General features: G+C 43.4%; 1 protein-coding gene across 1 annotated transcript; it reads left to right on the top strand.

Moving 5' to 3' along the window:
• The first annotated feature begins 3,859 nt into the window (after window positions 1–3,859).
• NOX5 (NADPH oxidase 5) lies at window positions 3,860–55,952 on the top strand. Its single transcript, XM_077123948.1, has 17 exons — window positions 3,860–4,099; window positions 20,386–20,509; window positions 23,505–23,655; window positions 27,268–27,478; window positions 28,602–28,836; window positions 30,030–30,183; window positions 30,405–30,583; window positions 31,669–31,851; window positions 33,592–33,724; window positions 37,285–37,427; window positions 39,380–39,565; window positions 41,076–41,120; window positions 41,696–41,820; window positions 42,092–42,176; window positions 42,839–42,938; window positions 54,133–54,299; window positions 55,373–55,952. The coding sequence occupies exons 2-17, from the start codon at window positions 20,390–20,392 to the stop codon at window positions 55,502–55,504; spliced, it is 2,349 nt and encodes a 782-aa protein (XP_076980063.1). The 5' UTR covers window positions 3,860–4,099; window positions 20,386–20,389; the 3' UTR covers window positions 55,505–55,952.
• Window positions 55,953–57,126: the final 1,174 nt, after the last annotated feature.

Raw genomic sequence — 57,126 nt, 5'->3', positions numbered from 1 at the left:
ACAATGTTGCTTCCTGTTGAAACAGAGCTTGAAGGATATTAAAGAATGATGAGAAAGAGAGAGAGAAAGGAAGAAAAGAACAACAGACACAAATGGGTTCAGGGGGTCTGAAGCTTAACTCTACATCGGACATCAGACATCAGACAACTTTATTCTCAACCAGATCCTAGTTATATACCACAGGATGTCAATAGACATGCAGGCATTTCCTGAGGGAGCAAAGTTCTTATCTTACAGTGTTCTTCATACTTAACATAACCATTTGGGGTAAACATTCTCTTCCTCCCAGACTGCTCCACATAACAATCTCCACAGTTTACTGCCGCCATCCTGAGGCCAGCTGCTTCCAACAAATTCTGCAGATCTTGTTTTAAACCTTTGGCTCCTACATGACAGTGATTTGAGAGTAGACAACAAAATAAAAGCTTACCAGACATCTCTTTGTGGCAGAGTTTTTTCTTTCCTTTCTTTTTTTTTTTTAAACTGGGACCAGATCTTACAGAACCTATTCAAGGTACATAGCAGAACAATAAAGAAGATCAAGGCTACTGCTCATTATTATTTTTATCTCTTATACTTTGTAAAACTTTACATTTCCAACACTCCAGAGAGTATTCATATACACAGTTAAACGACATGTCCCTGAATTATAACATTATAAATGTTAACTGTATAATGTTTCACAATTTCTTATTTTGTAACTCTTCATAGAAATAAGCAATGAAATATTACTTTCATCTTTTGAAATGGTATTTTTTTCAAGGCAGTGTCCCTTTGGTATTAAGGTGGGGGGGAGTTAATGTTTCCTTTTTTCACAGAAATCATTATGAAGTCATGGACATTTAAAAATTTTGAAAAGGTTTGGCAAGCATCTGATCATGCTACTCCTTCGCTCAATATTTTTTTACAGGCTCTCCAGCTCCCAGAGTAGAGTCCTAGCTCCTTAGTTTTCCCTCATACCAGACCTTTCATGACCTGACTCTTGCTTCCTGCTCTAGCTCCACTTTCAAGCTTATCTCTCCCCATGTAGTTACGCCTTTACTATTTACAGTTTCCTTAGCACAGAATGCATTCCCATCTTCAGTCTACTGCATATGATTTCCCAGCCACCCAAACTGTTTGTGTTGGCTTGAAATGTTGTGTACCCCAGAAAAGCCATGTTCTTTAATCTTCATTCAATATTGCTGGGTGGGATCTTTCTGATTAAGTTGTGTCAATGGAGATGTGACCCACCCAATTGTGGGTGGGACCTTTCAATTAGGTGGTTTACATGTAGATGTGTCTCTCCCCATTCAGGGTGGGGTTGCTTACTAGACTCCTTTTAGAGGGAACCATTTTGGAAAAAGCTTCAGAGCCCACACAGCTTTTGGAAATGCAGAAAGAAAAGACCCCTGGGGAAGCATTTGAAGTGAGAAACAGAAGGAAAGCTAGCAGACATCACCATGGGTCTTCCCAGCTGACAGAAACCCCGAATGTCATTCGCCCTTTCTTGAGTCAAGGTATACTTTCTCTGAATGCCTTAATTTGGACATTTTTTATAGCCATTGACCTGTAAACTTGCAATTTAATAAATTCCCTTTTTAAAAGTCATTCCATTTCTTGTATATTGCATTCCAGCAGCTTTAACAAACCAAATCTTTTTCCTTTTTCAACTGAAAACTCCCATTCATGCTCTGAAACCCAGCTCAGATGGGTCATTCCCCTGGAAAGCCTCCTGATTCTCCTCTGCACTCTCTCCTGATCATGTACACATTTCTGTTACTTACATTTACCTGGATAATTTCACTCATCTCCATATATCCAAAGCTAGCACAGTGTCTTGCACACAGTAAACATTGCATAAATATTTGTCAAATCAAGACAGATTTATTCTTTACACAAATGTAGAATTGTCCACTTTATGCTGGGCACTGCTCTAGTTTCCTGAGATTCAAAATTAGTGAGACACAGACCTTGTTGTGCCTTTAGGAACCCACAGTCCAGTGGGACATGCACAGATAATTAAGTGATGATGGGATATAGGCAGCTGTTTCATCTTTTCTCATTCTTGCTTTTTCCCCTCAACTGGCTATAGCTTGAAAGCATAATTCATATTTATTGCTTGGTGTCTTTCTTCAACAGAATTTTTCATTTCCTATATTCAGTTTCTGAAGTCATTTAATAGAACATTTTTCTATTTCTCTCTTCACTCTAGTATGAGAAAGACTTCTCAAACAGGCTAAGTAGCTCCCAAAGTTGCCACTTCCCAAGGAAGTGAGCTCCCTGTGACTGGAGATGTGCAAGGCAGGTCTGGCAACCACCTGGCCTGGGTGGAAGGATAGAAAAGAAATTGATGCTCAAAAAGACTGTTGGAACCAGATAAACTTGAAAGTATTTCTAACCTTGATTCTAAGAAAAATAAATCAAGTCTAAACCAAGAACACAAGGGTGAACTTCAAAAATGCTGTTATCTACTCAATCCCTGGGCCACGGGCCCTGGAAAGAAAAACAAGCTCTCTTCATCTCTTCCAATATTCTTTCTCAAACCATTTTATGTAATAGACTGGAGCTCTTGCCAGATCAAATTGGAAGCATTCCCAGGGATCTCCAGGCTCTGCAGTTCTAAAGTTCTGCAGACTTTATCTTTGCTTTGCGATAATCCCAAATGAAAACCAGCTGGGCCCGTGCAGAAAGGAAGATGGGGGTGACAGACAGCACAGGGGCTTCTGGTGAGTCCCTGCTTGTTCAGGAGTCCTAACATAGAGTCCACCCAAGGAGTCCTTTAAAGGACTCCCACCATAAGCCAAATAGTTCAGGAAATTTCCTCTACTCTTCTAAGTAAAAACAATAATAATTATTTTTATAATAATAATATTATAATAATATTATTATTATTAATTATTGTTTTCCTCATTTAGGAAATTAATCAGTGACATATAAAATCACCATTGGGGGGCGGGCCGCGGTGGCTCAGCGGGCAAAGTGCTTGCCTGCTATGCCGGAGGACCTCGGTTCGATTCCCGGCCCCAGCCCATGTAACAAAAACGGAGAAACAGAATACAATAAAACAAGAAAATGTTTAAAAATGTTTCCCTTTCTTCCTTCCTTCCTTCCTTCTATCCTTCCTTCCTTCTCTCTGTCTTTCCTTTAAAAAAAAAAAAAAAAAAAAAAATCACCATTGGGAGCTCCTAATCTGCAACAGCTTTTCCAAGTTATCCTGAGACAATCTCTCGCCAGGCAGCACAAAAATTAAAAAGCAAGTACAGTGACTTTATTTAAGTAATTGTACAATGCATCTTAGGTTTAAAAAAAAGAAAACTTTTTAAAGGTTCCCTTTTCTTCCCCAAACCCCTGCTCTGCATGTAATTGCGTCAATAAAATTTTGCACTGACTACTGGGACTCAGCTTATCTCCATGGGTTGTTGAATGCACTATCTCTCTCTAGTGTCAGTCCAATAAGGGTTAAAGTCCTGCCAAGCCCCCTAGACACATTAAGTCACCTCTTTGAGCTTCCCTATCCTTATTTGCAGAATGCTGGTAATAAAGCCCACCAGTAGGCTGTTTTGTATTAAATTGAGTAATATGTGTGATATCTGCTCGGTATTTAGCACTGTGCATGGCTCAGGATAAGCACTACAACATTATTGTTGATTATTGGCTATTGGTATTGATGAAGTCTCACTGTCTGCAAATTCTGCTTCATTAGGCCCCCAGCAAGGCCTGTCTCAAGTCGTTAGTGACTTTTTTCAGTTTATTCCTAGACTTTCTGATTCAACAGTAGTCTCCGCCAGGCACGAAAAGTAAATGGAAGAGAGCCAACGCCCTTGGCAATGAAAGCCTCCTCCCTGACTCTGCTTAGGCTTCTTTGTTGGAATTTCCCTGGATCATGGAATTGGCCAAGATGACCGTCAATCAGCATGTGGATCACTGAGGGGACCATGGGGTGTGAGCAGATATTTAGAAAAGTCAAGAAGGGGAGGAGTTGGGGAGAAGTCCACTGCAGACGTCACACACAGACTGCTGTACAGACGGCAGCCATATAGGGACCTGTGGCCTGAGAGACAGAAGAGGTGAGCCTGATGCGGGACTGAGACCAGTAGGACCCTGAAGACTGCAGAGGGTGAGTAGCTTATTTGTCTGGCTTTCCATTCAAGGGACAAGGGAAAGGCAACGGCTTCTTTGTCTTTTGGGGATCTAAAAAGGAAAACTAAGCTCTGTTCCTGCCCTGTTACTAGCAACTTGTGCAAACTTGAGCAAGTCACCAGCTTTCTCTGGGCCTATTTTCTCATCTTTACAATAGATAGATCTAAGTGCAATTCTTAGTATTTGTACAGTGCTTTAGAGTTGGCACTTTTCCAAACAGTAGCTCATTTAGTCCTGTTGCTTGTCATGATTCTAGAGATAAAGAAACTAATGTCTAACAGACGGCTATTCAGCTAATACAAAGCCAGACTGGGCCTTAAATTCTGGTCTCCTGGCACAAATTCTAGCTTCTAGCAAGTGCATTATTCCCTCCAGCTCTGAAATCTGAAAGTTCCCAGGATCTCTGCCACCTTCAGTGCTACTTTCTTTTGCTCCAATGCTCTCACTCTCTACTTCCCTCTGGCTGTCCAGGTCTCTTCTCTGTTCCTCTTCCCAGAATTACCTTTCTCATTCTATAGGTCTGCAGCACTAATTTTGTTTTCTGAGAAGGGGTGAATACCAGATACCCCGTCTCTTCCCTCCAGAGTTGGCACTTGAGTGCACCTTGTTTTCCAGAGTTCCCTGTGTGTTGGACCATATCTTCCCATAAGGTGTCAAGGGGAGAAGTAGGCAGGAACCATTTAACTTTCAGGGCAGCGGTTCTCCAAGTGCGGGCCCAGACCACCCATGCACAGGTCACAAACATCCAAGATGTTGGTTAAATATGCAGATTCCTGGGTCCCCATCCCAAACTTAGAGAATCTGAATGTGCATTTTGTGTCTGAGAGGCACTTACTACCATTTGGAAACCACTACTCTTAAAAAAACTGTGCCTTTGAGACATGGAGGGCTGTCTTGAAAGATCAAAGGGAGTGTGAGGAAGCCAGAGTGAGGAGCTGGTTTCAGTTCCAGGGCATCAGAAACATGTAGGCCTGCTTCACTGAAGGTTAAGCTGAGTCTGTTGGCTTCTCTGGAGCTGGTGTGGGATCACCTGGGAAGCTCAGGGCAGCCGTATCTTTGAAAAAGCTACCTGGCTGATATTGTTGAGAGCCACTGAGGATGAGAAGGTCTGGATTTGAAGTTCCCTTCTACCTTTTCAAGCTCTGGAACCTGGGATGAGTCATCAAGCCCATTTTTGTAGTGGCATAACAGGGATAATGATGATAATAATAACGGCTACTTCATTAGACTACCCAAATGAGAGATAAAGTGGCTGGCAAACCAAAGGTCTGAGGTCCCTACCTCAGAGCACATGGGGGAGACTAACTTGAGGTACTGGTGGAAGACTAACTTGAGGTTGTCAAGCACCTATACTTCTAGCTGCAGGCACCCTGAGCCAGACATAGAGCTCCTCTCCATACTCCCTGCTCTCCTGTCACCTCCGGAGTGAGTCTTTGAGCAGTTCACTGTCTGCAGCTCCAGCAGTTCACCAGGACCATATGTTTATAGAAAGGAGAGAGAGAGGTCCTGGGCAGTGATGTATACAGAGAACCAGAGGACCCCAGAGCCTAGGACTTAGGCTTGGTTCTGCCTAATAAAAGAAAAACTTTTCATACAATTTAGGATCTCATAGCTTTATTGAGCAATTCATGAATCAGGCAGCATTCCATTCAGAAAGTAGAGGGGAGCTCCCCTGAGGGGGTGGTAAGAAGCTCATATAGGACAAATGTGAAAGCGACTGAAGAAATATTCTGATTGGCTGACATTAAGTGTCCTTTTCATAATAGAGAGTCTTACAGAAAGGGAAGCAGATATACATTGATTAGCAGGGTATACTCATCCAATCTGATAAGTTCTCTCTACTGGACCAAAACTAGTTTTATCACCAGGTATTGTTCATCATCTACCCTGTATAGGGTTGCTTTAGTTTGCTAGCTGCCGGAATGCAATATACCAGAAGCAGAATGGCTTTTAAAAAGGGGAATTTAATGAATTGCTAGTTTACTGTTTTAAGGCCAAGAAAATGACCCAATTAAAGCAAGTCTATAGAAATGTCCAACCTAAGGCATGCAGGAAACAATACTTTGATTTAAGAAGGCCAATGAAGTTCAGGATTTCTCTCTCAAGTGAGAAGGCGCATGGCAAACACAGTCAGGGTTCCTCTCTCATCTGGAAGGGCACATGGCGAACATAGCGTCATTTGCTAGCTTCTTCTCCTGGCTTCCTGTTTCATGAAGCTCCCCAGGAGGCATTTTCCTTCTTCAGCTCCAAAGATCGTTGGCTGGTGGACTCTGCTTCTCGTGGCTGTGTCATTCTGCTCTCTCTGAATCTTCCATTCTCCAAATGTTTCCTCTTTTATAGGACTCCAGAAACTTCTCAAGACCCACCCAAATGGGTGGAGACATGTCATCACCTAATCCAGTTTAACAACCACTCTTAATGAAATCACATCTCCGGGGAGATGATCTGATTACAATTTCAAACATACAGTATTGAATAGGGATTATTTTACCTTTATGAAATGGGATTTTGATGAACACGTGGCTTTTCTAGGGTCCATACATCCTTTCAAACCAGCACAAGGGTGCTCCATTTTCTCAGAAAACCCCTGCAGGTCAATTGCTTTCATCCTAGGAAAAGCCTTTTCGGAAAAGAGTCTTCTTCCAGCAACACCCAATGCAGGTGGCCATTTTATTTTACTTAGCAGCCCCAAGTCACTGCAGGGTCCCTGGAAGGGCATCTGCTCTCTCTGTGTCCCCTCTGGGAAATGGGGGCTCTCTTAGTTTGCCAGGCTGCTATGACACATACCATGCAATAGGTTGGCTTAAACAACAAGAACTTATTATCTCTCAGTTTTGAGGCTAGGAGAAGTTGAAAATCAAGATAGCAGCAAGTCTGGCTTTCTTTTGGAGTCTGTACGTTCTGGTGTGACTGTCATACTCCTTGGGGTTCCTTGGCTTGTATCTCTGCCTTCTCTCACATGGCAACATCCTCTTCTTTCTGGCTTCTGTGACTTCTTGGTCTTCTTTATAAGACCTCCAGTAATCTGTATTAAGACCCACCTTGATTCAGTTGGACCACACTTTAACTAAGATAATATCTTCAAGAGAGACAGTACTGTACTGTTCACACCCACAGGAATGTGGATTAAGATTAAGACCATGTTTAAACTGGGCTACACAATTCACTCTACCACAGGGGGTAATACCTGAAACTTGTTGACTTTGAATGTTGTGTGAGTTTATAGGTGTGAAAAAGGAGAAAAATGTACTGAACACCTATATGTGCTAGCCCGGTGTTCTTGCACTGCCACACACCCCTGCAAGGTTAACCTGTTAGTCCCCTTTCAAAGATGAGGAAATGAAGCATAAGCACACATATGCTGGAGCATGTAGAGGTGTGTGTCCACATATATTCATACATACACACATATATACACATTGTTCCAACCCAGCTCTCTAAGGACTCAGATCAGGGCAGCCACTAGATCAAAGAACACTCCAGGCATGGAATTAGACATGAGTTTTATTAGGATTAATGAACAAGAGAGGGTCCCTGATGGTGGCCATTGGGAGAATGGAAATAACAATCCACAAAGCAGGGGTGCAAGGGGCAGCTTATAAGGGTTTGGGACAAGGACATTCCATAGGGTATGAGAACAGAGATTCAGCAGGGTCTCATGACACAGGAGTTGGGAGATTTGTATCAACATATACGTCAGGGGAGAGGAATTTTTTTTTTAGTTAATTTTAAATTTTTTTTAAAAAATACCAAAAACACCAAACAAACACAAACATTCGTAACTTTTGATCATTCCATTCTACATATATAATCAATAATTCACAATATCATCACATAGTTGCATATTCATCATCATGATCATATCTTGGAATACTTGCATTTATTCAGATAAAGAAATTAAAAGAAAACAGAAAAAAATTCATACATACCATACCCCCCACCCCCACCCCTCCCCTTCACCGATCACCAGCATTTCACTCTAAATTTATTTTAACATTTGTTAGGGGAGAGGAGTTTTAATGCCTTACAAGATAAGTGGTTTACAATACCATCTGTACATTGCTTCCTTCCTGAGGAAGTCTGCTGACCTTTAACTTCTGTCCCGGTCATGAAGTCTGCTTCATGCAGCGACTCACTCTCAATATGGAGGGAGAGCCTAGGCACTGGGTCTCCGTAATCCACCCCCATGCAGCAGGCTCTGTTGGCCAAAAGACAGACATTGCATCCATATTCCACAACATAGTATAAGAGACAACAGAACACCAGGAGTACCCCCCCCACACACACACAGAGATAAAAACCAAAGAAAGAGATGCTGCCATGGCCAAGAAAAGGAATCAAACTATTTACATAACGGGTTTACTGATAATTGATCAATCTGATGTATGTGCTCTTGCATTTGATTTAAAACTTGTAAAACATTGCACAAATGATTAGGAATATATACGCAACACTGCCCATTAATTAAGGCACAGGTGCCGTCTTGCGCTGCACTGAGGATGTCCAAGGCCATTCTATTTTGTAAAACTACTTTTCTAAGCTATGTGATTTCTTCACTTAGCAAAGACATGCTACTGTGGAATCATTAACAGTGATTAATGATTGGCTAAAGTTGCCGCGTTTTTCTATAACTATTGCAGTTCCATCTGGTGGAGCTAAAGAATAATTTCACTATGGGGTGCATTTTATTCCATATCTAGCATCAACCATTTCCCAATTACTATGAGTATGGGGTAAAGAGTCATATAAGGTAGCGGGGACATAGGGCTGTCCCCACATACAACATTCTGTCCAGTTTTAGGGTAAATAGGGCTAACCATATTGCCCACAAGTCCACAGCCAGCCTTCCATGGGGAAGGACATACCCCCTGTTGGTTGGAGATATTTTGCCAGTAGAAAAGACTATTGTTTTGTAGCTTAACTGTAAAGCTACACCCCACATCATGAATTCCATCAACGTGTTCCATACTGATCGGGGCAACATGGTCTATTGTTAGAGCTTCTACGTCAGTCTCCATAAACCATCATATACAGCATATCCCAATACTGGTCGGGGCTTGTTCACCTGTTCTTGTACAAGGGAGAAGATGCAAGCCTTGGTCTCATTATAGGATGGTGTTCTAATGTGCTAGCTGCTGGAATGTGATACACCAGAAACAGAATGGCTTTTAAAAGTGGGAATTTAGTAAGTTGGAAGTTTACAGTTCTAAGGCCATGAAAATGCCCCAATTAAAGCAAGGATATAGAAATGTCCAATTTAAGGCATCCAGGGAAAGATACTTCAGTTCAAGAAGGCCAATGAAGTTCAGAGGTTTTCTCTCAACTGTAAAGGCACATGGCGAACATGGCAATGTCTGCTAGTTTTCTTTCTAGGCTTCTTGTTTCATGAAGCTCCCCCAGGAGCATTTTCCTTCTTCATCTCCAAAGGTCTCTGGCTGCGTGGGCTCTCATGGGTCTCATGGCTCTTTTCAAAATGTTTCCCTTTTAAAGGATTTCAGCAAACTAATCAAGCCCCACCTGAAATGGATGGAGTCACATCTCCCTCTAATCAAAGGTTAATACCCACATTTGGATGTGTCACATCTCCATGGGGATAATCTAATTAGCTTTCCAACCTACAGTGCGGAATAGAGATTAACAGAAAGGGTGCCTCCACAAGATGGATCAGGATTAAAACATGGCTTTTCTAGGGTACATAATCCTTTCAAGCCAGCACAGATTATAATTGGACTTCAGTTTTAAATGAGAAGATTCTTTTCCAGATTTTCTGATGTGCTGAATTCAGCCAGGCCAGCGAGTATTCTACCCAATCCAATTCAAAGATGGCATGTCTGTGCAAACCCAAATTGGGTTTGATTGTAGGCATGAGTGACTGCTGAAACTCACTGCAGGAAGATGTTCGCTAGGATGCTATGGGTAAAAAGGAAGACGTTTATGGAAACTATAAGAGGTAATTCCTGCTGACCTAACAATACACATGCTAGAGTTCCACTGGTTGATAACAGGCAAAGGAACATTATGGGGAGATTTTAAATACCAGATATTCTTCCTCTGCAAGTCTTCTACGATTACATCGATTGTTAATCTGGGTATAAGAAGGGTTGTACAATCATGCATAAGGTTCCCATGGGAATAGGAAGCCCCCAGATTGATGATAAAAATTTTAACAGGCATTTAAATTGTAAATTGAGGTCTTGCTACATTATTTGGGGTAGCTCCTACTACCAAGGGACTTAGGATTCTTTTTTTTTTAATTAAAAAAAATTAACTAACACAACATTTAGAAATCATTCCATTCTACATATGCAATCAGTAATTCTCAATATCATCACATAGATGTATGATCATCATTTCTGAGTACATTTGCATCGATTTAGAAAAAGAAATAGCAAGACAACAGAAAAAGAAATAAAATGATAATGTAGAGAAAAAAATAAAAATAAAAAATACAAAAAATATATATAAAAAAACAAAACAAAACAAAAAAACTATAGCTCAGATGCAGCTTCATTCAGGGTTTTAACATGATTACATTAAAATTAGGTAGTATTGTGCTGTCCATTTTTGAGTTTTTGTATCCAGTCCTGTTGCACAGTCTGTATCCCTTCAGCTACAATTACCCACTATCTTACCCTATTTCTAACTCCTGATGGTCTCTGTTACCAATGACATATGCCAAGTTTATTCTCTAATGTCGGTTCACATCAGTGGGACCATACAGTATTTGTCCTTTAGTTTTTGGCTAGTCTCACTCAGCATAATGTTCTCTAGATCCATCCATGTTATTACATGCTTCATAAGTTTATTCTGTCTTAAAACTGCATAATATTCCATCGTATGTATATACCACAGTTTATTTAGCCACTCGTCTGTTGATGGACATTTTGGCTGTTTCCATCTCTTTGCAATTGTAAATAATGCTGCTATAAACATTGGTGTGCAAATGTCCGTTTGTGTCTTTGCCCTTAAGTCCTTTGAGTAGATACCTAGCAATGGTATTGCTGGGTCGTATGGCAATTCTATGTTCAGTTTTTTGAGGAACCGCCAAACTGCCTTCCACAGTGGTTGCACCATTTGACATTCCCACCAACAGTGGATAAGTGTGCCTCTTTCTCTGCATCCTCTCCAGCACTTGTCATTTTCTGTTTTGTTGATAATGGCCATTCTGGTGGGTGTGAGATGATATCTCATTGTGGTTTTGATTTGCATTTCTCTAATGGCCAGGGACATTGAGCATCTCTTCATGTGCCTTTTGGCTATTTGTATTTCCTCTTCTGAGAGGTGTCTGTTCAAGTCTTTTTCCCATTTTGTAATTGGGTTGGCTGTCTTTTTGTTGTTGAGTTGAACATTCTCTTTATAAATTCGGATACTAGACCTTTATCTGATATGTCGTTTCCAAATATTGTCTCCCATTGTGTAAGCTGTCTTTCTACTTTCTTGATGAAGTTCTTTGATGCACAGAAGTGTTTGATTTTGAGGAGCTCCCATTTATTTATTTCTTTCTTCAGTGCTCTTGCTTTAGGTTTAAGGTCCATAAAACTGCCTCCAATTGTAAGATTCATAAGATATCTCCCTATATTTTCCTCTAACTGTTTTATGGTCTTAGACATAATGTTTAGATCTTTGATCCATTTTGAGTTAACTTTTGTATAGGGTGTGAGATATGGGTCCTCTTTCATTCTTTTGCATATGGATGTCCAGTTCTCTAGGCACCATTTATTGAACAGACTGTTCTGTCCCAGGTGAGTTGGCTTGACTGCCTTATCAAAGATCAAATGTCCATAGATGAGAGGGTCTATATCTGAGCACTCTGTTCAATTCCATTGGTCGATATATCTATCTTTATGCAAATACCATGCTGCTTTGACCACTGTGGCTTCATAATATACCTTAAAGTCTGGCAGCATGAGACCTCCAGCTTTGTTTTTTTTCCTCAAGATACTTTTAGCAATTCGGGGCACCCTGCCCTTCCAGATAAATTTGCTTATTGGTTTTTCTATTTCCGAAAAATAAGTTGTCGGGATTTTGATTGGTATTGCATTGAATCTGTAAATCAATTTAGGTAAGATTAACATCTTAACTATATTTAGTCTTCCAATCCATGAACACAGTATGCTCTTCCATCTATTTAGGTCTTCTGTGATTTCTTTTAACAGTTTTTTGTAGTTTTTTTGTATAGGTCTTTTGTCTCTTTAGTTAAATTTATTCCTAGGTATTTTATTCTTTTAGTTGCAGTTGTAAATGGAATTCATTTCTTGATTTCCCCCTCAGCTTGTTCATTGCTAGTGTATAGAAACACTACAGATTTTTGAATGTTGATCTTGTAACCTGCTACTTTGCTGTACTCATTTATTAGCTCTAGTAGTTTTGTTGTGGATTTTTCTGGGTTTTCGACGTATAGTATCATATCATCTGCAAACAGTGATAGTTTTACTTCTTCCTTTCCAATTTTGATGCCTTGTATTTCTTTTTCTTGTCTAATTGCTCTGGCTAGAACCTCCAACATGATGTTGAATAATAGTGGTGATAATGGACATCCTTGTCTTGTTCCTGATCTTAGGGGGAAAGTTTTCAATTTTTCCCCATTGAGGATGATATTAGCTGTGGGTTTTTCATATATTCCCTCTATCATTTTAAGGAAGTTCCCTTGTATTCCTATCCTTTGAAGTGTTTTCAACAGGGAAGTATGTTGAATCTTGTCAAATGCCTTCTCTGCATCAATTGAGATGATCATGTGATTTTTCTGCTTTGATTTGTTGATATGGTGTATTACATTAATTGATTTTCTTATGTTGAACCATCCTTGCATACCTGGGATGAATCCTACTAGGTCATGATGTATAATTCTCTTAATGTGTTGCTGGATTCAATTTGCTAGAATTTTGTTGAGGATTTTTGCATCTATATTTATTAGAGAGATTGGTCTGTAGTTTTCTTTTTTTGTAATATCTTTGCCTGGTTTTGGTATGAGGGTGATGTTGGCTTCATAGAATGAATTAGGTAGCTTTCCCTCCACTTTGATTTTTTTGAAGAGTTTGAGGAGAGTTGGTACTAATTCTTTCTGGAATGTTTGGTAGAATTCACATGTGAAGCCGTCTGGTCCTGGACTTTTCTTTTTGGGAAGCTTTTGAATGACTGATTCAATTTCTTTACTTGTGATTGGTTTGTTGAGGTCATCTATTTCTTCTTGAGTCAAAGTTGGTTGTTCATGGCTTTCTAGGAACTTGTCCATTTCATCTACATTGTTGTATTTATTAGCATAAAGTTGTTCATAGTATCCTGTTATTACCTCCTTTATTTCTGTGAGGTCAGTGGCTATGTCTCCTCTTCCATTTCTGATCTTATTTATTTGCATCCTCTCTCTTCTTCTTTTTGTCAATCTTGCTAAGGGCCCATCAATCTTATTGATTTTCTCATAGAACCAACTTCTGGTCTTATTGATTTTCTCTATTGTTTTCATGTTCTCAATTTCATTTATTTCTGCTCTAATCTTTGTTATTTATTTCCTTTTGCTTGCTTTGGGGTTAGTTTGCTGTTCTTTCTCCAGTTCTTCCAAGTGGACAGTTAATTCCCAAATTTTTGCCCTTTCTTCTTTTCTGATATAGGCATTTAGGGCAATAAATTTCCCTCTTAGCACTGCCTTTGCTGCATGCCATAGGTTTTGATATGTTGTGTTTTCATTTTCATTCACCTCGAGATATTTACTAATTTCACTTGTAATTTCTTCCTTGACCCACTGGTTGTTTAAGAGTGTGTTGTTGAGCCTCCATGTATTTGTGAATTTTCTGGCACTCTACCTATTATTGATTTCCAACTTCATTCCTTTATGATCCAAGAAAGTGTTGTGTATGATTTCAATCTTTTTAAATTTGTTGAGACTTGCTTTGTGACCCAGCATATGGTCTATCTTTGAGAATGATCCATGAGCACTTGAGAAAAAGGTGTATCCTGCTGTTGTGGGATGTAATGTCCTATAAATGTCTGTTAAGTCTAGCTCATTTATTGTAATATTCAAATTCCCTGTTTCTTTATTGATCCTCTGTCTAGATGTTCTGTCCATTGATGAGAGTGGCGAATTGAAGTCTCCAACTATTATGGTAGATGTGTCTATTTCCCTTTTCAGTGATTGCAGTGTATTCCTCATGTATTTTGGGGCGTTCTGATTCGGTGCCTAAATATTTATGATTGTTATATCTTCTTGTTTAATTGTTCCTTTTATTAGTAGATAGTATCCTTCTTTGTCTCTTTTAACTGTTTTACATTTGAAGTCTAATTTGTTGGATATTAGTATAGCTACTCCTGCTCTTTTCTGGTTGTTATTTGCATGAAATATCTTTTCCCAACCTTTCACTTTCAACCTATGTTTATCTTTGGGTCTAAGATGTGTTTCCTGTAGACAGCATATAGAAGGATCCTGTTTTTTAATCCATTCTGCCAGTCTATGTCTTTTGATTGGGGAATTCAGTCCATTAACATTTAGAGTTATTACTGTTTGGGTAATACTTTCCTCTACCATTTTGCCTTTTGTATTATATATATCATATCTGATTTTCCTTCTTTCTACACTCTTCTCCATACCTCTCTCTTCTGTCTTTTTGTATCTGACTCTAGTGCTCCCTTTAGTATTTCTTGCAGAGCTGGTCTCTTGGTCACAAATTCTCTCAGTGACTTTTTGTCTGAAAATGTTTTAATTTCTCCCTCATTTTTGAAGGACAATTTTGCTGGATATAGAAGTCTTGGTTGGCAGTTTTTCTCTTTTAGTAATTTAAATATATCATCCCACTGTCTTCTAGCTTCCATGGTTTCTGCTGAGAAATCTACACATAGTCTTATTGGGTTTCCCTTTTATGTGATGGCTTGTTTTTCTCTTGCTGCTTTCAAGATCCTCTCTTTCTCTTTGACCTCTGACATTCTAACTAGTAAGTGTCTTGGAGAACGCCTATTTGGGTCTATTCTCTTTGGGGTGTGCTGCACTTCTTGGATCTGTAACTTTAGGTCTTTCATAAGAGTTGGGAAATTTTCAGTGATAATTTCTTCCATTAGTTTTTCTCCTCCTTTTCCCTTCTCTTCTCCTTCTGGGACACCCACAACATGTATATTTGTGTGCTTCATATTATCATTCAATTCCCTGAGCCCCTGCTCAAGTTTTTCCATTCTTTTCCCTATCATTTCTGTTTCTTTTTGGATTTCAGATGTTCCATCCTCCAGTTCACTAATTCTAACCTCTGTCTCTTTAAATCTACCGTGTTGCTTCCTATTGAAACGGAGCTCGAAGGATATTAAGGAATGATGAGAAAAAAAGAAAGGAAGAAAGAAAGAAAGACACAGACGGGCTCAGGGGGTCTGAAGCTTGAGTTTACTTCAGACAGACTTCAGACAACTTTATTCTCAACCAGATCCTAGTTATATACCACAGGATGTCAATAGATATGCAGGTATTTCCTGAGGGAGCAAGATTCTTATCTCACAGTGTTCTTCATACTTAACATAACTGTTTTGGGTAAACATTCTCTTCCTCCCAGACTGCTCTACATAACAATCTCCACAGTCTACCGCCACCATCCTGAGGCCAGCAGCTTGCAACAAATTCTGTAGGTCTTCCTTTAAACTCTTGGCTTCTACACTTTCATTGCAGGTTTCCATTGTTTTTTTCATCTCTTCTACTGTATCTTTCATTCCCATAAGTTCTGTGATTTGTTTTTTCAGACTTTCCATTTCTTCTTTTTGTTCATCCCATGCCTTCTTCATGTCCTCCCTCAATTTATTGATTTGGTTTTTGAAGAGGTTTTCCATTTCTGTTCGTATACTCAGAATTAGTTGTCTCAGCTCCTGTATCTCATTTGAGCTATTGGTTTGTTCCTTTGACTGGGCCATAGCTTCAATTTTCCTGGTGTGATTTGTTATTTTTTGCTGGCGTCTGGGCATTTAATCAGATTTCCCTGAGTGTGGGACTCAGCAGGTTGAAAGACTTTCCTGTGAAGTCTCTGGGCTCTGTTTTTCTTATCCTGCCCGGTATGTGGTGCTTGTCTGTCTGCGGGTCCCACCAGCAAAAGATGTTGTGGCTCCTTTAACTTTGGAAGACTCTTGCTGCTGGGTGTGTGGTGGAGACAGAGGAAAGGTTGTAGGTTGGTTTTAATGGCTTCAAATTGTGAAGTCCTGGGGCGGGCCGCGGTGGCTCAGTGGGCAAAGTGCTTGCCTGCCGTGCCGGAGGACCCCGGTTCGATTCCCGGCCCCAGCCCATGTAAAAACCAAACAAACAAACAAAATATAATAAAAACAAGAAAATGTTTAAAAATGTTTCCCTTTCTTCCTCCCTTCCTTCCTTCCATCCTTCCTTCCTTCTCTGTCTTTCCTTCCTTTCCTCCCTCTCTCTTTAAAAAAAAAAAAAAAAAAAAAAAATTGTGAAGTCCTGGGATCTGAATTCCTTGAGAGAGGGATTCCACCTGAGTTGTGTTTCACCCCTCCCGCGGGGAAGGTTCAGGTGGTAGAGAGCCCTGAAAGCAGCCTGTTTCTGCATTCGGGGCAATTGCAACCTGTGTAATCCCAGCGCTGAGCCCAGAGGCAACCAAGCCTCCATAGAAACAGCCGCAGAAGGCTCTGTTTCACCCCCTTTCCTCTTTTTCAGTTAGCCCAATCGGCGACTTCCGCCTTGATCAGTTTCACCTGAGCTGAGGGCCTATTTTTAGTAGTCAGAAGTTGTTCATTAATGCCACTATTGGTGTTAGGTTGGGCTCAGTCTCTACCACTGTTGGAGACTCTTTCCTTTCCCTCTGGGAAGTCACCTGTGGGGGAGGGGCACTGGCCGCCGTGGCTTGGGGAACTCTGTTCTGAGGCTCCCAGCCGGCCCGGGAAGCCACGCGTGTGGGAGGGGCTCCGGTTGCCGGCCGCCGCGGCTTGGGAAACCGCCAATCCAAGGCTCCCAGCTGGCCCGGGAAGCTGCGTGTGTGGGAGGGGCTCTGGTTGCCGGCCACCGCGGCTTGGGGAACCGCTGATCCAAGGCTCCCAGCCGGCCCAGGAAGCCATGTGTGGGAGGGCCATCGTGGCTTGGGGAACTGCCGATCAGAGGCTCCCAGTCGGCCCGGGAAGCCACGTGTGTGGAAGGGACTCCAGTCGCCGGCCACCGCAGCTTGGGAAACCACTGATCCGAGGCTCCCAGCTGTCCTGGGAAGCTGCGTGCGTGGGAGGGGCTCCAGTCTCCGGCCACCGTGGCTTGGGGAACCGCTGATTCTAGGCTCCCAGCCTGCCCAGGAAGCCACGTGTTAGGGAGGGGCTCCAGTTGCCGGCTGCTGCGGCTTGGGGAACCGCCAATCCGAGGCTCCCAGCTGGCCCGGGAAGCTGCGCATTGGGGAGGGGCGCCGGCCGCCGTGGCTTGGGGAACCACCAATCCAAAACTCCCAGCCGGCCCAGGAAGGAGGGAGGGAGGGGCTCCGGCCGCCAGCCGCCGCGGCCCAGGGAAGCACACACCTCTCGGGGACCTCACTGCAGCAGAGTCTCTTAGCCGGTCCAGCCGGTACACTGTGTATTTGGTCTCTGTCGTGGCTCCGGGAGCTGTTCTGTACTGTTTCTAGTTCTTTAGTAGTTGTTCTGGAGGAGGAACTAAGACGCGCGCACCTTACTAAGCCGCCATCTTCTTCGGAAGTTGGGACTTAGGATTCTTAACCAAGGCAGCTGCATAAGCCAGAACCAAAGCCAATTGACCTCATTTTCTCTGTTTTGTATTGTCTGAGGCACAGGCAACAACAAATTATTACCACTCTCCCTGTTAGGCTGTAAGGTGACTAGGCCTTTAATTCGTGTTCTCAGGGCCTGCATTGGGTCAGCCGTCAGGATTTCAACGGAGGCAGGTGGCAGAGCTCTTTTTGATGGCATAGATGGATGCTCTCTTGATGGATATTCAGGTTTCCATGCTATTTCGAACAGCACTGTAGTAGAGTCATTGATGACAGACGTGTGCCGCTTTGTAATTCTGATCTTATTTCTGTAGAAGAGCGTCTTTTGTTATGCAGACATTTTTATTTCTTATGAATGGAATCTGTCCATCTTCTCTTTAATGTTATTGGGATTCCCACATGGCTTCCTACCCAAAGACTATACAAATAATCTATACTTTCTTCTAATTCTTAAGTTTTCATTTTTTTACGTTTATATCTATATTTAGATCAAGAAAGGCAAAGAAGATGGTGTATAGTATAGTAGATATATAATTATTTTCTCCCATTTAGAGTCATTTTGCCAAAAGTATTTATTTAATAATCCAAGTTTTTATAACAATTTTGAATGTGGCTTTTAAAAAGCTTTTAAATTTCCATTTCTAGAGGCTATGGTTGATGAGATAGGTAGGTAGAGAGGTAGATAGATAAATAGATGCATAGAGATATAAATAAATATGGATAAAGATATATATCTATATCCATTTTATGTCTATATAGATATACAGATTATTGATTTTGGTCTTTTTATCTTGAATTCACAAACTGAATATCACTATTGTTTAACATTGGGATTAGTGCAATAATTAATGAAACTAAATTTTATAATTATTACTTCTTTGTAAGCAATGAACATCATGTTCAGGTAATTTCATTCAATTTTCCTAAAATTTTAATTAAAAATAGCTGCTGAGTGTCATCAGATGCTTCTTTCAACATTTATTAACATAATAAAGCAAATTTTCTCTTTTAATTTCCTGACAACAAAAATTATGCTGATAGGTTTCTTAACACTGAACGACCCCCACATTTTTTAAAGTAAATTTCAGGATTCAACTAGATTATACTTTATTTAGAGTTTGTATCTCCGTAAGTTAAATTTGTCTAGAGTTTCCCTTTTTGTATGCTATCTTCATCAGATTTGGCTAATGTTAACTTTATAAAACATGTTAGGAAGTTTACCATCTTTTTCTACAGTCTGAGATAGTTTGACATTGGACTTACCATTTTTTGAAGATTAAGTAGAACTCAGCTATAAAAACAATCTGGACTGACATTATTTTATATAGTTGACATTTTACTTTTTCTATTTTCTTAAGTCTGTTCAGGTATGTTACCTCTTTTTGAAATTAATTCATTCCTCTACCTTCACATTTGCCAAACATTTGCATATGATATATTTTTATAGCTTCTTCCTTTTCTAGGGTCCTGTTGCCTTTTTCAATATTAATGGTGTTGAGTTTTGTTAGTGTTTTCAGAGAACCAAATTGTTTTTTCAGCTATATTGAGGTATAATTGACGTACAATAAATTGCATAGCTAAAATAAAAAATTTGAGTTTTGACATATACATATATCTGTAAAACCAACACCATATCAAAACAAAATTGTAATTTTGACTTTTTTTAGTTATTCATTTTTTTAATTTCAAATTTTATAGTTAGTAGTTTACCCTATTTTTCTATGTGCATATTCTATTCTTTCTCTGGTTTCTCAAGTGGAAGTTTGCTCATTTGTTTTTAATCTTTATTTCTAAATAGCTGCATTATTTAAGATTATATCAAACTAGTGGGACATAGAAAAAGCTAAATAAAATGTATAGTGCCAGGATTCTATAAATCCTCATTCATTGTCCCAATTTTGTTTGCTGGGTCCTGATGCCACAAAAAAAGGGGTGTCTTAATTTCATCACTGAACTCACTAAACACCACCTTTATTCAGATATGATATAGACAGTCTACCTGTGAAGATTTTAGATTGCTGATAGCAGTGTGGCATAGCAGAATATACTCTAAACCTGGAGAGTCAAGACTCTAGGTCTGTCTTATGCTAGAAGTTTTCAAGCAGAGGTTGGACATTCTGGGGTAAAATGGAAAAAGTACTGGCTGTGGATTGAGCTCTGTCTCTGTCTCTCTCATCAGCTGAATAAATTCCTTAAGTTACTCAACTTCTCTGAGCCTGTTTTTCACCTGTAAGATGGTAAGGCCCACCACGTTGTCACCAGAGATCAAATGAAAGAGTGAATTAGAAAGAATTTGGAAAAGAGGAAAGAGGTGTACAAGTATGAGGTGGAAAAGTCATTGTCATCATATTAAACACACTCAGAGAGCATGCCACTTCAAATCCCATCCCACAGCCTAAGATCCATCCCCTGGAGCCCTGGCATTTCAGAACCTAAAGAGACCAGAGACACTAGATAAAAGGAAGAGACCAGGACTTAAGGAGTGAAAAGGAGCAGCCATGGGGGAGGCTCCGTCCATGGCAGAATTGTAACCATAAGCTCTCATGAGCTCTTGGCCACCCCAAATCATAAACCCGTCTCCTTTGCTTCCCAGCACCATGAGTACCGAGGAGGATGCGCAGTGGCTTCGGTGGGTGACGCACCAGTTTGAGAGCATTGCAGGAGAAGACCGGGAGATCAACCTGCAAGAATTCAAGGCAGCCCTGAAAGTAAAAGAGGCAAGTACCTCCCCAGGAGTAGTGGCTCTATATTTATATTTTATTGAAGAAGAACAATCTTGTTCTCAAAACACAGTGCCTTGCAAGGAGAGGAAAGAGAAACTCCCCAGAATTCCTCCCAGCTTGAGGACCCCACTTTTAACCAGGGCTGGGAAGATGTTTCTGTTTTGCTCCTGGTTTCCTCCCATCCTCTTTAATAGCAGTGGTCTCCTGGGGGCTCAAAACAACACATGAAGTTGGACATCAGTACCTAATTAGATATTAAGAAACACTGAGCTTGCATTTTCCACTATCCTCATGGACATAGCAGATGCTATAACTTAAATCTTGCTTTCTAGAAATAAAATTTCAATGGTTTGCATCCTTTAATGGACAAGATAAGTTCTGTGCGCATTGCCACACTATTCCCTGTCCTCTCTCAGAGTCTTTGGTCCTCTGCCTATCTCCATAACAGCCTGCAGACCCTGACACACAATGGTAGCCTCAGCTAAGAGATGGGAGGAGTGACCTTGCAAACGCCAACCTCTCCCTGAATTAGCCTCTGGGCTGGCTACAAGTGTGGCCTGTACCACTGACAGGGGCTAGCTGATGAGTAGGGTACCACTTGCTGGTACCAGGGACACTACTCAGAACTCTAAATGCCACACCTCTTTCCTTAGCAAACATAGGGAAGGGGAAAAAAGGCCATTCTGGCTAACAATACTCCTATAAAAACATGAGGCTATACATCTACTATATGAGAACAAAGGCAGAGAGGTTTATTATGTCTAGAACCTAAATTTTCTGTAACACATAACCTAAATCAACCCATCTAGTTAGCTCATTTACACAACCCAAACTCCTGAGTCCAGAGTGGGGAGAGGTTGGCATTTGCAAGGTCACTCCTCCCATCTCTTAGCTAATGCTGCCATTGTGTGTCAGGGTCTGCAGGTTGTTACAGAGAAGGGCAGAGGACCAGTGAATTTTGTATAGCTTAATGAAATACCAGGATACATTTCAGACTATGGTGGTCTGATAGTTAAAAGTATTGATAGAGTCCCTTGAGGGTCCAAAGGAGGAAAAAAAAAGAAAGAAAGAATATATAGAGAGAGAATTGCTAAACTTTCCCATCTGGGAAACCCCGGGTAACAATGGAATCATTGGTGACTCCCAAGAAAGTAGGGTGGGCCCTGGATTTTGAAGCTTGCCCTTATGAAATTTGTCTCTGTAGGAGAGAAGCTAAGACTACCTATTATGAGGCCTAAGAGTTGCTTTCAGAGAACCTCTTTTGTTGCTTAGATTGACCTCTCTTTCTAAGTCCAACTCTGCAAAGAAAATCATTACTCTCTCCCCTGCACGGGACATGACATTCAGGCGTGAGAATCTCCCTGTCAGTGTGGGATGTGACTCCTGGGGATGGGTCTGGCCCTGGCAGCATGGGATCAATGATGCTTTCCAAACCAAAAGAGGGGAAAGCAGGGTAATAAAATGGGGTATCAGTGGCCAAGAGAGATCAAACAGAGTCAAGAGGCTATTCCAGAGGCTACTCTAATGTAAGCTTCAGTTAGATAGGGCTAATTGCCATGATTTGCCAAACCCCAACCAACATCACTCCTGTTGACTCTTCAGAACACCTAGGGCTCAAATTGAGACTCCATAAAGGTTTCATGTAAAAAGTTTGCTTTCCTGGAACCTATAATTCCCAGAGGGTTCCTAGGTAAGATAAGTCCTGAAAGCCAGAGGGACAAGCCTCTCCAAGATTATCCATTAGTTACATCACTATTTCCTTTAGTGTCAACACCCTTCTCAACATGAAAAAGTTAGAATGGGCATTGCCCAAAGATCCCTTTAGATTGGGAGAAGGATCAAAGGAAAAGGAGGAGGCATAACAGACAAAACAGGATTTAACAAATGAGAATAACTGCTGAATCACTAAATTAATATTCTTTCTAGCCTCCAGTGTTTTGGAGCAGCTAGAAGGAAAAATCTGAGACAGTGGAATGATAGCACATGACAAACTCTGGGATCTGTTCTGTAACTACTTGTTGAAGTATGCTTTTAAATTATTGCATTTTTCTTTCTTTGCTTTGTATATATGCTATATTTTACAATAAAAAATGCTTAAAAAAAAATAAAGCTATAAAACATCTTAAGATAAAGGCCACTTAGGATGCTAGAGAGCGATAAAGGCATTACCCAAGGGAACCAAGGGAAGAGAAGTGGGGTTCACTGTCCACTGAGGACTTCTGCTCCAACCTCATACTTGCAACTCCTTATTAAAATAGTTTCATTACATCAGACACTAAAGGCCTACAAGCTCCTCCTCCTGCCTCAAGGGGAGCATCCCAGGGTTCCACGTATCCAGGATACAGATCCAGGCCTGTCTTGTTAATTTTTCTGGTTCCAGTGCCTAACACCAGGCCTGACAAAGAGGGACTGCATAGTACATGATTGTTGAATGAATGAATGAGTAAACGGACGCTTAAGAAAAAGCCTTAAGTATAGACTGTAGGTAGCCTAGGAGCAAATGAAGGAAAAGTGGCATATACTATATAAATCCTTCCCAGATTCACTTATCCCTTGGTGTGACCCTGTGATTACCCTGCAGGGGACCCACTGCCTGACCCTTCCCCCTGTTGAGTGAGGGGTCACCAGAGCCTCAGACTACAAGGCAGATGGGGTTGATGGCATGTAGGGGCAAAGAGCCTACATAAGTTACCAAGCCCAGGCGTACAAATCCATCTTTACTGAAGGGATCTGAGAATTTCTTTCTCTGGAGTCAGATTTACTCTGAACCCGGCCCAAGGGCATAGAAGCTGCCACAAAGTACAGCCTCGTGGGGCACGTCACTCTCTGTGTTCAGGCACCTGGATCCTGCCTGAATCCCAGCCCCCTCCCCAATCCCCACACACACACACACACACACACACACACACACACGTGGAGACTGCAAATGACATCAAAGCTGAGGCCCGGTGGCCACGTGTGTGAGCGTCTCTTGCCTCTCTCTGGCCAGTCCTTCTTCGCTGAGCGATTCTTTGCCCTGTTTGACTCCGATGGAAGCGGCACCATCGCCCTCCAGGAGCTGCGAGAGGCGCTGACCCTGCTCATCCACGGCAGCCCCATGGACAAGCTCAAATTCCTCTTCCAGGTGTATGATGTCGATGGTAGGGGCTCATCCTGGCTGTGGGCTGGCGGGGGAGGGAAGGGATTCAGCGAACAAAGGGAACAGGTCCACTCAGTGAAGTGCTACCCCAGCCCTGCGTGGTCAAGCAGTGATGCTGACAGTTCTCTCCCTCGGTGCCACTTCCCCCATCCACCCGTCCCCCCACTGCCCCCTACCCCCTCCTCCATGCCAAGGTTCTCTCCTTCTGGTCCCTGCTTACCTGCTGGGGAGGAGAAGTTGGGGAGGATGGTCCCTCCCTGGGGCTTCTGGCCCAGGAAACAAATGCCCTTAATTCAACTCACATTAGCCAGAATTTTCTTTCATTCTTTTCTATGTTATGAAAAAAGAAATTGCTTTGTTGCTTTTTCCTTACAATAATAATAATAATAATATAAGCTGTGAACATCTTAGGCCATGCATAATGACATAAAGAAGAAAGTGCAAATCCCCCAGAACATTTTGCTATACTACCTTCTAACATCACATACACACACGTCACACATGCATTTTTTAAGACAAAAATGGAGTTATGCTATACATTCTGCCTTTTTTCACTGAACAATATAAATATTTTTGCCATGTTAGAAAATATCAATACATAGCATCATTTTTAGTGGCTGGATCATATTTCACTATAGGTATGTGATCATATATGCCATGCGCCACAGCTAGTAAAGAGCACATTCTCTGAAGACAGGCTACCCAAGTTCAAACCTCAGCTCCACCACCTACAAACTGTGCAACCTTGGACAGATTTCTTAATTTTTTTGTCCCTCAATTTCTTTATCTATAAATGGGACTAGTAGTAATAATAACTACTCTAAGGTTGATATGAAGATTAAATGTGTTAACTCATAGAAAATGCTTAGAACAGTACCCAGGACCCTTTATATGTCAGCTACTAATACTATTTATCCAAACCCTGATTGTTAGAGAAATCCACTGTTTCCCATTTGGGGGCATTATTAAAAACACTGCAATGGATATCTTGGTTTGTACATCTTTGGTGATTTGATTACTTTCTTAGCATAAATTCCTAAAGAGGTTTATAATACATACATACTCAGCAGGAAAATACAAAATGAGTTTTAAATACTAAGGGAAGCAAAAATGAAATGAACACACATAGTCTGAGAGGCCAATAACAGCCAGTTTCCTGCTGGGGTTGCAGTCTTAGCACGATCCACTCTAACTTCAAGTGGTGGCCAATCTTCCCTGGCACTGAGGACCCACCCATCACCTACCCAGTTGCAGGCTGTCCTTTAGGGCCTTCCTCTGTGATGCAAACCCTTTCTCAGCCCACACATCTTGATTCCTTGAGGCAGAGCCAGACATTTTGGAGTGCCAGGAAGAGCTGGGGCTGCACCTCTTCTTTAGAGGGTGGCAGATCCAGGCCTATTCACACACGATTTCTCTTGGGAGGAGAAACATGTTCACTTTCCAGTGATGAGAGCAAAAAGACAGTAATCCAAGAGGTCCGGGGAAGGGGGAGAAAACTGAGAGGGGGCCAGGGGAAACCACTGAGGATAGCATAGCCTGCTTCACAGTTATATAACGAAAGTAAGTGACTCCATACAGGCTGGTCTGAAGCTGTTTGCTGCTTAGGGGTCTCTGAAGACCTGGGACCATCAAGGGAAGGCAGCTGGCGTGGAAAAGAAGCATAAAGGGATGCTGGATAAGGCCAAAGCAGACAGGGCCCTGGAGATCATGTTTGGAAGTCTAAATTGAACAATCAATAGGGAGCCATTGAAGATTATTGAGGGGTGTCAAAGGACTGGATCTGTATTCTGAAGTTCTCACTCTAGATCTAGCTACAGACCTACTCCCGGTCAAGGCCCTCTAGTCTGTGGGGTTTCTCTAGCTTTCATCTCCACCTGACTCAATGTAGTCAGATCTCATTCCTGGAACCCACTCCCTAAGTGGGTTGTCCCCACCACATGGCTGGTTGACCATGCCTGCTTCCTGGACATCTACCTTAGACTCTACCCCGGACTCCAGGGGATCCTTGTCACTGACTGCTTTCTGATCGCCAAGCTTTGCTCGCACCTAGGGTTCGTCATGGACCTCAGATTGAGAGGTTGGCCTGTGACACACGAGAGAAGCAGCACACACACCTCCTCCTAGCAGGACAAGTGAAAGGAGGCTTGTAGTTCAGTGGCAGGAACTAGAGGGCATTCCCTTCAATAGTTTTCGTTTTCTCTGAGAGCTGGGCAGGGGAGGATCAGAGATTGGTTGGACACAGAGGTGAGAAGTGGTCCTGTCAGTGAGTGTGAGACTGACCCACTAAAGAGACCTGAGAAAACTACCAGGCAAGTTGAAGGCCTTGTTGTGTCAAAAACTGATGGCTCTTTGGGGTACTTTTTTCAGCAAAGCTTGCTTAGCTGCCCTGGTATAGGAGGGGAGAAAAGTATTTGGTTTTATACAGCAATTGGATAATTTTAGGGTCAGTGGGCTAGAAGGACAGAGGAATAAGGAAAGAGAATGTAGGCTTTAGGGGGATTATAAAGGAGGATCACGGATTTGAAATTGGCCAAGGAGGGAACACAACCATTTGGAAGAAGGGGAATGAAAGGAACAGGGGAGGGATGGGCACTCTGGATGAGGCGGGAAACCTGTTGTCAAATGGAAGGACAGGAAGTGTGGCCAGAGTGTGGTACGACAGACTCTGAATTGTGAGACAGTCATCGACTTTGGCATGGGCCCAAAGACAATCACAAAACTAAAAAGAACTTTCATTTATATGCAATTACCTTCTTCCAGATACTGTGTTAAAGGCTTAACAATTATCTATAATTCTTGAACCAGTTCTGAAAGGGAGGAATTATTATCCCCATTTTATAGATGAGTAAGTGAAGTTCAGTACCTTAAGGGTCTTAGCCCAATGTCACACAGTTATAAAGGGCAGAGGCAGGGATGCTATATCCAAAGCAGGCCAAGAAATCACTAATCCTGGGTCCTGCTGTTCATGAAGAGTTAAAACATATACAGGGAAAAAAAACTACCCCAAATCTCGAATCTTTTGGTAGTTTTGGTTTCTTTTCCCATCACACTTAACCATCCATGCTAACATAGGCAACATGGCTGGGATCAGTGCCCAGGTGTGGCTCTTCTTGGGACAACTTCCATAAGCAAACAGTCCGGTATAAGTTAGGGGACAACAGGGAAATCTTCCTCACCATCACCCCATATACAATTTGCTCCAAATAATTCAGGCTCTGAGAACACAGCTCCCTATAAATTAAGAAAGCAAGTTTATTCTCTAGGCAGATGGTCTTGGAGGTTGGGTGTACTTAAAGAGGAGGCTGCAGATTCCGGAGAAAGATATCCACTGAAGTCAAAGATTCTTGATGCTTGGGAGGTGTTTAACTCTGATGACCTAGGCGGTAGTAGGGAGCCACGGAAGGTTTTTGAGCTGGGGTGGGGATGACATTTTCCCCTTTGGTTGCTCCTTCTATATCCCAAAAGGGAGTTAACCGGCAGAAAGCTGAAGGTGAATGAACAGGAAAAATCCTTCATCCCATTTCACCGGATGCAAAGTGCGCACAGGGCAGGTACAGAGTGGGGTGCTGGGGCAAGCCCCCATCCCACCCAGCTCCATCCACCTCCCGGGCAGGCAATGGCTCGATCGACGCCGACGAGCTGCGCACGGTACTGCAGTCTTGCCTGCGCGAAAGCGCCATCTCGCTGCCGGAAGAAAAGCTCGACCAGCTGACGCTGGCGCTCTTCGAGTCCGCAGACAAGGACGGCAGCGGCACCATCACCTTCGACGAGCTACGCGACGAGCTAGAGAGCTTCCCTGGTGTCATGGAGAACCTGACCATCAGGTACGGCCGAGTTTCGGGCACAGTCACTTGCCTGGCTGCCAAGGACTCCTCCTCACCGGTGTCGTGGTGACAACTCCAGGTCTGAAGGACGACCGAACCGCCCGCCGGGTCCCTTCTAGCCACCTGTCGCCCCTGCCCATCTCCGTCCATTCCAGTCTGCCCGACCCTGGCCCAGACTCTCCCAGTACAGCCCTATCACCGCGCAGCTTTGCACATCCTCATGCTCGCCCCATCCCACCCCGCCCCACCCACCCACGCATAGCCACGCACAGCCACGCGCAACCCAGCTCAATTCAGCCCAATCCCACCCCTTTCTTATTAGGGCCAAAGGTCCAGCTTTTGTCCTGCCTCCATTTTCTGTAGAATTAATGCGGTTTTAAGCACCTACATAATAAACCAGTGCATTTATGCAACACCTATTTTACAAAAAGAAATTGAACTGGGAGGCGAAGTAACTTGCCTAGGACTACACAAATAATTATCAAAGTTATTTATTCAACAAAGATTGGTTGAGCAGCTACTCTGTGCCAAGCACTGTTCTAAATGGCAGCGATATGGCAATGAATGAAGTCTTTATTCCGGGGGCCTGCATTACAGGCAAAGAGGCATAATTTATACCAATAAACAAATATATCGTAGACAAATACAAAATTGATAATTACTATGAAGAAAACAAGGAGAGCAACCGGAGACCCATGTATGTCTAACTCCAATGTCTGAATAATGTCAGGGTTGTAGTCTGTTCTTTTTATGTGGTAATTTCCTTGTGGATTATTTACCACAACACGCCTCAGATCCTTTGATCCTTTCCGATTGCACCTTTTTATTAGAAAGTAAGGAGAGAATTAAAAATAGCCATGACTGAGGTGTCAGACAAACCGGAGTCAATCCCAGCTCTACCCTTTACTAGCTGTGTGATGTGAGCAAGTTACTTGACCTCTCTGTTTCCTGGAGTAAAAGGAAGCCTGCTGCTTGCAATACGGCTCCAAAGACTTGACTGGGTACAGCAGGAGAAGGGACTCTTGATTCGGGTTCGGGTGGTCCCCACGCCCAGCACGGATTCCCCCCTTCCCCAACCCGCCCCCAGCCCGGTCCCTCTGAGCGGAGCCCTCTTCTTTCGCAGCGCCGCCCACTGGCTGACACCGCCCGCCGCCCGGCCTCGCCCGCGCCGCCCGCGCCGGCTGACCGCAGCTTACTGGCACAACCACCGCAGCCAGCTGCTCTGCCTGGCCGCCTACGCGGGCCTCCATTTGCTGCTCTTCGCGCTGGCGGCGAATGCGCACCGGGCCCTGGGCGCCAGCGTCATGGTGGCCAAGGGTTGCGGCCAGTGCCTCAACTTCGACTGCAGCTTCATAGCGGTAGGGCCCCGCGGTAATGATACGGGGGAAGGGAGGGGATGTGTGTGGGCTCCTGATAGACCAAGGGAGCCACACGTGGACGTCTAGAATGCCAGAGCAGGATGGCAACCTCAGAAATCAGCCGAGTGGGACACTTAAAGGCGGAGGCGGAGGCCCCCAGTCACAAACCTGTAAAATATGAGAACATAGCTGGCATTTATAGAGCACACTTATGGTGCCAGATAGGGGGCTCAGCATTTTCTATTTGATCCTCACAGTAAGCTAGGGCAGGCTGAAACCAGAAAGGGTGCACTTCCAGAAGCCTTGAATGCCAGGCTAAGGAGCTGGAATGTGATCCTCTGGGCCAGTGAGTGAGTAGTCTCCAAGCTTTTCTGATCACACTATCCTATAATTTAAACAAAAACAACAGCAATAAATAACCACCCTCCCAATATCCCAATACGTTCATTTGTCTGTAGATACCCTATTATCATTAGCTAAAGACTTATGACATAACTATAAGGTGAGAATCATCATTAAGGATGAAGGATGCTCTTCTCTAGTTCAGATACTCCTCTTGATAATGTCAGCTTCTTGTCAGAGCAGGTTGTATTTTAACCTCATAACTGGCTGACAAAGAGTTCACATCAGAAGTAAAAGACATGTCACCCATTTCCTTGATCACTTGCTTTTGCACTAATACCATCTTCGATTTGCAGTTCCTCTGGAGGGAATCTTTTGAAGCTACTTATCCTTTTATTGTGACAGGTAGTTTGCTTAGTTTAGTTAAAGCTAGACAACGTCATCTGCAAGCCTACATATCTGGGCACATGTAAATATCTTGACAGCAAATTAGCCAGTGAGGGCACCCCTATCAGCCACTCTGTGTATTAGAAAGCCCAGTCTTCCCTGGGACAGTTCAGGAACCACATAAGACACCTGCCCATCTGACATATGGACTAAATGAGGGCACTATGTCAATACAGCTATAAGATATATGAGCATGGCTTTCTTGTGTGTGTAAATGGCAACAATGCAAGCAGATATTTTGTAAAATTTCCTCTACTCGCCCTTATCGATTCTGATGGTCCCACTTTGGAGACCCCGGAGCCAGCAAATCTTGGGGGTAGTAGGACATGGTGATGGGGCAGCCCCGGAGGGTGCAGGGAAAGAGGACAGGGTGAGTAGGGCTGTCTGCCACTTTGCCCGGCCAGGTGCTGATGCTCAGGCGCTGCCTCACCTGGCTGCGGGCCACTTGGGTGGCTCAGGTCCTGCCACTGGACCAGAACATCCAGTTCCACCAGCTCATGGGCTACGTGGTGGTCGGACTGTCCCTCGTGCATACTGTGGCCCATGTGGTGAACTTTGGTGAGTGGCTGGGGCTGGGAGGGCTCCTGAGCTTTCCAGTAGCCCAGGACACAGGCCACAGCTCCTGTGGGTCCTGCCTGCCCAATGGGCAGAGAAGGGTGCCCGGAGGATGCTGGCATTCTGGCCAGAAGTGCCTGCCCGTGCTGGTGCCTGATGGAGAGGGATGGGGCATTCTAGGGAGGAGGCAGAGTGAGAAGAACTTGGCTTGTGCTTGTCTCCAGCTCTCCAGGCTCAGTCCGAAGCCAGCCCTTTCCGGTTCTGGGAACTGCTGCTCACCACGAGGCCCGGTATCGGCTGGGTCTACGGCTTGGCCTCCCCGACAGGCCTGGCTCTGCTGCTGCTGCTTCTCCTCATGTTTGCCTGTTCCAGCTCCTGTGTCCGCAGGAGCGGCCACTTTGAGGTGCCCCAGCTCTGGCCCCCTGGTCTCTCCCCAGCCTGAGCTACCACAGTCAGTTTTTGCTGCCTTCCCTCCTGCTTACTCCAGTAAGGGCCCAGGCCTATCTGAGTGGTATTTACATGCGATCTGGGTTCCGCCATTTAATGTCCAGTTCAAATGACTTTTCACCTGCTGATCCCCTTGCCCCAGTTCGATGAAGCAGGGCCCAGGATAGTACAAGGAGAGGAAGGACCCCAGGCTCAGCAAGTGCAAATCCCCACCCCACAACTTACTAGTCGTTCAACCTTTCTGAGCCTCAGTTTCCTCACCTGTAGCAGGGGAGTGTAATTCTCTACCTTTTGAGATTATTTTAGGAGGCAATATATGGTCAACCATTAACTACATACCTGGACATAGGTGCTCAGATAATGTTAGTTCCACCTTCTCACTCTCTCTAGCCTCCATGGTTCACAGAGGCACAAGCCACAGGTGGTCATAGAGGACTTGTTTGGAGAACCTGACTATCTCCTGGACCGCCCCAGCCACACTGGAAATAAGACATTTACAGAGCACCTCCCCTGGGTCAGCAGCAATCCTCTGAAGCAGGAATCAGTATCCTCATCTGACCCATGAGGAATCTGATGCTCAGAAGTTAACTGCTTGTCCACATTCCCATAGATAGTCAGTAGAGGTACAGGTATTAAAACTCAGTCTTCGAATCAAGTCTCCTTCTCTCTCTTCCCACTCCTAGGAAGCCATTGTTGTCTTCCCTTTTTTGCCCCCTGAGAAAGACTCAGTGGGGTAGGGACATTGATACGCCCTCTTCACTGGGCACATGATCCCTTTGGGGGTGCCCCCACCTGCCCAGAACATCCCCAGGCAGACATTTCGGATGTTTGCCCCTAGCATCGTGAATCTTGCTTACAGATTCCCCTGGCCTAGCGTCCAGAACAAAGGCACAGTGAAGGGTTCCTAATCCCAACCTCATCCCCAGGAGAGGGTGGGTTTGGCCAAGGTTTGCATGCCATCCTGGCTTTGGAGAAGGCTTTGGGTCCTTGTTCTGTTCTGCCCAGGCCCTTGAGCTCTGGCTGTTTACTGCTCCCCTACAGGTGTTCTACTGGACCCACCTGTCCTACCTTCCTTTGTGGTTCCTGCTCATCATGCACGGGCCCAACTTCTGGAAGTGGCTGCTGGTCCCCGGCATCTTGTTCTTCCTGGAGAAGGCCATTGGGCTGGTGGTGTCCCGCATGGCAGCCCAGTGCATCTCAGAAGTCAATCTCCTCCCCTCCAAGGTGCAAGGTGGTGGTGGAGCAGTTGGGTACCCTGTTAGACCCTGAAAGAAATAGAGAATAGTGAAGCTGCCACTTCAGCCCTGTGGAGGAGACAAGCAAAGTGCCAGAGCCGGTCCAGCCCCCCAGGAGTGACATCTTAGGAAGAGAAATGGCAGGGCAGGCAGGACACTGTTGAAGACGAGGTCTAGGAAGGACTGTCTCCATTCAGCAAGCACATTAAGTGCCTAAGAGGTGCTAGGCCCTGTGTTAGCTGCCACAGACACAGAACAGGCTCAGAGGCTTTACTGCTCTCCATGAACCCACAGCTCGTAGGAAATTCGACCCTCTCATTACAGTGCAGGCTTGTGCAGGTGAGAGAAGCAGAACGTCAAAAGTTATTACACCCTTGTATTTGGAAAGTCTGAGAAGCCTTCAGAATGAGGGAGGAGACACCACCAGGGTTTTGAAAGATGAATAAGGAGCTTGTTGGATAAACCAAACAGGGATGGGTATTCGTGGGGGAAGGAATAGCATGGGCAAAGGCACAGAGATATAAAACGGTAGGCTGTACTAGGGGGACTACAGGTTAATTTGGCACAAGCTGGAGAGGTGGCTGGGGGCTAAGCATGAAAACCCTTGTAAGCCATGCTGAGAGTCCTGCCCTGCAGTCATGGGAAGCACCGAGGGTGGTGGGATTAAGCTGGGATGAACATGACCCATTTATAGCCTAGTTCAACTCCTTTAGTTACTCTCTGGAAGATGACCTGGCAAGGGCCAGTTACAAATGCAAAGATGAGAACAGCACATGAGGGCCTAAGCAGAGGTAGTGGCCCTGGGTGAACAAGGGATTCCTAGCAGAGAAAAACTCAAGAGGGATGGGCTTCATTTTTGGATGAGAGAGAAGGAGAGGTCTAGGATATATCCTAGGTGTCTGAGTGACCAGTGCCATCTACGTGAAAAGAGGAGACAGTCTGGGGTGGGCTCAGCTCTGGACGACTTGAGTTTGAGGGCATGGGAGGCTGAACACTAGGCTCTGGTTTATGCCTGGGCTCTGGCATCCTAGCTGGCAGCCTTGGGCAACTCCTCTAACCTCTCTGAACCTCTACTGCTCATCTGTAAAATGAATAAGGAATGACATTGATCTCAGAGTTGCAGTGAAGACTAGAGATAGAACTTAAAGTGTCCACACAGTTCTGGCACGTAGTAAGTGCTCAGTAAACTGAAGCTATAGTGCAGGAGGATGCTGTTATCTGCAGGGAAATGCCTTTTAGGTGATTGGGATGCCAGCCAAGTGCTGGCTGTGCAGAAGCCCTGTAGAGTCCTACAGGGGTTTCAAGAGAGGAACCAGAGCAGTTCAGCAGGCTTCACAGAGGAAGGGTCCACTAAAAAGCAGTGTTTATGTCCTAAGAAGTGGAATGAAAACCAAAGCCCCACTTCAAACACAGCCTGGTGCTCCCCTCTCTGCCTTCCACCCCTTTTCCCCAGCAGGACCCTACCCTCCAGTTGGTCGAGGTACCCCCAGACCCAAGAGCGGTTGACGTAACAAGAAACAGTATTTCCCAAGAACTACATCTGATTCACTGGGTACCCGTCCCGCTGGTCAGGTTGGGTGAGACCCACTCAAAAGCACAGAAGGGTCTCACAGCTTGGGGCCCACCTAGTATATGGTAGAGGATGGCTGAGTCTCTGCTCTCTTACCTGGGGGCCACTGGCAACTTTGGACCTGCAGGAAGCACCCTGATCTCTTTCCTTTCTCCCCAGGTCACTCACCTCCTCATCAAGCGGCCCCCGCTTTTCCACTATAGACCAGGTGACTACGTATACCTGAACATCCCCACCATCGCTCGCTACGAGTGGCACCCCTTCACCATCAGCAGTGCCCCAGAGCAGAAAGGTATGGTCTACTCATCCAGTCGTTCAACAAATACTGAGTTCCTACTATGTGCCAGTTACAAGCTGGGAACCAGGGACTCAGTGGGGTTCAAAGCAAGGGATGCAAATTCTGCCTCTGAAACAGGGAGGGAGACATGCAGATGCAAATTGAATGGGGTGATGAGGGCTATACAAGTTGTGGTGGAAGCTTATAGGAAAGATAAAGGAAGAAGCCTTCATTGGTGGGATAAAAGAAGAAAGTTTCATTTGGACGTGGTGACATTTCATCTGAACTTTGAAAGGTTATCAGTAGGCACTTACTAAATAGTAGAGGAGATAAACAAGGAGACGGAGGGAAAAGCATAAACAAAAGCATGAAAACCTGGAACTGTGGAACAGCCTGATGTAAGTAGAGCGAAGAGGGGTGGGGTGAGGAGGAAGGAAGGGAGGGAAAAGAAAGAGAGAGAAAGAGAGAATCACAGCGAAGGGTGAAAGGCGGACAAAATGGCTGTCAAAACTGATTGGAACTCGGGTGAATGTGAGGTAGACTTTGAATGCAGAGTTGGAGTCCGGACAGATGGTACAGGCAATTGGAACCATAGATGGTTCTTAAGAAGAGTAAAAGCCAGTTCAGAGGACCATAGATCAGGGAATTGTCAAGAATGCTGAGATTGGAAGGCAATCTTCCCCATTCCCATCCATGCAGAAGCCCTGTAGAATCCCCAAAACAGCAGAATCCCTCACATCCATCTGCCCCATCTTGGAACCATTCCCACTTCTCTCCTCGTCCCCAGCACCCATAGAACTGCTCAGCTGACTCTTTGCCTGCTGTATTCTGACTCTCACCTGTGTGTGTGACTTCTTTCCAGTCCTGGGCTGATGTTGGAGATGGGACTTGGACCTCTGCCCTTCTGGCCAGATCAGAGAGCGGAGTTCTCACCCCAAGTGGTGCCTCCAGCCTGGTCAGAGGGGCTCACTCAGGCGCTTCTGACAGGCCTCGCATGACCTGTTACAACAAGAGCCTCACTCAGCTTCATGGTCCCTGGGTGCCAGTGGCTTCTCAGGCTCCCCCACATTCAAAGCTTTAGCTCCACACAGAATGCTTCCCAGCCCTGGCCAGCCAGGACCCTGACCCAGCTCCCTCAGTTTAGGGTGCAAACCTGAGTCCAGGGCTCCTCATGTAAGGCTACACACCACATGCCCTTGAGTCACCTGGGTCACTGTAGAGGTTGTTTCTGGGTCCCCATTCCAGACGCAATGAATGAGTCTCCGGGGCTGGACTGGGCACTTGCCTTTTAACAAACCTCTGCAGGTGATTCTGAAACAAAATGAAGTCCCTGGTTTACAACTCTAGGTCTCCTAAGGCTGGATTACAGAGTGAGCTTTTATTCACTTTACCCTCCTTAGCCTCTCCCTTTTCCACCCCCGACCCCTTTTTTCCCATCATTAGCACAGCTGTAGGTAACCCAGCTGTACATAAACATGACCACTGAACTGAGCCCCCTGGAGCCTGACCTGCAAGCCACTGTGGTGTGGATGTGCAGTGGGACAGAGGGTGTGGGGAGGGTGGGAGAGAGTGAGTTATTTTCTTCCTATTTTTTCTTTTCTTTCTTCTTCTTCTGTACTGTAAAGAATGTATGTGCTCTTGGAAAAGTCAGACAATATAGAAACAAGTATAGAAGAAAAGAAAATCCCCCCAAATCATTCCAGCCACAGAAAACCATTATTAATTTTTTTATGAACAGCCTTACAGATCTTTATATATATATATATATACCTGTGTGGTTAATCAGATGGGGAGATAGTTTTGCATGCAATGCGATCATACTGTGCACACTCTTTTGCAACCCACTTGTTTTTCAGAGAACAGTATGTCTTTGCATGTTGGTGAATGTGGAACTAGGTTATCCTTTTCGTGGCTGCATGGTATTCCAGCCTATGTATACTAATATGATTGTAAGGACTATGTTTATTATGTAAATGTGTCAAGTATTTAGCCAATTCCCAATTCAGGGCCTCAACTTGGAATCTGCCTGTCTCTTTGCTTCTTGGGTCTTGAGTCTCCTGCAGTGAACTGAGTGGATCCCTGTGGGGATGGGTAAACATCCACTTTTGTTTAGGAGGTTGGCTTATTGGAAGTCAGGAGTGGGACTGATGTGAGCAACTGAATGGAGTGAATGCATCGGACATTTAGGGAGGCCTCCTAGCATGCACCATAGTGGGAGTCCCTAGGGGCACGTTTATGTAGACAAGGCAGAGCCCAGTGCTCCCAGGGAAACCTCAGGGGGGCAGATCGGAGCAGGACACAGGGGACCTGAGCTCTAGGCTGGACTTTTCAGTTCACTCCTCACAAAGCTAAGAGGGCACAGCCATGGCCCTCTAAGCTTCTGGATAATGCAGGATTGGACTAGGTCAGGGGTTCTTGACTCTGAATTCTAATTATGAACTTGGATAGGTAAAAAGTGACATATTTCTTTTTGCTAACCTTTAACTTTTTTTTTTCAATTGAGAAAGTAGGCAACACATCCCAGTGTCACTTATGAGAACTGTGACTTTGCCAAAATATAAGCCGTGAATTCTTTCCTACCGCACTACAGCTGTCGTGGATACTTCAGAATAACATTTATGCTCATCACTACTTCAAAATTCCAGTGATCATTAGACTCTGGATAGAGTTTGTTATTTCACGTATTAACAAAGAAGCACAAATGTTCTTAGACCACAATATTTTAAAAAATATTTTGATAACTGTCTCATTATAATTGGCTTCATTTGTAATTCTAGGTATTTTATGTATTTAAAAATGTTATCTGTGGAGTCTATCCACTGGCATCATCAGACTGCCAAAAGGGTGCTTGGTTTGCAAAAAAGAAGCCCTTGACCAGGAGAGCTCTTAGGGACCTCCTTACTGTAATGTTGTGGGGTATGTTCAGGCTGTTGAGAAGGGAGGTAGAAACAAGCAGAGAGTTCTCAGCTGTTAATCAGGGGAGACTTCCTGAAGGAGGGAGCAGACTTTTCAAAACACGTCAATCACAGCACACCAGGCATCAGTGGGTAGACTCATCATGGAGTCTCTTTGGTATCTTTGTAGTTATTTTTAGTATCCCCCAGCAGAGGGGCAGCATCACCCCATCCCACCGTCCCACCAGTCATTCAACAGAGAACCTTAGTAATCACCTGCTGCCTTCCAGGCACTGGGTTCAAGGAGAGCAGGTGGCCCCACCTGTGTGTGCAGAGCCATTCCAGGTACCTGGCTGGCAGCCACTGAATGGTAGAAGGGAAATGATCTGGCTAGAGGGAAGAGGTAGAATCTCTACCTTTATGGAGTTCTGCCCACCCTCTTGGGAGAGGAGGCCGAGTCTTTTCATGTAAGCTTGGGTTGACTTCGTCAAGAAAGACTAGGAGGTCTGCACCAGAGAGATCAGATCTCTGAGTCCCACAGCTGTGGCTGCCAGTTAGGACTCAAACTAGGACTTTAGCAGCTGATGCTCCAGGATCAATTCTTCCAGTGAGACAAGGCTGGCTCCCTGCTGGAGGCCAGCACTGATCCTCTTGCCCTTTTTGTCCCTGTGTCTTGCTCAGATACCATCTGGCTACACATCCGGTCCCAAGGACAGTGGACAAACAGGCTGTATGAGTCCTTCAGGGCATCAGACCCAGTGGATCAGGGCTCCAAGAGGCTATCAAGGAGTTTGAAGATGAGGAGGAGTCAGAGCAGACCCCAGGTGAGTGGCTACAGGGGAGGAAGGGGCCCACCATCACGACAACCCATCGGGACCAAGTCAGCTTCTTCTTGGTCAGTGGCTGTATTCATTTCCTAGAGCTGTCATCACAAATACCACAAACATGGTGGCTTAAACAATAGGAATTCCAGCCTCCTTTATAGTTCTGGAGGCTGAAAGTCTGGAATCACAGTGTCAGTGGGGTGGGTTCCTTCTGGGGGCTCTGAGGGGGAACTTGTTCCATGCTTCTTTCTAACTTCTGAAGAAGTCTTGGTGTTCTAAGTCTTGGTGTTCTAGACTTAACTCCATTCTCTGCCTCCATGTTCACATGGCCTTCTTCCCTTTGTGTCTCATATCTTCTTCTCTTTTCTCTTCTAAGGACATCAGTCATTGGTCTCTGGTCCAACCCTTTCTGGTTGTATGGCTTTGGGCACATGATTAGCCTTGCTGAGCCTCAGTATCTTCTTCTATAAGTGGAGGTGTGCCCATCCTTGACTTCTCTTTGTCACCTGGTTCTTCTAAGAATACATTGAATGAATTTATGTAAAGTACCGAGTGGACTAGGCAGTATGGTCCTCATGGACCACCTTCATCATCATCATCAACATTATCATCATCATCTTCCTCAGTGTTTTCTTTTGAGCCCAGATGAAACCCACAAAGCTGAGCAGTCACTGGTTCCATGAAGTGAATACAGGCTATGAGAGGTTTTGATGGAGAAAAGACATAAGAGGGGCTGTTGTAGAAGAGAATAGATAGGGAGGTTGAGGATGGCTAAATACAAACTTAGCAGGTTATATCTCTTGGCTGGGAGACGGGTTAATATAGGAAAACCCTGATGACTATTAAAAGAGATGCCCCAGCCTGGCTCAGCCCTGCCTTTTGAAGTCCAAGAGAGAAAGCAGGGTGGAAGTTTGCCTGGCCAGACCAGAGGACCCTTCCAGAACCAGGCCAAAAGCAAAACTTTGGGATATGGAGTGGATATGTTGAAACAAGCAGAGTGTTCTCTTGTTCTCTGTTGTTAATCAGGGAAAACTTCCTGATGGAGGAAGCTGACTTTGAAAACCCATGAGTTATACCATGCTGGAGCATCAGTGGATAGATTCATTAAAAGCTGTGTTTCCTTGGGAGCTTGAGCACCACTCGGGAGAATAAATTGGCACACTCTATCTGGAGGGCAGTCTGGCCATATGTGTCAACATTTTAAATATGTACACCCACGGTGGAGCAATTCCATTTCTAGGGATTTATCCTTAAAAGCTAATTGTGTATAAGAAGTATGTTACTTTGCTCATTCATTCATTTAGTAACTATTTAATGAGCACAGCACTTGCTGTTTACCAGGGACTGTTTTGGTGCTGGAGACACAGAGATAAGCAAAGCAGGCACAATCCCTGCTTATGTTCTGGTAGGAGAGGAAAACGATAAACAAACAAACAAACAAACAAAAAATACATATATAATACATCAGGTGATAATAAAGGCTATGAAGAAAAATAATACAGGGTAAAGGGATAGAGATAGGATAAGAGTAATTTCATTTAGGGTAGTTGTTCATACTGATGATAAAATTAAAATTATCAAAATGCCCAACAATAGTGGAATAGCCAAATAAAATAGGGATCATCCTTACAATGGAAAAGTAAGTAAGTCACCTGAAAACATTATATACATTTATATGTGTGAGCATGGAGAGCTATTCAAGATATATATTGAGTGGAAAAGGCAGATTACAATATCACTATGCTCCATTTATGTAAAAGAAATGTGTATGTGTCAGAAAAAAGTCTGGAACAGCGCAGAGAAAATGGTAAGAATAGTTATGTCTGATTCAGGGTGCTTTTTCACTATGTTCTTCAAACATTTCTATCATGTCTGAATTTTAAAAAACTAACGTGTATTGACTTTATGATTTAAATAGTAATTTCTATTTTGAAATAAAATGGTGTTTTCAGCCCCAGCCCATCCACTCCTGCACCTCGGCTCAGGGAGTTGTGGCCTCCAACGAGGACTTCTCTGTGGACCTGACGTCCTACAGGCCTGAGGGGACCCCGTGGCAGGGAGGCGAAGGGCTCGTTTACTTGGGGACAAAGAAAGGAATGCAGGCACAGTGGAGAGCCGCTTCCAAGGCCCATGACCCGGTAAGGCTGGGGCCGGTGGTGGGACAGTCGGCTGGTTTGTCTCTCCAGGGATGATGGGTCCTTGGAACATGGAAGAGAGAACCGGACCCCAGATTGCATGGGCGTTTCTGCAGCTGATCATTTACATACCAGCTTCATAACTTTTTGTTGTACTTGCTCTCCACTGGTGCTGTATTCTAAAGACTTCGTCTTTCTCTTTATATTCCAACATTTCTTTAAACTTAATTGTACTACAAAAGGACTCTTTATATTGTTATCTTTAATGGAAAAACAGCATCATATGCCATAAACAGAAGATAACTCTAGAAGTAAAAACATTGAAAACCAAGGTTATTAAATTCTTCCTAGATGTTTCTGCCTGCAAAGGCTCTGAGCTTGAGACTGCACTCCACTGCTCATTCTCTCTCTCTGTCTCTCTTTGTTAAAATGAAAAAAAAAAAAAAAAAGAAAACGGGAAGAGATGAGATTAGCAAGTGGTAAGATGTAGTAAAGATATAGTAACTATAAGCTAAGGCTTTCTGCTTGGGAAAGATTAAAGAACATTGAAGGGGCAGTAGTCCCCCACAGCGTCCTTCACCGGCACTAGTTCTTGTCCACATAGGAAACAGCAATCAGCACCCCAGACAGAGGAGCACGCGGTGTGCGGTGCAGGCAGGACCTAACCAGGTTCCGGGGAGCTGAGGACAAATCGGCCCCACTCTGTCAGCCTCAGCTCCTCTCCTGTGAAAGGAGGGATTGGCTGGTTGACTGAAGGTGGCTCCCTGCTCTGCCCACTGGCCCCACCTATTCTGGGGGTCACTCCCTAACTGGAGGCACTGGAGCTGGAGAGCTCAATTCTTGCAGAGGAGGCATGCCCGGCCTCAGGGAGCACAGGTTGTAGCTCCGGAGCAGAGTCCCCAGGGCGAGTGAGGACTCCACTGCCCACTCAGCTGGGCAAGGCTCCAGGGAGGACAGCTGGCTTCAAGGGAGCTGGACACTGAAGGATAAACAGGAATTTGCCAATTGGGGAAAAGCTAAGGGGGGTTTGGGCGGAGGGGAAAGAATGTTCAAGGCCAGAAAGTAGGTCTGGAGAGGTGGAATTTCTTTGAGGATGGGCTGAAGATGGAGTTGAAGATGTGAGTAGGGGTGAGTTTCTCCAGCTGGGTTCTGGAGCTGACCGGTGCCACGAGAGCCAATGTTAAATTGTCAGGGATTTTTCAACTGATTATTAAACCAGTCGTTATGACGTAAGCTGTGATGGCAGCCTTTACAGCATAGAAATCCGCAGATGCTGCAATCAGGACTTTGGAGTTTGTGCATTTTTTTTTGTTTTCTTTTGGAGCATCAGTTTATCAGCACACCACTCGTGCTCTTCCTCAAGAGGGCCCCATGTTCCCTGAAATGGTTTGAGCAGAAAAAGCAACCCCCTTTTTATCAAGATGTTCAGACTGGCAAGGGCTAGGGGGCTTCTGAGAAACACCTAACGTCACCCATTCCCTGAGACCCATAACTCTTTCCTCTACTCCTGCAGGCCCCTGAGGTGCTATCTGAGAACCACCAATTCTGTAACATCAAGGTAAGAGGCTCTGGGGAGGGGACATGCCCAAGCACCCCCCCCCCCCCCGCCACAACCAGAGGAAAGGAAGCCTCTGCCTGCAGGGAGGGTGTCCCCAAGGTCCTCAAATCCCCGTGGTCTGACGTCCAAGTTTCCAAATAAGTTAACCGAATCCTGACTCCTGCTGTTTACATCGGCAGATGCCCGGCCTTGTCCATTGCCTCTGTCTTTCCAGGAGCAGGGATGGGGCATTCAGGGCCATATGCTCTCTTCTTTATCTCCCTGGCACCCAGGGCCAATACCTGAGAGTAACAGGCACACCCAGACCCAGGGATGCCATCTGGGTCTCTCTCACCAGCTTGCACTCTAAGCCCTCCCCTAACATTCTATTCTAGTGCAAGCCCAATTTGTGCTGAGAGCCCTCATCTGGAAAGAGCACTGGACTACAAGTCCCTTAAAGCCTGGATCCTAGCCCAGGAGATGACTGCCTACCTATAAAGGTGGATCCCAAAGGCTGGGGGACTTTCCTCAATAAGAGGAGGTCCAGCTACCACCCCACCCCCACCCCCTTTCCTCTCACCTCCTGCCACGCACAGTGCTACATAGACGGGCCTTACGGAAGCGCCACTCGCAGGATCTTCGCCTCTGAGCACGCCGTTCTCATCGGGGCTGGCATCGGCATCACCCCTTTTGCTTCCATCCTGCAGAGTATCATGTACAGGTAGGTGGTGGAGAGAGTGAGACCCCTGCTTGCCCTCCTGGGTCAGTATCCTAAAAGATGCCTTCACTTCCTCTTATTTCCCCTCCTCGCCTCCTGTCTTTTTCCCCTCCTTCCTTCTCCCTTTCTTCCCTGTCCTCTCTTCTACCTCTCTTTTTCATTCCTATCCCTCCTCCCTCATTGGATGGGCTTTGCCACTCCATTCTCCCTCGTCCCCTGGGGTTCTGAAAAGTTTGTTCTAAATTCGAAACCCCCTTGTCTTGCCTCCTCTCAGGCACCAAAAAAGAAAGCGCCTTTGCCCCAACTGCCAGCACTCCTGGACAGAGGGCGTCCAGGACGATGAGATGAAACTGCACAAGGTGAGCGCTGCCTCCTGCAGGCAGGCCTCCAGACCTTTCCTGGAGCAGCCCCGAGAAGAAGAGCCAGGCCCATCTCTGTGGAGGCAGGGGAGGAATGACATGACCTGCTGGGATTCTCTTTCTCTCTCCACTCCACCGTCACTCCTTCCCCCAATGCCTGGTGTACCCCTGAAATCTCCTAAATGCCCAAGCCTCCCTATCAATGCTCCCATCACCTTTTCTCTCTCAAGACAAGCATTAAAAGCTGGGTAGCTTGAAAGTCAGGCAGCCTGGATTCATTCATAGCTATGATGATGCTTACTACGTGGCCTCATCTTTGTTTTAAAAATGAAAACATGTTTGCCATTTGAATCTTATTATTCTGTAAAGGCACTTAAAAGAGTTAACATTTAAAAATGTCTTTCTGGCTACCCGGCTTGTTGTGAACAATAGATTGTTAGAGAAAGTCCTGACCTGTGAGCTGGGAACATGGGCTCTGGTCCCATGCTGCTCTGGGCACAACTCCTCACCTCCATGAGCCTCAGTTTTCTACTCCATTAAATGGGTGCGATAGTGTGTGCCCTGCTGACACCAGGGTGGGCATGCGAGGGTCCTGTGGTGAGATGTGAGCATGCTGGGAACAGGCTAGCCCCTACCTCTGAACAGACATGCCCTCTGCCTAGGTGGACTTCATCTGGATCAACCGAGACCAGCAGTCTTTCGAGTGGTTCGTGAGCCTGCTGACCAAACTGGAGATGGACCAAGCTGAGGAGAATAAAGATGGTAGGAGTGGGCCAGGTTCTGAGGAGCACAGGAGCGGATCAGGTGGAATTCAGGTTCTTCCTAAGAAGGCATTTAGGTTATTCAGTTTTCATTAAGGGTGGGGGAGGAGCTGTCTCCACTAAAATGTAACGTTTTGTAAAGTTTTAAAAATCATTGATAATCTCATCTACTATCCAGACTACTCTGGGCATTTAAAAAGAAAAATTCCTTCCAAAACTACTTTCTTATTCACACTTTACCATAAAAATATCTATCCTTTATTTTTATTTTTCTAATTTCTGTTTTCTGTGACCTTTATTTTAATTCAGGATGGGACAGCTGCTTAAAATTAGATTCCCAGGTCTCACCCCCATACCCTCCAGATCAGATTCTCTAGGAGAATCGTCTCAGATGATGATGTTTCTTCACACTGTTTTTTGTTGTTTTATGGTCGTATAATTTACATATAATAAAATCCACATATTTTAAATGTGCAACCAATACAATGACATTTTCAAAAATGTGTATAGTTGTGTAACCACTACCACAATAAAAGTATAGACCCCGTCCATTATACCAGAAAGTTCCTTCAACACACTTTGCAGTCAGTCAGCTCCTCCCCCAACTTGTAGCCCCTGGCGGAAACTGATCTGCTTTCTATCACTATAGATTTGCCATTTCTAGAATTTCATATAAATGAAATCATATAGTATGTGGTCCTTTCTGTCTTATTTGTTTCACTTTGCATAAGACCTGAGAGATTTATTCATATTGTTGCATCTATCAGTAAGTAGGTAATTCCTTTTTTATTGCTGAGTAGCATTGTAGTATATGATATACCAAAGATTGTTTTCCTATTCAGTTATTGTTGGATATTTGAGCTATTTCCACTTTTCAGTTATTTTGAATAAAGCTGCTGTGAATATTTGCATAAAAGTCTTTCCATTTCTCTGGTAAATACTTAGGAGTTGGATTGCTAGGTGGTACGGTAAGTGTACTTTATAAGAAACAGCCAAACTGTTTTTCCAAAGTGACCGTATTATTTTGCTTCCCCATCAGTGATGTAGATCCTCGTAAAACTTTGAAATTGGCAATCTTTTTTTATTTTAGCGATGCTAATGGGTATGTAGTGGTATCTTAATGTGCTCCTAACTTGCATTTCCCTAATCACTAATGGTATTGAGCATCTTTTCATGTGCTCACTTGATGTTTTTACATCTTCTTTGTGAAGTGTCTGTTCAAATATTTTGCTCACTGTTCAAATCAGGATGTTTGTCTTCTTTTTATTAAGCTGTAAAAGCTCTTTACAAAAACAGGTCTATTACCAGGTATATGTTTTTCAAATGCCTTCTCCCAGTCTGTAGTTGGTCTTTTCATTTTCTTCAACTGTCCTTTGAAGAATGAAAGCATTAAATTTTGATGATATCCAACTTACCTATTTTTTTCTCTTATTCTCTGTAGTGTTTGTGTCCTATCTAAATGTTTGCCTTACCAAACTCATGAGTATTTTCTCCTAGGTCTTCTTCTATAAGGCTTTAGCTCTTCATTTAGATCAGGATTTCTCCACCTGGACTCGGTTGACGTTTTGGACCTGATACTACTTTGTTCTGGGGCTGTCCTAGGCATCCCAGCATGTTAGCAGCTTCCTGATCTGCACTCAGTCAGTAGATGCTGGTAACTACCCATCTCTGGTCATGGCAGTAAAAATGTTTCCAAATATTGGCAAGTGGCCCCTAGGGGGCAAAATCACCTCCTTTCAAGAACCACTGATGTAGATTGATGATCCATTTCGAGATAAATGTTGTATGTGGTGAGAAGCGAGGGTAGAACTTCATGGTTGCATATGGATACCCATTTGTTCCAGCACCATTTGTGGAAAAGACTATACTTTTCCTATTGAATAACTTTGGAACCTTTGTCAAAATCAAATCACCATGTATGCATAGGTCTACTTCTAGACTATTCTGTTCCACTGATCTATCCTTATGCCAGAACCACTCAGTCTTGATTACTACAGCTTTATTAGTATGTCTTGAAAACCCTCTTTGTTCTTTTTATTTTCCACATAAATTTTGGAATTAGCTTGTCGATTTACAAACATTTTGGATTCTTATTGGAATCGCACTAATCTATAGGTCAATTCAGGGAAAATTGTCATCTTAATGTTGAGTCTTCCAGTCCATAAGTATGATATATCTCTGTATCCAGTCAGTGTCTAATCAAGAAACAGATGCCACTCAGTAATTTGAACAAAGAAAGTTTAACTTTTAAAAATACTAATTATAACAGGAGAGTAACTATATAGGTATAAAGAGATGTCTAAAGCATACCTTAGGGCTGAGGGAGCGTACCCAAGAAAACAAACTTGGGAGGGGGCCTACTCCCCAAGCTGGGATTCAGTCTTTGGAGAATCAGTGCTTGCAGCCCACTAGACAGCAGAGAAATTTTCTGGGTTGCTCAGACCATATCTGGTCCAGAGTTGCTGGGCAAGCAGAAAACTCCTCCAGAGTCAGGTGAACCAAGGTGTGCAGGCAGGTGTACAGAAAAAGCTGGGGAATCAGGATCCTCCTCAGCAGGAAGACAGCGTGAGGCCAGGGGCACCTGGAGTCTGCCTTGGGTGGTCATGGCATGGTGACCATTAGGCTACGGTCAGGGCCACGAGCTCAGCAAAGGACTGCACACTGTGGGTGCACAGCTGGGCAGAGTGCCTCTAGCTCTCCCCACATGTATGCACACTGGTTGCTATGCAACAGGAGCAAGTGGAAACAAAATGAGAGTACAGGGGATCCAGGAAAAGAAGCGCCTTCCTCCGCAGTGTCCTTCCACTGCCCTCTGCTGACAAAGCTTAACATCATATTCACTGCAAAGGAAAAACACTTAAAAAATCCATCTTCCTGATCTCAGAGCAGGAAATGAAAGGTGGATTTGGAGCTGAGAGGCAATATGTTAATAACTGCTAAATCTGTTTATTTAAGGTATCTTTAATTTTTCTCAGAAATGTTTTGTAGTTTTCAGAGTGCAGGTCCTGCCTGTATTTTGCTAAATTTATCCTTAAATATTTCATGCTTTAGTGGTATTTTTAATTACTAATTGCATGTTGCTAGTATATAGAAATAAAATTGACATTTGCATATTGAGTTTGTATCTTGCAAACTTGTTAAACTCTCTTATTAGCTCTAGAGCTTTTTCATAGATTCCTTAGAGTTTTCTAGACACACAGTCATGTTATCAACTAATAAAGAGAGGTTTGCTTCTTCCTTTCCAATCTTTGTGCCTTCTATTTCTTATTATTGCCTCACTGAACTGGACAGATTCTTCCAGTACAATGTTAAATAGAAATTGTGACAATGGACTGTTTTGCTTTATTTCCTGATTTAGGGAGAAAGCATTCAGTCTTCCACCATTGAGTATGTTTTAGCTGTAGGTTTTCACTGATGTCCTTTATAAGGTCGAGAATAAAGTTTTCTGAAAATTTTTATACTGAATGCATGTTGACTTTTGTGTTTTGTGTTTTTTCTCTCTTCTGTTAATATTGTCATTGATTATCAAATGTTAAGTCAATCTTGCATTCCTGGCATAAAGCTCACTTAGTCATGTGCTATTCTTTTAATATATTGTTGAATTCAGTTGCTAAAATTTTGGAAGAATATTTTTCATCTGTTTTCATGAGGGGATATTTGTTTATAGTTTTCTCTTAGAGCCTATACTGGTTTTGGTACCATGGTAATGCTGGCCTTAGAGAATCAGTTTGGAAGTATTCCCTTTCCTTCAATTTTCTAGAAGAGCTTATGTAAAATCGCTATTTTTGTCCCTTAAATGCTTGGAGAATTCACAAGTGAGGCTATCTGGGCCTGGAGTTTTCTTGCTAGGAAAGTTTTTAACTATGACTCAATTCCTTTAATAGATATAGGACTATTTAAGTTATCAATTTCTTTTGTTTATTAACAAGTTTTTGGAGATCTAATTCATATATCATGTGATTCATCCATTTTAAACTATACGAATTGTTGACATTAATATATTCCAGAGTTTGTGCCTCCATAACCATAATTTTAAAGCATCATCAGTACTCCAAAAAAGAAACCCCCACTCCTCAGCTGTCATTCCCACCCCGCCCCAGTCCCCCCAGATCTCTCCAGCCCTAGGCAGCCAGTCATCTACTTTTTATCTTTATAGAGTTGTCTTTTCTGGATATTTCTTATAAATGGAGGCATACAATATGTGGTCCTTTGTGACTGAATTCCTTCCCTTAGCATGTTTTTAAGGCTCATCCATGTTGCAGCATGTTTCAGAATTTCATTCCTTTTATGGTGAAATAATATGCTGTTGTATGGATATATGTCAATTTATTTATTCATTCATTAGTTGATGGGTAGTTGGGTTGTTTCCACCTTTTGGTATTGTGGACGTTACTGCTCTGAATATTCATGTGCATGGATTTGTGTGGATGTCGCTGTTCATTTCTCTTGGGTACATACTCCTAGAAGTGGAATCACTGCATTACATGGTAGCTGCAAGTTTAACCTTTTGAGGAGCTTCCAATCTGTTTTTCCAAAGTGGCTGTACCATTTTACCTTCTCACTGGCAATGTGTGAGTGTTTAAATGCGACAGATGTGTTGTTCTCATTTTAAATTTCTTTTTAAAATAAGGAAAATGACTATTTAAGCAATAATAATAACAATCTATTATTGGGTTTACAATCTATATGGAAGTATTCCAATTATTCCACATCCTCACCAATAATTGTTATTATTTTTAATCTAGTTATCCTAGTCTATAGTAATATTTTATTATTTTTTTATTTGCATTTCTCTGATAACTAATGATGCTGCGCATCTTTCCATGTCTTTATTGGCCATTTGTATGTTTTCTTTGGAGAAATATCTATTCAGGCCCCTTATCATTTTTTAATTGGGTTATTTAACTTCTTATTGAGCTGTAGTAGTTCTACATATATTCTGGATACAAGTCTCTTGCCAGATATATATGATTTACAAAATTTTTCTCCCATTCTGTAGATCTATTCCTTCTCAAGTGAGCTTTGGTAATTTGTATCTTTCAATAAGACTGTCCATTTCTTTTAAATTACCAAATTTATTGGCACAAAGTTGTCCATAGTGTCATTGTAATGTCTGTAGAATCTATAGCGGCATCTCCTCTTTCATTCCTGATATTCATAATTTGTGTCTTATCTCTTTTTTGATCAGTCTGGCTTGACCTTTTCAAAGAATCAAGCTTTTAATTTTTTGTGTGCCTTTGTTGCTACATTTTACTTCCATATAGATTGTAAACCCAATAATAGATTGTTATTATTATTGCTTAAATAGTCATTTTCCTTATTTTAAAAAGAAATTTAAAATGAGAACAACACATCTTTTGTATTTAAACACATATTTATCATTTTGGTGCTCTTCATTTTGTGTGTGTGTAGATCCAGATTTCAATCTGGTATGATTTTCCTTCTGCTTGAAAAACTTCCTTCATCATTTCTTGTGCAGATCTGCTGGTGATAAATTCCTTTACTTTTTGTTTCTATGCAAAATTCTTTATTTCACCTTGAATTTTGAGAGATATTGTCACCAGCTGACTTTTTTCCTTCCAGTAGTTTCAAGATGTCTCACCATTGTCTTCTGGCTGGCATAGTTTATGACAGAGCACTGTTGTATTATCTTCGTTCATCTGTACATAATGTATTTTTTTTCCTCTCTCACCACGTTTAAGATTTGATCTTTATCAGGAGTTTTCAGTAATTTTATTGTGAGGTCCCTTGATGTGGTTTTCTGTGTGCTTCTTGAGTTTCGTGTTCATTAAGCTTTTGAAAATTTTTCAGTCATTCTTTCTTTACATTTTTTTCTGCCTCCCCTTTCCTTTCTGTCACTTCAGTTACATGTATACTGGCCTGTTTGATGCTATCCCACAGGTTATTGAGACTCTGTTGTTGCTATTTTCATTCTTTTCCAACCTCTGCTTTATTTTGGATAGTTTCTATTGCTCTGTCTTCCAGTTGACTGATCTTTTCTTCTGTAGTATCTTATCTGCTGTTTTTCCCATCCTAATCAAAAGCCTAGCAGAACAGTCGCCTTGGGGGAATGGTGAGAAAGAGAGAAAATCCAACTTCCCCATTTGGAGAATCCTTGATATTCTCACAAGCAGTGGGGCAACCAAATCAATCCGAGCCCTCAGCCTTAGGGTTTGTTCATATGAAACTTATCCCTGCAAAGGATAGGCTAAGCCTACTTAAAATTTGGCCTAAGAATCACCCCCAGAGAACCTCTTTTCTTGCTCAGATGTGGCCTATCTCTCTCTCAGCCAACATGGCAAGCAAACTCACTGCCCTCCCCCTCTCTACGTGGGACATGACTCCCAGGGATGTGGACCACCCTGGCAGCGTGGGACAGAAAGCCTAGAATGAACTTGAACTCAGCGTCAAGGGATTGAGAAAAACTTCTTGACCAAAAGGGGAAAGAGAGAAGTGAGACAAAATAAAGTGTCAGTGGCTGAAAGATTTCAAACAGAGTCGAGAGGTTATCCTGGAGGTTATTCTTACGTATTTTATAGATATCCTCTTTTTAGTTTAAGGTTCATTAGAGAGGCTAGAGGGAAGTGCCTGAAACTGTAGAGCTGTGTTCCAGTAGCCATGTTTCTTGAAGATGAACATAAAATGATATAGATTTTACAAAGTGACTGTGTGATTGTGAAAACCTGGAATCCGATGCTCCTTTTATCTGCGATATTGTCAGATGAGTAAAAAAAAATATGAATTAAAAATAAATAAATAATGGGGGAACAAATGTTAAAATAAATTGAATAGATTGAAATACTAGTGGACAATGAAAGGGACTGGGAAGGCCTATAGAAAAAAAATAGGAGGAACAAAGGTTAAAATCTATTGAACAGATGGAAATACTAGTGGTCAATGAGAAGTAGGGATAAGGGATATTACGGTATGTGTGAATTTTTTCTTTTTTCTTTTTATTTCTTTTTCTGGTGTGATGCAAATGTTCTAAAAAATGATCATGGTGATGAATATACTACTATGTGATTATATTGTGAGCCATTGATTGTACACCATTCACAGAGCGTTTATATGTTAAGAATGTTCATGTTTGTATGTTGTTTTGGTTTGATAATACAAAATAAATTAAATTTTAAAAATAGCTTTTAAAAAATAGATACTGACAAGCTAATTTTAAAATTTATATGGAAAATCAAAGACTTTGAATAGTTGTTAATCCTATCCAATGCATTTTTCATTTCTGTTACTATATTTTTCTTCTCTAAAAGTTCCATTTGGGTTTCTTTTACATCTTTCATTTTTCTCGGCCTCATGCTCTGCTTTGTTTTTACCATCCTTGATCATATTTATAACAGTTATTTAACATCTCACTAAGTCCATTGTCGCTGTCATTTCTGGGTCTTCTGTTCTCTCTCCTTCCCTCCCTCCCTCCCTCTCTCTCTCTCTCTCTTTTTTTTTTTTTTTTTTTTTGCAGCTCCATTCTTCCAGTTTTGTGCTGGAAATTCTAGTCACCTTGGTCCTCCTGACCTCCAATTCCTGTATTTCAACCTGGCGAGACTGGTACCAGGCAGTAAGCTGGGGCAAACATAAGTCTGCTCTGTTTCTTTCCCTTCTCTAGGCAATTGCAGCCCTGTATTACCTATCAACCAATGTCTGAAAAACATGGTTTTGTATGTTTTGCCCATTTTTCTAGTTGTTTAATGTGGGAGAGTAAATCTAGTTCGTATCACACCAACATTTTAAATGTATGTAATGTTTTGGTAAGGAAGAACATGTGAATAAACGTTATGTGTTTACTGGAGGTGAATGCGCAAAATTTTTTCTCATGGGGTGGCAATCAAAAGCTTTGGAGACCAGTCTAAGACAAAGATTAGCCACCTAAATGTGTATGAAGTCTTTTCCTGTTTGGTCCCTGCCTTAATATTTTCATCACAAATGAATGCTTGGGGTGCACAAGTGTTTCCGTGGTAGCATGCTCACCTTCTATGCAGGAGACCTGGGTTCGATTCCCAGACTATGCACCTAAAAAAAAATGAATGTTTGAACATTCTCCCTCCAGAACCCGCTGTTTTCCCCTCACCTCTCCCAAATGTTGTTTTCTATATTTTTTTTACTACACATTATATGACAGAATGTTTCTCTGTGTTCCACAATAGTCTTTGTGGAACATTTTTGTTTATACTGAGATTTTGAAATGTGTTTTAAAGTTAATCTGTTAGAGTCTTTATTTTGTTTTATTTTACTTATAAAATAATCTATACAAGGAATATCTTTAGGCATGTTTCTGAGTGCAAGAGATTTAGTGCAGTCTTTTATATGGGTTGATTTTATTGAAACTAGATCAGTGAGGTCTTACTTGGCCATTTAAATATCAGGAGGTTGTCATGAGTAAATTCAAATTCCTATGATAAATACTTTTTACGATAAACACTCAAACAGATGTAGTTTATTATAAACAAACATTCAGAGTCCTAAAGTACAAGTCAGCAGTCTTTAGGAGATAACTATTAAGCCTTAGAATATTGCAGAAAGGCTCCTTGCCCTTTCTTGTAAATAACATTTATAGCAAATATTTACATAGCATTGACTTCATTCTAAGTGCTTTTGTACAAATTAATTAATTAGAAACTCAGTTTTATAGTGACATGTCAGAGGAAAACTTTAGATTTAATATTAATTTTCTTATTTCTCGTATATAAATATTTGCTATTTGCTTCTTCCTAATCTGTGTAAATAAAGGGTAGCAGCTAACCCAGTGCTTTACATTCTCAAAGCCACTTGAGTCAACAACTTTATTAGAAGCTTCTTTCAAAGTTTCTCATTAACTGCAGCTGAAACTCATGGTCTCTGATTTCAATTTTAACTGTGTATCAGATTTGAATTAAAGAATTTGTGGCTTCTAATTTTTTAAATTTTTCCAACTTGAGCTTCAACCGCTCTGCTGATTTGAGTCTTTATCCTAATAGTATACAGATTGTTGGGCATGTTACTTAACTACTTTGCCTCAATTTCCTCACCAGATAAATAGGGATATGGTTTTAGTTCATAAACTACCAGAATGCAATATACCAGAAAGGGAACAGCTTTTAAAAGGGGGAATTTATTAGGTTGCAAGTTTACCATTCTGAGGCCATGAAAATGTCCAAACTAAGGCATCCAGGGCAAGATACCTTGATTCAAGAAAGGCCAATGGGTCCAGAACACCTCTGTCAGCTGGAAAAGCACATGGCGACATCTGCTAGCTTTCTCTCCTGGCTTCTCATTTCATAAGGATTCCCTGGGTGTGTTCTCCTTCTGCATCTCCAAAGATCTCTGGCTGTGTAGGCTGTCTGGGCTCTGCTGGCACTCTGCTTTTTCCAAAATGGTTCCCTCTTAAAGGGCTCCAGTAGACAATCCAACCTTGAATGGATGGAGACACATGTCCATGGAAACCACCCACAATCAAAAGTTACCACCCACAATGGGGTGGGTCACATCACCATGGAAACGATAAAAAAGATCCCACCCCAGCAGTGTGAATGAGGATTAAAGAATATGGTTTCTCTGGGGTACATAGCAGCTTCAAACCAGCACAGATACCAATAGTACCCACCTCATAGGATTGTTATGAGAATTAAATGAGATATGACCTGGAGCGTACTCAGAAAACTACCTGAAGATAGTGACTGCTCAATAAATTTCATAGTAGTCCTAGTTGTTGTCATTTTCATTGTCATATTTAATGGCTGAAGAATGATACAATTAGTGATTATGCCATAAGTTATGTAACCAATCTCCTAGTATTAGACAATTTACAGTTAATATATTTGTGCATAGGTTTTTTCCCCTTCTTTCAGATGATTTCCTTAGAATAGTGTCCTGGAAACAGGGTGACTGTCATTCCAGAGCTCCTTTTCCCCCTCCCCAACCAGGTGGTTCCTTCTCTCTTCTCTTCCCCTCTCTGGGGTCTGGGGGCTTTGAGGGAGGAATGAGAAAGGCCAAGGTCTCTCAGGTGGGTATTGACAGTGCACCTCCCTCTCTCCTACACCCAGCTACTTAGAAGTAAGTGATTTGTGAGATAAAATGTGTTATCCCTCCTGGATCCATTTGCATTTTAATAGTGAAAATGCAATGGTGGCATAAGAAACAATAGAGAACAGGTTGGGATGGCATAAATCTTTTTGTTAGTGAGGGAGGAGGGGAAAGAGAGAGGAGAAGGATGAAGTGGTCCTTACATCATGAATGATCCTTCCAGTATCGGCTTGAGCCAATACACACAGCTAAAACAGCACTCTCCAATGTTTTTTCCATCATGGAACACATAAAAATGATAACAGTTGTATGCCACACCTGGGTAAGGGGAGGAAGCAACCTGAACCCCAAGGTACCCATCTGGGAGCTCCGGTTGCCAAAGGCTCAGTGCTGTGAATGCTCTGGCCTGATGGGCCTCCGTGGTACCAGTCCCATCCCCTGCCACCTCAGTCTATTTTCATCACATCATCCTGCTGCTCAAAGACCTTTTTCCTTCTAAATTTCCCCCTAGGAACACATTTAACCCACTAGCGGGGTTTTTTGGGCCTCCATGTGTTTTCATTCCCATCTCCTATGGCTCCCATCCAAGGGTCCTCTGCTCCAGTGGGGCAGTCACATCATGTCTCCAAACATCCCTTCTTAGGATGCATTTCTATCACCTGCCCTTTGAATATTGCCTCCTTCCAAGACATAACCCAATTTCCATTCCCTTCAGAAAGCAGCTCTGTCTACTCCAGTCCTTTCCTGTAATTAGTAGCCTTTCCCATCTAATTCATTCATTCATCCCTTTACCCTTTGGTCTAAGTTACCTTTTCATGGGCACATGGCTTGTGTCCCCAATTAGACTTAGGGCACTCACTGCAAGGAATGGAAGGGCACCAAGGATTGGGATTCAGTTCCTCTTCTATATATAGAAAGTCTAACGCCGGGAGTGGTTGTGAAATCACATGGACATAAAGCAACTCACATATGCTATGTGGGCATAGTAGGCCCTGCTCAAGTAGGGCTACCTTTAGTCTCCACAGCACTGGTCATGTTGCAGGTCCTAGGTGACCAGAGCTGTCTGAAGATGTGAGTTCCAAGAATTTGTTGTCTCCCTGAAAGCACACGGAAGAGATTGCTGGCATCCTGCCCTGCCCCTGTTCTGGGTGCTGACCCCTCAAAGACACCCTCTTCTCCCACCCCAGGCTGCTTCCTGGAGCTGCACCTGTACATGACCTCTGCACTGAGCAAGAATGACATGAAGGCCATCGGGCTGCAGATGGCCCTTGACTTGCTGGCCAAGAAGGAGAAGAAGGACTCCATCACGGGACTCCAGACCCGGACCCAGCCTGGGCGGCCTGACTGGAGCAAGGTAATGGCCAGCTGGAGCCCCCACAACCTGAAGGGACCCGGGAGGGCTGAGAGCCTGAGGCAATGGAGTGGCAACTAAGGCTGGCAGCCAGGAGCAGAGAATGAGGCCAGCATCCTGATCCAGCCAGGGAGCTCGAGGTGGAATGGGAGACAAGGAACCTATGGTCTGGCTCCATCACTAGCTCACTTTGTTCATTTGCCTCAGTTTCTCATCTGTACAGAGATGAAGTTAGTTGATATGCCTTTCAAGGTTTCCCAGCTCTGACTCTCCATGAACTAGAGCTGGAGGCCTGAGTGGACAGAGTCTTGGGGAAACGTCAAGTCTTATCCTCTCCTGTTACAAATGGGTCACCTGAGGCCCAGAGACCCTGAAGAGTGCAGATCGTCTGCTCTATTACTCAGTTGATTTTATTATTTTTTTCTTCTCTGAGCTCCTACCAATCATATTGTAGAGTTTGCATGACATGTCCCTGAAGGTTCTGCTTTTGGAACTACTGTGGCTAATCCATGCCCAGGAAGTGAGAGTTGAAGGAGGAAAGGGGTGTCATGGTGCTTGACATCAGGGAGGACTTTGAGCAAAAGGCCATTCTTAAGCAGAATCTGAGGTCGAGAGGGGTCCTCACTGGGAACATAAAGACTGAATTCAGGAAAGAGATCAGCCCCAAGGTCTTGTAGGAAGTTGGAGCAGTCTGGGTTAAATATGCTCTCTGCAGCTCCTGGCACACCCTGTGCATTTCTCACTCTCCACCCATTTTAGTATCACAGACACAGCTCCTTGAGTGGAGAGCCTGGGTCTTGCTTATCTCTGGCACCCACCCCCTCTGAAGGGTCCTGGGTCATGCTACAGGTTGATGAAGTAACTTCTAAATGAATGACTGAATGTTGGAATCTCTGCTCTAAAGCCAACCAGCTATTGCCTTGCAGTTCTTCAACCTCCTCCATAAAATGCAGGGAGTCACCTCTGCTGTCTTTCCTACCTGGTGGGTCCTATTACATGGTTGACTCCAGCTATGTGTGTCACTAGGCTGGTCAGCAGTCCAACCTCTCTGCTCTTCCCCCATCCCATGCACTCAGGTGTTCCAGAAGGTGGCCACTGAGAAGAAGGGCAAGGTGCAGGTCTTCTTCTGTGGCTCCCCAGCTCTGGCCAAGGTACTGAAGAGCCATTGTGAGCAGCTCAACTTCAAATTCTTCCAAGAGAACTTCTAGCCTCACCTCTCCAAGCTCTGTTCCAAACCCACACTGCCCTTCAACTTCAGGCGCCTTGGCAGTTGTCAATGGGCTATACCTATCATGACAATAAAAGTGCCCCCTGAGACCAGGCAGAAGACCCACCCAGCAGGACACACCAAGGGACATCTAATCCTGGTCAGTGCATTAGAACTGGAGCCCCCAAGGGAAAGGAAAGCTAGGTGATGCTGTGCAATTCTGAGACTTTGGAGGTGGCTGCGGGTGGTTGTGTAACTGATGAGACTAAAGGCTGGTGGCTGGAGGATGGGGGTTGGGGAGGATGGAAGGGGGTGTAGGGGCCTCTCAAGACAACTGCTTCTCCTGATGTCCCCTGGAGGGAGCCTGCCTCCTGCCACTGTGGGCCCAGAGCTGCCTATTCATTACAATCATTTGGGAACTTTTATCCTTAACATTTAAAAAAAAATTTTTTTTAATTCCTGAAATTGTTGTCTTTTTATTGTTAATTCTTTTTAAAATTTTTATTTTGTCTTCAACATTTTATTATGACATTTTTTTAATATACAGAAAGTTGAAACAATTGTACAATGTCAGTGTTACCTACCCCCAGATTCCTCATTTAACATTAGCAAGTGCTTCGCAGGAAAAAAAAAACCCAAAAAACCCAAAACAAAACAAAACAAAAAACCAACAAAACACCTCTCTTGAGAATCCCTGAATCTGCAGCGCCCTCTTGTGAGAACCTTGGATATGTCTAAAGAGAAAACCACGGGCATAGGCAGTAAGACCTTGTGTTTAATTTCCGATGTGCTTGGGGTAGGCACATACCTCACATGGAGAAACTCCAGCTTAGAGAAGTGAAGTAACTAGCCTGAAGCCACGCAGTCCTGCTACCCACTTCCTTCTTTGTTTTTCCCTCTTCATCAGGCATGGGGAAAACCTGCCAATATCTGAAACATAGATGTAAACTAAAGAGGGTGTCCCAACTTACAACTGGAATATGTGAAAGGATGTACTAAATGATTTTAAGACTTGGGAGAGCAGATCTGTTTAGTATAGGATGTCACACACGCGCACATGTCGCCATTGTCATCATTTTACATTTTTGTCCAGCCTCTGTCCATGCTGCCCTAATCCTTGGCCCTCTCATTACAGATTTCCACCAGTCTCCCACCCTTAATATGTACAAACAATCAACTGTGGCTCCTTTAGAAACTTCTGTTTCACCGTGGGGGAGAGCAGGTGGAAGAATTTGAATATAAGATACTAAAATACATGAACGGTCCATATGTTTGCCTACGCCAGTGGTTTTCTCTTTAGACATAGCCAAGGTTCTCACAAGAGGGCGCTGCAGATTCAGGGAATCTCAAGAGAGGTGTTTTGTGGGTTTTTTGGTTTGGTTTGGTTTGGGTTTTTGGGGGTTTTTTTTCCTGCAAAGCATTTGCTTCCTGAGTGACCGTGAATCAAAGGGAGGGGCAGAGAAGGCTGTGCCACACTCCAAAGCACCCCACTCGGTTCTGTCTCTGGCAGAATTGTGAAGTCAGAGTTCATTTTCAAGATCGGAGTTTCTCTAGCTGCCAGTCCTGCCCCCCACACATAAATGCATGTGTGTGCATGCACCCGTGCACATGCGCACACACACA

Source organism: Tamandua tetradactyla, chromosome 12 (assembly GCF_023851605.1).
Source record: "Tamandua tetradactyla isolate mTamTet1 chromosome 12, mTamTet1.pri, whole genome shotgun sequence".
Classification (NCBI taxonomy): domain Eukaryota; kingdom Metazoa; phylum Chordata; class Mammalia; order Pilosa; family Myrmecophagidae; genus Tamandua; species Tamandua tetradactyla.
The sequence above is the reverse complement of the archived record's forward strand: the minus strand, read 5'-3'. Positions and strand labels throughout refer to the sequence as shown.

Excerpts from the sequence above, each read along its gene's own strand:
- NOX5 (XM_077123948.1), top strand. The coding sequence starts at position 20,390 with ATGAGTACCGAGGAGGATGCGCAGTGGCTTCGGTGGGTGACGCACCAG. Across the intron at positions 30,584-31,668 it reads GCAGGAGCGGCCACTTTGAG|GTGTTCTACTGGACCCACCT; the intron begins GTGCCCCAGCTC and ends GCTCCCCTACAG. Across the intron at positions 33,725-37,284 it reads CAGTGCCCCAGAGCAGAAAG|ATACCATCTGGCTACACATC; the intron begins GTATGGTCTACT and ends TGTCTTGCTCAG.